At 36.1% G+C, this 72,089-nt stretch overlaps 1 protein-coding gene across 1 annotated transcript; it reads right to left on the bottom strand.

Annotated features, from left to right (window-relative positions):
* Positions 1-44,366: 44,366 nt before the first annotated feature.
* On the bottom strand, positions 44,367-44,970 carry LOC118570715 (FGFR1 oncogene partner 2 homolog). The gene has a single exon (XM_036169377.1). It carries the CDS (start codon positions 44,968-44,970, stop codon positions 44,419-44,421), a length of 552 nt encoding a protein of 183 aa, XP_036025270.1. The 3' UTR covers positions 44,367-44,418.
* Positions 44,971-72,089: the final 27,119 nt, after the last annotated feature.

The following is a 72,089-nucleotide window of genomic DNA, read 5'->3' as shown; positions in this document are numbered from 1 at the left end:
GGTGAGGCAGGACCCCACACTACTCCAGATAGATAGATAGATAGATAGATAGATAGATAGATAGATAGATAAATAGATAGATAGTCACTGTTTTATTCAAATTAAAATCGAGAAATACCAAGTTTTTCTCTACATGAACCATGATTGTGGCACTTGAAAAGACTTCCATTTTATTTCAGTCATTATATTTGTGGTGCAATATTTTGTTTTCTACTGGGTGTCTCAGGAATTCATGTTAATTGTAGCATCACACATGGACTTTAGCCTACTCAGAACCATCATATTGTGTCCTGTTCAAATAATATTTCTATATATCAATTTGACATAAAATGTTTTTTTGAACATTTAATAAAAAAATGACTTGAAATAATGCTTCAATAGCCATGGTTTCTAACAAAATTTTAAACAAATTAATGAAAATATAATAAACATTTCTAGCCCAATGTATACTTAATTTTTAAATTAAAAATAATGTATATTGTTAACTCAAAATTTATCAAAGATAAACATGATAAAACTACAACTAGATGAAAATATAAAATGGTAAAAGTTGTTTCACTGGGTTGGGGATTTAGATCAGTAGTAGAGCACTTGCCTAGCAAGCAAAAGGCCCTGGCTCAAAAAAAAAGTTGTTTCACTGTAACATTGTACTTTTGACAGTACTTCAATCATATTCATACTTTCAATAGCTGTATTGGTTACAAATGGAGGGTAGAGTTGAACCTCATTCCAATTGCATAGGGCATCCTAAATATATAAAGCATTCAATTTTTATCATGTTGTCCAATAATGTAAAAGACTAGTAGAAGCCCAGACATGATGATGCATCCTTATCACCAGGTACCAGAAAGGCTGTTAGTAGGATAATCTTGAATGCAAGAACAGCCTGGATAATAAAGTAAGCACTAAGCCACCTGGACATATTTAAGTAGATCCCATCTCAAATAATAAAAAAAGAAATTAATAGAAAATGATGTCTTGATACTATGTAGCAGTAGGTATGCTTAAGTTTGTTTAGATTATAAATCCTGGATATCTATTATTAACTAAGCTTGTAGTAAACATTAAATTATTTTGAATTATCTTGTAATACATTTTGATTTTTTGTTAATTATCTGCCACGTTCAAATATTTAAGTAATTTCTAATTACACATTTCTCTGTTACTATACCTCATTTTTCCCTCTCCCCCTGAAACCATTCTTAAAATATTTCCTTCTATTTTTGTGTGTTTATTGTTCTCTGAGTTCAGTTTTGGTTGTTTGTATGACCATGAGTGGGAGTTTACTTATTGGATGATGGACAAATTTATTGGCTACACTATGGGAAGAATGTTGTCTTCTCTCCCAGAACTTATTATGTCCCTAAAGTCCCTTAGTTAGGTGTGAAGACTGTGACTCTAGTCCCCATGCATGATGAAACTGAAAAAAAGGGTCTTCTTAATGTCATGTGCAGGTAATTGCAGATGCACTGGATTCACGTTATAGTGGCCATGTCATGTACAGGTGATGTGTAGGTAGGTGATCAGAGCTGCAATAAGGTTTTGGGTATAGTGACCATGTCATGTGCAGGTGACCACAGCTTCTGTGGTGAGTTAATGGGTATAGTGTTTATATCATACAAAAGTTGTTTGTGTGTGTGTGTGTGTGTGTGTGTGTGTGTGTGTGTGTGTGTGTGACAACTCCCTATCCTGTACTCTTATTTCTGCCTCATGTTCCTTGATGCTCCCTGAGCACTGGAAGACAAGATATAGTTGTTCTGTTTGAGATAAATATTTTACTCTCTTGCATTTTGACCTGCTGTCATCAATCCTTTGGTGCAGATTGATATTTCACTCTCCTGAAATTGAGTATGTGGAGGTTTTTAGTAATAGAGCCTTATTGATCTTGTTCTGGAGGTTGCCAGAGGCTATGGTGACTTCTGTGGCATATTTGACCAACAGGTAATAGGAGAGTGTCCTAGAGCAGCTACTGAAATCTTCTTTTAATAATCCTGGGTCTGTAGATGTAACCGTCTTGTTATATAAGAAACATAGAGCCAAATACAGAGTTAATAGCCTACTTCCTGTGTCCTGTCTTTTTTTTTATAGACTTTCTGTTCTGCCTTCTCATTGGTTGTAAACCCAACCACATGATCTCCTCGTCACTGCCTGTCTGTACAGACCTCCAGGTCTTCTATGGTTGGTATTGAGATTAAAGGCATGTGTCGCCATGCTGGCTGTATCCTTGAACTCACAGAGATCTGCCTAGCTCTGCCTCCCAAGTGTTGGGATGAAAGGCGTGCACCACCACCACCCAGCTTCTGCTATAGCTTGCTCTGACCCCAAGGCAACTTTATTAAAATACAAATAAAATCACATTTCAGTACAAATAAAATATCACCATATGGGTCTTTGGGAAGATCACTGTGAAATCCACACTCTAAACTATTTATGATCATGTTTGTTTGTGCATTCGACTTACATAGTGATGTGCATCCAGAGAACATGTTTGATACAGCCTCAGCTGCAGTTTACTCTTTCCTTCTCCCACATTTGCCACTATCCCCAGAGCCACGTGACCCTTTCTGTTCCCACATCCCCACCTCTACTTTATATTGTACTTTTTCTGCTCTCCCTTCAATTACCATTCCTCCCACCGCTTTTTTCCTTTTTCCTCTAATCAACACATTTTATTTTCCCAGTGTTAACAGACACTCAAATTTAAAAACAATAGCCTAAGAATTGGGAACTAGAAACTATATACAAGAAAAAAAATGGAATGGTTCTTGTCTATTTGGACCTGAGCTATTTTATTCAGTATAATATTTTCTGGTTCCATACACTCAGATGTGTGTACGTGTGTGTGTGTGTGTGTGTGTGTGTGTGTGTGTGCGTGTATGTGTGTGTGTGTGTGAAAATTTCACTCTCTATTTATCAGTTCATGAATATCCAGGCTATTTTCATTTCCTGAGTACTCTGAATAGAACATCAATGAACACATGGATATAAAATTGTCTCTGTAGTAGTACACAAAGAGTTTTAGGCATAGGCCTAGGAGTGGCATAGATGGTTTATAAGGAAGACCTATCTTTATATTTTCAAGAAAACTCTACAGTGATTTTTTATAGTGACTCTGCAAATTCAATATTAGATACAAATACAAAAGCAAGATAAAAACACAAACACACAAAAACAGTGTTATGTCTTATAATTTTTTTTTCTGGGAAACACAACACACACAGGTCTACTCACGCATACAGGAAGCCACAACAGACAAAAGTACAGACACCACAGAACTACAACTATCTGAACCAGCAAGTTTTATTATTGTTAGTAACAGTAATATAGTTAAAGGGTTGCTAACAGAGCAGAAATGACCCAATGACAGCTACATCACCAAATCCTGCTCTGGCATGGGTGAGAACGCATGAAAGCTGGAAACTCTTAGCTCAGCACAGCTGGTAGGCAGAACAACAGGCTGCGTATTCTCCTGCTGGCTCAGTTAAACTGAGCCTCTTCCTGGCAGCTGGACTGTCCCTCGCCTCTTTCAGGCATCTGGGCCTGTCTTTGCTTCTTCCAGGTAGCTGAGCTTCTCTGAGAATCTTTTTTGCAGCTTGGCTGGACTTAAACTCTCAGTAGTTTTTACTATTGATAAATAACATTGAGGAATGAGAAGCCTAATTAGTCTGCTTAATTTTGGAGACTTCCTGAATCTGTTTTCATTTGTTTACTTCATGCCTTAACGAGCTGTTCTGCATTATGGAATGTTTCAATCTCTAAGAAAACTGCTATACAATCCACAACTTCCTCTGGCTCTTACATTGTTTCTGCCCCTTTCTCAATAATCCTCAAGCCTTTGAAGGGGCTGGAAGAGGTGAATATGGATGTCCTCCTATGGTAAAGAATTAGGCTTTTCTGCCACAGCAACTGTCACTGCTCTGAGGAGCATAGCCAGAGGTTATGAGATGGATCTGACAACAACAGCAATCTATGAGTACAGGTACACATGTTTACAAGGAAGTTTGCTTCATTCGAGGATGACTCTGAGCACTCTTTGTTGTTTGCATACTCTTGCAGAAGGAGGGACCTAATAAATTTGGTCAATTTCAGGGATTTCCTGAAGCTATTTTGAGTTGTTTTTTTTTTTTCTGTCTTAAAGAAATTCCCTGCAGGATGGAACATGGAATGTTTCAATCTTAGGGAGAGCTGCTATCCAAAATACAGATTTCACATTTTTCAACAAAATACTTGCAAGCTGAACTCAAGAACACTTCAAAAAGTTCATTCATCATGATCAAGTTGGCTTCATTACATAGTCACAGCGATGGGTCATCAGACATAAATCAATAACTGTAACTTAGCACATGAATTGACTCAAGGACAGCAACTCCTCGATATCTCAATGTCAATAGAAACATTTAGGTCATTTGACAAAATTCAACATCTCTTAATTATCAAAGGCCTGGGAAGGCTAAGGATGGAGGGAACACAGGCCAGCCTACCTGGCAAAGGCTACATGTGATAAGCCTGTAACCAACAAAGTTCTAAATGGAAAATAACAACAAAAACAAATTAAAACATTCCCAGGAACAACAGGAACAAGACTAGGTCCTCCACTATCTCTTTAATCTGATGCTTGGTGTCTGAGATAGAGCAATAAGACAAGAGATGGGAACAAAAATCATACAAATAGGAATGAAAGGCATCAAAATATTCTCATTTAAAGATGACAGGTTATATCAAAAACCCTAAAGTTTCCAACAAAAAACTCCCTACATCCAAAAAACATTTTAATTTATTAAAAGCAGCTCTGACACGTCAAATTTATCTGGCCCTGTGAAGGATACTTAAACCTTGCTTTTATCCTGTTATCATGTTTTTCTTTCCTTATTTTAAAGCCAACAAATTAGTGATTCATTTGGGAAATTTAATATTAAATATGAGATCGAGTAATCCTGTAAAGCAAGATTATACTTTACATTACATAAAACAATGAAAAATTAAGTTCGTAATATTTAAGAGACTAGAATCTCAAGAGAGGTCATGATATATACATGGTAATAAGACTATGTTGCATTATTGGCATGTTAATAAATGCTTTATAATACATTCATATATACCTAAAATTAGTGTGTTATACACTTGAACAAAACTATTTATTGTTGAGACAATAGTTAATTTGGAATAAATATTTGACTATGAATTCACAGATTTTTAAATACAAATTTCTCACCATTGTATCTTAGCAATTATTTTCATAGTAAGAGGACATTTTTTAAATCATACTGAATAAATTCTGAAAATTCTTTCCTTAATGTTATCACATTTTTTTCTCTTTTGCCATATAAATGCTTATAAAATTATTTAGTATTATATGTTTTAGGATAGAATTAGAAATAATTTATTTTCAACTTAGGAAATTCTATAATTACATACAACATGATTTTAAATAATAATGGCTTTAATTTCTTGGAATAATTTTTAAAATTAACCATATGTACCGTAAGGAAAACACCTTACATATTTTGATATTTTCCGTAATTGCAAGGCTTTGAAAATAAATGGGGTTTACATTCACACAAAATAGAGGAGTAAGCAAAACTAATATACTATAAATACTTTACCAAATATAAATTTAAATATGAAAACTTTATTACCTCCAGTTTATTCATTAGGCCAAGTGTAATCCCTAAGGAATTTTGACAATATTGTTCTTCACGTTGTGCTTTGCACTGCCAGAGGAGAAGTGCCTGCTCACGTATTTACCATGAGGGAAAACTGCTCACTTTAAGCTTTCTAGAAATTCAGACTAAATTATTCTAAAGGAGATATAAAGCTGTGTCATATGTAAATTGTTTTAGAACCTGAGGGAGGGAAGGAGTTTGTATTTTTATATGGAAATTGTAACAAAGTATCTCATGGATTTATGCTTTATTAAGTACAATATTAACCAACATGATTTTTCTGCAGAAGCTAAATTGTACTAAACTAGATAACTAATTACTAAACTTTAATTCATTCACAATGTATTACAGTTATAAAAAAAGTAAAAGTGCAATACTTTATGGTCATTGTAGGATACATTCTTGTCTAATGTAGCTTTTAACCCTCCAGCTACTACATAAATGAAGGTGTTTTTTTTTTTTCTTTTTTCTTTTTTTTTTTTTTTTTTTTTTGGTTTTTCGAGACAGGGTTTCTCTGTGTAGCTTTGTGCCTTTCCTCGCTTGGTAGACCAGGCTGGCCTCGAACTCATAGAGATCCACCTGGCTCTGCCTCCCGAGTGCTGGGATTAAAGGGGTGTACCACCACCGCCCTGCTAAATGAAGGTTGTTAACATTTGATTATACCTTAAAACCTTTCATACTTGAAACAGCTAATTGGCCGAGGCTGTTCTTATTTTTCATTTGCCTATTAGGAAAGGGCACTTCTATTAATAGCTCCTTGATATGGACACAATAGTCAGTGTCTTTAACCTTGCTAATTTCTAAAGATTTGTAAGTAAGTCATCAATTTTCTAATGTACAAAATATATTTTAACAAAAGTTAGGTTTGTCTTATCCCATTGAACAGTCTACCAATACATTTTCAGAGGTTCTGGGACACAGGGACTATTATTTTAGAGAATCATTGACTTGGTGACATGTGAATATGGTTGAAACTTTTAAAAATTTAATTTATACAGATTTTATCCATTCTAATTAAATGTATATGTCTATAGTTACATGTAATTCTATACAACATGAGTATAGGTGACTAAGGACTAAAGCAAGGGCATAAGTTGTCCTGGAGCTGAGGTTAAAGGTGGGCATGAGCTGCTTGGTGTCGGTGCTGGGAACTAAAGTCAGGTTCTCTGCAAAAGCAAGCAGTATAGTGCTCTTGTATTTTATTTCATTTTATTTTTAAAATTTATTGATTTTCTTTTATGTGTTACATGTGTATATGAATGTATGTATGCATATCATGTATATGTAGCTGCCTACAGAGTTTAGAATGGTTGTGAGTTACCTGATGTGAGTGCTAGAAGCTGAAACTGGGCCCCATGCAAGTGCAACAAGAGCTTTTAACTGACGCACTGTATCTCCAGCTCCTGGACGCTTTAGTAATGAAAGAGACTATATATCACAGCTAAAACGTGAATATCCTAATAAAATGTGAGTTTTAATTTATTTGTTAATGGAGAGACATATTTGATCATAAACATTTATTTATATTTAACTGTGTAACTGTAAAAACCAGAAAACAATTTGGCTTCCAATTTTCTCATTTATAAATTACAAAAACAACAACAATGTAAAGCTAAAGTATAAGAATGTAGAATTATATTGTTACAGTACTGTAATAATTCTGAGCTTATAACTAGTCTGCTTTCAAAGTGGGTGACTATCCACCAGACCTGATGGTCACATTCTACACTATGAAGACGCTACCAAGAACTACGTCCAAAGGATCCCCAAACCAGAAAGACATATATGGCATATGGTTATTTATGTATGGACATTATCTGTTAAGTCAGTAATAACCAAACTACATTCTGTAGAGCAATAAATGGTAGATATAGAGTAGGGAACTAGTAGAGACAGACAGTTCTCATTAGAAAAAGGAAATAGTATAAATAATTATGGATGGATGGCGAGCTGGAATAGGAGGACCACACTGAAAAGGGAATAGGGAGAGGGAATATGTGAAGGCAGAGCGAAAATTAAAGGATATTTGAAGGGCAGTATGGAAATCAATACAGTAGAAACTTCCTAAAATATATAAATATATGAAGGTGATTTAAATGAAATAGCCAAGTAATGGGGATGGGTGGGGGGGGGGAGACAGAGACACAGCTGGCCATCCTCTGTCACCAAATGAAGCTTTCAGTAACATTATTGGGTTACATATAGTTGAGTTGTCATCCACAGACCTCACATAATCCCAAACAACCCAGGCTGTGGCCAAGACACTAGGTTGCTCTCCACAGACTGACAGCAAGGTGCAATGGATTAAGATAGCACCTATACAACCCATTAGTATGGAACAAGCTGGTGCCCACATAGAGCCTTCAGTTCTGTGTTACCACATCTTTGGCACAGGGATGTCTCTTCATGCTACAAGAAGAGAAATTTAGACACAAAGCCAGCCATGAGCTTTTTGATCTGCAATAATATCCCACTTTCAAGGACAATACTAGGGCAATGGTGGCCCAAACCTCACGGGAGTAATCAAGTAATAACTGATTTGATTTAAGGCCTATTCTTCAACATGGAACCAATACCTAACACTGCTTGGAAGATCAAGAGTCTGAGACTAAATAGACCAGGAAACTATGGGAAAACCCAAAACTATTAATCTTAAAAAACACAAAATAAGGGCTGGAGAGATGGCTCAGAGGTTAAGAGCACCAACTGCTCTTCCAGGGGTCCTGAGTTCAATTCCCAGCACCCACATGGTGGCTCACAGCCATCTGTAATGTGATCTGGTGCCCTCTTTTGTGTACATAATAAATAAATAACTATTTAAAAAAACAAAATAAAATAATGATATAGTGACTCCTAATGATATTTTGCTATGCTCACAGATCAGTGCCTTGTTCAGCCATCAGCAGAGAAGATTCTTCCTGCAGAAAATGATAATAAATACAAAGACTCACAGTCAGATATTATGTAGACAACAAGATACCTTGGAATACTCAGCCCTAAGTGGGATGTTTCCCTCAAATTCCTTTTCTCAGAGCACAGGGAACCCCAAGGAAAAGGAGGTAAAAAATTGCAAGAGCCAGAGGGGGTCAAGTATATCAAGGAAATTAACCTGGTCAGAGCACATATGAATTTATAGACATGAGCAGAATACACAGGCCTGTGTGGGTTTGGCTCTGTCTTGTGCACACACATTATACCTTTCATTTTGTGTTTTTATGGGATTCCTGAGTAGGTGTATGAGTGGGTCTCTGAATCTTTTACCTTCTTTTGGAATGCTTCCCGTCTATTGGTTTGTCTAGTCCAATTTTGATGTGACAGATTTTATTTTATCTTATTATATATTACTTAGTTATATTTTATTGTTATCTCATAGAGACCTGTCCTTTTCTAATAATAGACAAAAAGGGAGTTGATCCAGATGACATATCAGAGGAACCGGGAGGAGTAGAGTAAAGGGAAACCACAATCTGCATGCATTATCTGATATACAAATCTATTTTCAGCAAAAGGAAAAATATCAAATTAAAAAATAATAAGATAAAAGACAATAAATTTAATAAAAAAAAGCACCTGCAAGTATCTAGAATTTTATATCATCCACATATGTCCACACAGCTTATCCAAGCAATTTAATGCAAACAAAAATAACATGCCCTTTTAGTTAAGCCTTTTAATACCTGTGTTTTTTTTTTTTTTTTTAACCCTACTGACCAGCAACCCAGATAGCAACAATGCTGTCTGGATAGGAATGCCACCAAAGAGTGGGCCTGTGAAAATCTTCTTGGAGGAAAATCACCTTCTAACCCACAGCTCTAAAGTTGTTATTTTAAGTCAGAAACAGTTACTATTAAGCCTATGAACAATAAAGTTCTCCCTTGAAAATGAAGCAGAGTCAGAGGTAGGTAGATCTTTGTGAGTTCGAGGCCAGCCTGGTCTACAGAGCGAGATCCAGGAAAGATACAAAGCTACATAGAGAAACCCTGTCTCCAAAAATCAAAAGAAAAAACAAACAAACAAACAAAAAAACATCTGTCTATCTTTGAGTGGGAATGTTTAGGGAAACAGGTTGGCATTCATATACCTCAGTTATGTTTATCGAGTCCAATTCTTAAAAATACATTTAATTGATAATTATTTTGTATAAATCTTTAACAATTAACCTTCATTTATTTCCTTAGATTCCACTGTATTGTAGCTCACATCTAGCTAAAAAAATAGGAAAATTACTGTGCTTTTCATTTCTAATAAGTATTGAGATGAATTTAATGTTGTTTTGTTTCTTGTGGAATATTCCTTTATATTGTGTGAATAAATGTTTCTGTGATTGGTTAATAAAGAAGCTGACTGGCTAATGGCTGAACAGGATAAGGTTAGTGAAAGATCCAAACTGAGAATGCTGGGAAGAAGAAGGCAGAGTCAGAAGAGAAGTGAGAGATGCAGAGAGAAAGAAGATGGACATCCCATATTGAGAAAAGGTATCAAGCCACATGGCAAAGTATAGATAAAAATATGGGTTTGTTGAAAATGTAAAAGTTAGCTAACCACAAGCCTGAGATATTGGCTAATCATTTATAATTAATATCAAGCTTCTCTGTGGTTACTTGTGAGTGGCTTCTGGGACAGAAACATTCACCTACAAATAGTGCCTAATGTGTGGAACCTACATCCACATAAAACCAGAGTGAGCTTGGTAAATGATTCTAGACACACACAAACAGAGCCAGACATGGCTTTCTAGTCTCATGCTGGCTGAGTTGAGGAGATACACCATCCAGCCCCTGCCTGTGGACTTGATCTGTGAGGCTAAGATCTGCCAGCACACCATGAACTTAAGCCACTTGGGGGGTTCCTGCAGTCTCTCACATGGGCTGTCTCCTGGCAGCTGCCTGAGGAAATAACCAGCCATCATGCACTACTACCATACACTAAGCTAAGCCACACCAGTGGTGGCTGACATACTAGTTTAAGATTCATCTCATGCAACCAAGAAACAAAACAGTTGTTCAGTAAAAATATATATAGACAGAAAAAAAGCTCCTGAATGGGTTATGGCATGTTTAAAAATATACATAGGCTTGGGAGAGAAAAGAGGAAGAGTATATACAGTCATGGATATAAAAAAGTACAGTTTTTTTAAAAAGCGAAGTCCTTTAAAAAAGAAATAAAGTAATAAAAAAAGATAATAAGCCACCTAAAAAATGAGAAAAACACAAGAGTCTGGACTTTGTGTGTTATTGTGTTGTTTATAAATTTTTAACTACTTAACGAGTGAGTGATAACTACTAAGAGACAATTGATTATGAAAACTGCTAGCTTAAACCAACCTATATATTTTACAAATATCTTGATTTCAAGATTTAAGTCAAAAGGTATATTGCTTTGTAGGAGAGGTTATGCTTTTATTTCCATGGGAAATCAGAAGCTGTTGATTCATTCTAGATTGATATCGATTAGGTTTGATCAAAAAAGATACCCTGAAAACTCTGACTACATACATAGAAAAATAAACCTAGAAAAACTATAAATAAGTAATGTATAATTTACCTGCACAAAAATAATTTTTGTCTAACTTGTGTACATCATACAGTTTATACTTGTACTAATACAGATGTGTATGCAACCTTCAAAAAGTCTATGTATTTTCAGAAAAAAGGATCTCAAAAGGCCTCTGTTGCATTTTTTTTCCAAGTTCTACATCTAAAACAGCTTGAAGGCTGCTGGCTGATATGGTCCAGCCTTAACAACTACTACAGCCAAGACTTACCAATTATCCTAAATTTTCCCAAGGTCCAAAGATACCAGCATCCTCAAACAAGAGGAAGTAGTCTAGAGAACAATGCCCACACTATCAAAGATCAGTTACAGATGTTTATTATCATTTCAGGAGGGTTGGTTGCAAGTTGTTATTGGTCATAGTCAGGAAAAAAAAACCTAAACAAAGGAGTTAAATTCAAAGATCTCCTTCTAAAGGAAAAAGGAATAGCTTATAGGAATGATAGGGGGAAAGAGTAGATTATTGTATCTACTTTAATCCAAAAAACAACTATTGATCTTAAAATATTTTACAGTGGTATAGATTTTGGTTTATTAATATGTATTTAAAGTTAATTTTGTTATATTCTATGTATGTTTCCACTCTTGTTTGGGGTATTGTGCTTATGAAACTCATCTGTAATAGTCAATATTACAGCTATACTTGGCATATTTTCAAGGTCATAAAGAGATATATTTAGATAGATAGGTGGGCTTCAAAAACTTCAAAGACCGACAGAATATAGCATTTAATATGTTTAATAATTTAAGGATTTTCATGGCAGTGAGACATGTCTGTTCCTGATAATAACAATATACTTCAGAGAAGATAATGAGCATTGAAGAAACTCTGTAAGGAGTTTGTTATTGGTGAAATTATTAAGGCCACTCCACGTAGTTAAAAGGGAGGTTTATTTTGTGGGGTACTTACAAATGAAGGGGTAGGTTATAGGGTCTGGCAAGGGTATAGCGCAGTCTGGCAGTGTTCTCTGGAGAACTCTGCTCGTCTACCTCCAGCGTCCAGAGTCCGGGAACCAAGAGAGAGACCTCTTCCCGATCCTTGGTCTTCTGCTTCCTCCTCTGCCCCGCCTTGTGGGCGTGACCATTACCGAAGCCTCAGTGGGGGTTGGAACTTCCAGGCCAATGCTGGGATGGCTATCCACTACAGTTTGTTTTCTTTATGACAAATTTAGCTAGCCATTTGGACAAAGAAACTGCCCTTGCTTCAATTGCTGACAGTATACTGTCCAAACTGGAACAACAGGACACAAAAAAGGGACTTTCAAACTTTACCAAGACAAGGTAGGCCAGTCTTTCAAAATTCCCTGCTTCTCAAAGATGTCTGTCAGATATATTAGGCCTATAGGTCAAGGTTGGATCCCCTAATGTTACAGAATAACCTAGGGTGACTGTCCAGGCAGTCCTATGGCCCTGTCATTGGGTAATATTTCATCCTTCTAAAGTCTTTGACAGAGGTAAAGAAGAGATAGGCATAGTAAAAGTTTCCCTAAGTTGTGTTAAAAGGTAAATTATCTATAAAACTTTTGATTCACAAAGATAAGATAAATAATAGAATATTTTCTCTAAATTTGCAGATATACATGGACTGGATATTGTCACTGTATTTCTTACTTAATCACTGTTTTATTGTATATATTTTTATTATTTTATGATATTAAAGTTAAAACCATTCTCTTTAATTAGACAAAAAGGGGAAATGTGTAATATTCCTTTATGCTGTGTGAATATTTGTCTTTGTGGTTGGCTTAAAAAAGAAGCTGACTGGCCAATAGCAGGACTCATTAAGTTTAGTGGAAGAGCCAAACAGAGAATGCTGGGAAGAATGACAGAGTCAGAGGAGTAGCTGGAGAGGCAGAGAGAAGCAAGGTTGACATGCCACACTGAGAAAAGGAACCAAGCCACATGGAAAGACATAGATAAAAATATGGGTTCATTGAAATTGTATGAGTTAGCTAATAACAAGTCTGAGCTACTGGCTGATCATTAATAATTAATATTAAGCCTCTGTGTGGTTAGTTGAGACCAATTTGTGGAACAGAAATATCTATCTACAGTTTTTTAAATTTGTTTTGTACATTTTCCTCTTTAAAACTGATTCTTACATATAAATATATAATCATTTGGCTTAGAATTTTTTCAAACATCATTTTTGGAATAATTATTTCATATGAAATGTAATTACCATATTTAAATTAGTAATAAGTCACAGGTTTTAAATTGAACATGCATAGATTTTACTTAATGAAACACACACTAAGCATAAATTTTGATATTAAAATATTAAGCTAAGCAATAATTGTACTTTTTAGCCATTAGTTGCTTTTATATTGAAAAAAAACTATACGGTATATTATGATCATGTTTTTCCCCTTTCTAAACTCCTCCCAGAACTGTATAACTCCAGACCCACACAACTCAATGTCCTTTTCTTCACTCTCAAACAAAAACGTAACGCACACAAATATAAACCTTACTAAAAATAAAAAATGGAAACCAAATACTTAAGCAAAATAAAAGTAATACTAAAAATGCCCAAACAAAGCAATATGAGACAAAAAAAAAGTTTACAAAAATATCATTGAGTATGTTTTGTGTTTCCCAACTACTCCTGGGTATGGTGTTGACCCTGAAATATGGTTAATATGTCCAGTGAGATTCCATTGGAGAAATGGAAGTTTTTCGTTTGAAAGTTGGTAAAAAGTATAATTGGATTCTTGGTTAGGGGTGGGAGTCTACATGCAGCTTCTCATCTCAGTGCTGGGAACCCATCTGCTTTGAGTCTTTACAGGCCCTGTGCATACCGCCACAGTATCTATGCCTTCATATGTGGATCAGTCCATGTAGTCTAGAGGACATGATTTCCTTGGAGTCACTCATCACTTCTGACTCTGACAATCTTTCCACATTCTATTCTAAATATATCTGTTAACCCTGAGAGGAGGGGTTTGATAGAAAAATGTCACTCAGAACTGAGTGCTCCAAAACCTCTTACTTTTAGCATACTTTGCAGTTGGGTGCCTCTGTGTTACTCCCATCTGTTGTAAAGAAGAAGCTTCTCTGATGATGTCTGAGGAAGGCGCTAGTCTGTGGGGATAGCAAAATGCTATTAAGAGTAACTTTTTTGCTGTGTTCCTTTAAGAGAACACGTACTTGGTTTTCCCATAGTCTATCCACTCTCATGAACTTGACCAACTAAGCAGCATCAGTTATGGGTTCCATCTCTTGGAGTGGGCCTCAAAACCAATCAGATAGTGGTTGGTTACTCCCACAATGTTTATGTCATTATTCACCAGTGCATCTTACAGGAAGACCACCTTTGTAGGTCACAATCTTTGTAGCTATGTTGATTACATTTCTCCTCTGTGAGCATGGAGAGTTGCTTCAGTACTGTGAATATGACGGATAAAATCTCTAGCTAGGGACTAACACTGCTTCTGCTATGTTCAGTGAGCTATATCTTGGTGTTCTATTTATGTTGAGAGACATGATGATAAAGGAAAATCTCTTAACTAGAAATCATTTAATTGAGGATTGATTACACTTTCAGAGGATTAGTCTATTATTGTCATTGTGGTTAGGATGGCAGCATGCAGGCAGGCACTGGAATGGAGAGAGGAGAAAAAGAGAAAGAGAAAAGACAGACAGAAAGAGAGGGAGAGGCTAGGGCTGAAAAAGGACGTCAAATCCTCAAAGCTCACACACTTTCTTCAAAAAGTCCATACCTACTCAAACAAAGGCATTAATTGTAATCTTTCTAAGTAAGCCTTTCAAAGAATTCCACTCTATGGTGATGAAATATTCACATATATAATCCTATGCGGCATTAAGCCTTTTTTTAAAATTAAGATTTTTTTTTTTAATTTTACACACCAATCACAGATCATTCTTTTTTTTTTTTTTTTTTTTTTTTGAGACAAGGTTTCTCTGTGTAGCCTTGCGCCTTTCCTGGATCTCACTCTGTAGATCAGGCTGGCCTCAAAACTCACAAAGGTCCACCTGGCTCTGGCTCTGCCTCCCCAGTGCTGGGATTACAGGTGTGCGTCACCCCCACCTGGCCCACAGATCATTCTTATTCAAAGATAAGTACATGTTGTTTTCAGCAACAAGTAATTGCCATTAGTTTGTGGAGAGCAATATAAATTATGTCTGTTTGGGGCTCTGTCTCTCTCATTATTTCATGACGTTAGACTTTTTTCATATATACATATATAATATATCATATATATGTATATATCTTACTAGCCCAGTGTCAATATCAATTTAAATGGAATACAAAGTAATTTCACTTTGAAAACCTTCAAATGAAGATGGTGACCATCAGAATACATATTTTAAGTATTATGCATAATATAGCTTATTTGAAAAAGTACCATAATTTCCTTCTTTAATGTATTATATTTGATTTTATCTCATATTCGCTAATTTTTTGCCTAATATATTTTGTTGTTGACATGGAAGAGTTCTATGTAAAACTTTGAAGGTATTAAATCCATTCTTCTCACACTTTTCCAACACGTGAAGCTTGTCTGTTCATTCTGTACTCATTTTTTTTTAGTTTTGTTTCCAATAAACAAGAATTACTAGAATATTCTTTTATTAATCACATTTGATCCTGATTTTCAAATACAAGTCATTTATATTTTCTCATGTGTTCTTCTAGTTCTGTAATTTTGTGCTTAGATATACCTGCTTTGAGTCATTATATAAAGGTTTAAACTGTGGTATTTCTAGGTTCATTCATTTCACAAAGGTAGTAAAGTTGTCTTGGAAATGCTGGCAAAAGACTGTCTCTTCTTTTCCATCTAATCTCTACAAAGGTCAGCTGACTCTCTTTGTACAGGCTTCGTTCTGGTCTCTCTGATCTGCCCTACCTATCTCTGCATCAATTATTTCACAATGCCATTCCATCTTTATCATATAGCTTTGTCAATAGTGACATAAGATAGTATTTGTCTCTATGTATCAATATTTTATTATTATATGTGTGGTGATACTTTATTTTTAAAATGTGATTTTATTTGTATATTACTAAAGTTGCCTTGGGGTCAGAGCAAGCCATAGCAGAATCAGGGTGGTGGTGGTGCACACCTTTAATCCCAGCACTTAGGAGGCAGAGCAAGGCAGGATTTCTGTGTGTTGAAGGATACAGCCAGCATGGTGACACATGTCTTTAATCTCAATACTAACCATAGAAGACCTGGAGGTCTGTACAGACAGACAGGCAGTGATGAGGAGGTCATGTGGTTGGTTTTACAACCAATGAGAAGGCAGAACAGAAAGTCTATTTAAAAGACAGGACACTGTAAGTATCTCTCTTGCAGAGAGGAAAGACAGAGCAGCAGTGAAGGGTAAGGTTTTCAGCTCTCAGCTATTGCTCTGACCTCTTGGCTTTTAACTCTGCAATTGGCTCTGTGTTTCTTATTTAACAAGACGGTTATATCTACATATATGCATTTGCATTTTCGTGTAAACTCTATAGTGTTTTTAAATTTAAATTGTATTTGCCTTTTGAATAATGGGGCATTATGATTTCAGATTAACTGTTGGATGATGTGACATTATATGAAAGTTGATACTTATAACCTATAAGCATGGAATATTTGTCTATTTTCTGCAGTTATTGTTTATTTTTGTAAGTATTGTATAATTTCCTACCAGTAGATCTCATTCCTATTCTTGAAATTGTATAATTTTGAGAGCATTTTGTCTTTGTGACTGTCTTATGTCATGTTTAAAAAAGTTTAAAAAGAATAGTCATTCTGGTTCCATTAGAAACAGCATCAATAAATGTTCAAGTCTAATTAGCTGATAAATATTTATATAATTTTGTAAAGATTTTCCTCTATCCAAAATAATCTCATTCTTCTGAAGCTGTTATTGTCCTAATGTCTGAAACACATAAAATTAATATATTGGAATCTAATCCATAAGGTGATGTAGTGGTGGCTTTGTGGAGTTGATTAGATCAAGATTAGGATGGGGTTAAAAATGGGAGCCCTTTTCATTGTAGAAAAATACCAAGAAACTAATGTATGAGTGAGGAGTGGATTCTCAACTTTTGTGACTTTATCATGGATCTCCAAACCTTCCAAAATGTGAAAAAAGCATTTATTTTAAACATAAGCTATTTAACTAATGGCATTTTATTGCAGAAATGTGACATTCACCTCGTCTGAAACCAGTGTAACTGCCCCAGTTATTTTTGTTATTGCCATTCTGTATCAACATGGCACATCTTCCAGCATTTCCTTTAGCTTAACTCAGGTTTCCTATAGACAATGTATCTTGAGGTCTTTCCTTTTTATAAATCAGGAAGCTTTTGTGTTTTTAATGATATACTGAGACCACACTTAATAATTCTGTTAATGTGATTTTTAATAAGTCATTATTTTGTATTTCTCACATTTCATCCTTGTTTTGTTTTACATATCCAGCTTGTTTATACCATGTTTTGTTTTGCTTTTCCTGTTTTGTTGGTGTTAATTGACACAGTTTTATGATTGTTTGCTGTATTCTCAATTAAAATATTAAATATATCATATAAATCAGCAGCTTACCTAATGATGCAATATACATTTAACTAATATAGACTCCTCATCAAGTAGCACTTTGTTTTATGTCATGTTGCTCAGATTTCTTATTGCTATTCCAAGTTATTTTTCTCAGACATTTAATGAACTAAACTTGTAATTACCCACAATTCTGTCATTTTATTCCTTTAAGAAAACCATTTTGAATTTGTTAGAATAACATTAAGTATTTAGTGTGAATTTTCTTGTTTCTTCTCTGAAAGAAGATGAAATTGTCATATTTTATTTCTGCTGCCTAACGTGATTTTCACATTTCAGATGTGGAGTGTCCATTGGATAGGAGATGCTCACTCACATTCTACTTGTCTGAGGTTAATCTTTCCCTGACTTTAAATGACGAGTCTCTGAATATAGGAATCAACATTTTTTTTAAGATTTATTTATTTATTTATTACAGATAAAGCATTCTGCCTATATGCATGCTTGTAATCCAGAAGAGGGTACCAGATCTCATTACAGATCGCTGTGAACCACCATGTGGTTGCTGGGAATTGAACTCAGGACCCCTGGAAGAACTGCCAGTGCTCTTAACCTCTGAGCCATCTCTCCAGCCCCAACATTGTGTTTTTTAGAACTTTAAATACTTCTTAAATCTCCTCCTGTGCTTGCATGATGATTGATCAAAATATTTATGTGATTTTTCTTCTCACCTCTGTATAGTGAACTCCTTTCTTTGGTGCCTTCCATGACCTTCTCTTTGCATTGTCTTTCTTGCAATTCAGATTTAAACCAGTTCAATATTATTTATATTTGTCTGACTTGTCCATAGGTCTATTTCATCTGTGGTATAAAATATACCATTACTTTAAAAACAACATTATCTCCTCAAATGCTTTCAAGTATTCCATCATTATTTCTTTTGGTGCTTTTGTTACCCCAGGTACACATTATGCTGCTTGAGGTTTCTCAGCAGCTCTTCAATATTTGTTTTAGCCCTTGTCTTTGCATGTCAATTTGGACAGCCTCTGTTGGCTTAAATACATTTAACTCAAAAAGTAACTTAAAAGTTCTCAGATTCATTTCTGTCTGTGTCTGCTCTATTGATAAATTTCTATGTGATATTCTTCATTTCATGATTAGTTGTAGTCTATAACTTCCTTTTGTTGTTTTCTTAAGTTACATATCTTTGCTTAACATATTAATCAAAGTTGGATTTCAATGTTTGTTTCTTCTTTCAGATGTTATTTTTCCTTTCATTGATTAATATATTTTGTTTAGTCAATTCAACCTTAAGTCCATACTCCAACCTCTCAGGCGTACCCCCCAAATCATCATCCTAACTTCATGTCCTTTGTGTGTGTGTGTGTGTGTGTGTGTGTGTGTGTGTGTGTGTGTGTGTGTAAAGCATGCTGTTTATTCAAATTTTTTAGATAATATCAATTGAGATATGTAGGGCTGAGTATAAAGTTTCATGGTAATCTTACCTAGATCCAGAAAGGGGTTAAATGCCTGTTGCAGATCTGGATTTCAGAGGACTCATATTTTATCTCTATCTTAATATCATTATGTCTCCAATTTTAGAATTCTATTGGAATTTGTTCTTATATAAAGTGGATTCAAGCTATATTCTGTATTTTTATCCTTTTTGTTTGTTTGTTTTTATTGTTTATCAATAGTCTATGATAAAAAATAAAAGAAAAACAGATGAGCAAAAAGGTTCACCAGGTAAAAGTGCTTATAACCAACCTGGTGACCTGAGTTCAATAACTTGACCTACATGGTAAGAGGAGAACACTGACTCATCTCATTCTTTGATATATATGACTTAGTGCACACATGCACACAAACATGCACACAAACACACTCAAACACTCACACATGAACACACTCACATAACTATGCAAACACTTATGTACTCACATACATGTACACATGTGCAGACATATACTCCAACTCATTCTCTCTCTCTCTCTCTCTCTCTCTCACACACACACACACACACACACACACACACACACACACACACACTCACACATAGAAACCTGCACACAAACACATAGGTGCAAACAATGAAATAAAATGAAAGATAGGGACATGTAGTCCTCTTTTGAGATTCAAGCCAATACTCACCCAAGTTGGCCTCCAGACAAAAGTAATCTTGCAAGATGCTAACTATGTACTTAATGAAAGGAAATTTATCTGAGAGTGGGACACCATGTTGCAATTTCCATGAGGTTATCATTCATGATGTAATGAGACTTTGCAGTGATGTATCTGTTTATGGGTTGTCTATACTTTTAAGTGCAACCCACACCATCTGCTCAGTGAATAAGCCCAAATACTCATTTGATTACATAGGTGGACATTAGTGAAAATGTTACTGTGCTTGAACATTGGGATCTCCAGTGAATAGATGTTAATTTATTTATCTTCAGGAAAGCCTAACACATCAGCCTTAAGGTTCTTTATACATAGATGTAAGCAGAAACTGAAAGCTTTCGTACTAACTTTGATATAATTAACCAATTCATGATTTTTCAACTATGTTAAGAAAATACTGCTAAAATAACTCTCCTTCATTCACACATTCAATCAAATAAATTATTGTATATTAACAGTCAGGGTGCCTGGATCATTTTGTACTGTTTCAGAACTTTCTTTACCTTGGTATCAGTAAAATGTGGAACTTGGAAACATGTGTGTGAAGGTGAACCTAATTGATAGAACATTTTGAATCACCATCTTAATTATAATCTCTGAAGTTTTGGTTTTTATAAGAGAGGAAATCCTATAGTAGATTAGATTAAATTAAAATTTTAACTGAATACCTTATAGACGCTTCATAGATTTCCTATGTCCACTTGCTAGCAATAGGGTAGACTTTACATTTAAAAGTTTTAGCCACAGCCATTTTCAAAAAATCTGTTTCTTTTGACATAGGATCCAGTTTCTTTTTATATTATCAATTTCATCAAGTGAGAGGGAAATATGTAATCTCCTGGCCCATTGAGAATGGGATAATCACCCATATAGCTGCTCATTTCTTGGTAGCTAATTCTAGGCATTTGATTTAGGACTCCTATTTCCTTCAGAATTTACAAATGTATTTGTTTTGGAGGTTTAGCCTAGTGAATTCAAGCATTCTGACTTGAATTCCCAGGGAATATAAAGCCTCTCCAAATAAGTTTCTAGAAATAGTAAGTGTATATAACTAAAGACGAAAAAGAAAGGAGCAGAAAACTAATTAAGAAGAAAATAAACACAAAAACAAAACTCTATAATCTTATTGGCAAGTTTGTTTTGTTTTAATTTATTTTAGAAAGACAGATTATTAATGTTGAAACTATTTTGCATATAAAAATTGATTGAACAAATAACGAAATAAACTAAGAATAGCCAATTCTGATTCTTACTGGAGAAGAGTATTAAGCATTTCAAATATGTGAGCTACTCCTTTTCCTTATGGCAAATTACTCTGACAACGCAACTCAGGGACGGAAGGTAGGCTTTATTTTGACAAACAGTCCTAGAATGCAATCCATATTGTTGAGAAACTCACAGTGTCAGGTCCTTCAGGCAGCTGTCACATTACATCTACAGTCAGAAAGCAAAATGTTTTGCTATACCCAGCATACTTTCCCAATCTAATGAGTCTAGAACCCCATCTTATTGAATGGTGCTGCCCACAGTCTTCCTATTTCAGTTAACATAATATTGGTAACTCTTCACAAGCATTTCTAGAGTTTAACCCAATGTAGATAACCTCCACATCCTTGCTCAGAAGCTTGTATCCTAGATGATTCTCAGTTCTGTCTGGTAGATAATATTAATTATCAGTGTTAAAAAAAAAGTCCAATATTCACCGTGTTGTACACAGAGGGAGAAGTATCAGCCCAAATTCACATTTATTTTAGTACAAATTGAGATTGATTAGTAAAGAGTAAATCTTTATGTAAAACCTTTAGTATAATCTCATTACCTCCTGTTTGAGCTACTGACTAGACTTAGATGTAGTGGTAGTCTAGTGTCTATAAGCCCCAAGCACATTTTTATATAAAAAGTAATCAAAGATCTTTTAAGAAATGGATAATTTTAGTATTAAGGGGGAGTTATAGGGTAACTTATACTTCTGTAAGATTAAGGGAGCTTATTTCAACTTTTTTAAATGCTTATGAAAGGACAGTGATACTTAGGCAAACCTGAAACAGCTCCTGATGTTGGCAGGTGACACCACTGTAGCACAGCAAAGAGGATGAACAGTGTTGAAGTTTAACTTGAGGAATAAATTGAATGTCCATGATTCTGTATTTACTGAGAGAAATTAAAAGATCAAAGAAAGCACAAGAGATAAAACTGACCTTATCAAAATTCTGAATAACATAGCCAGAAGCTACACTGTGCTTCTCCTTGTGAAATCAGGCTGGATTTCATGAATTGCTTTCCAAAATAGCCACTGACACCTGCTCATTAAAAGACAGGACGTGGGGCTGGAGAGATGGCCTAGTGGTCAAGGAATTGGGTTTTGTTTTTTTTCAGATGACATGGATGTGATGCACAGCCCTCACAGGATAACTAAAAACTGTTTGTAACTCCAGGCCCAGGGGATCAAATGTTCTCTTCTGGCCTCCGTGGGAACAAACATAGATACATGCAGGCAAAACATCCATACATACAAAAATAAATAAGTAAAATATAAAAAATAAATATAGACACGGCTTTGTGTTTTGTGTGTTGAGACCTAAGTACTGCAAAAATGTGCATAAGTAGCCACATATAATTTATAAATGAATGTGAAGATGTTATACCCCATTTGGTCCAAGGGTAATGCATTGCCTGCTTTTAGACTGGGGAATAAGGAAAAGAGAAGGAGAAATGAAAAAGTAGTAATTTTCTTGTGAAGAAGCATGGAAAACATTTCCTTCATCACAGATAAAGGTTAACATAAGTAATGATTAAGACACACAGACACCCCCATCCATGTTCTCTTCTGCCAAAACCGCAACCCTATTTGATTGAAAAATGGACAAATAAATCCAATTTGAGGCACCTGGAAAAATACCTGTTCTTAGTTCATGAAACTATTAACGTTTTGAAAAATGAAAGTATCCAAATAACACTTTATTTTCTGTCAAAATAGTTCCTTATATCACAGTCTGGTTATATCTCATATAATTATAAAGATAATTTCTCATAATGGAAAACATTTAACAGGGATGTAGATTTTCTAAGTCTTAGGGTCAAAAAAGACTAAAATTCAGAAAAGAAAAACTGGTATTTATTATCCCAAAATATAATCTAAAGATGATTCCAAAATACACTCATATTAGTGATTTTGGATAATGCTTTTATAAACTGATTTAATAAAACACTGATTGGCCAGTAGCCAGGCAGAAAGTATATGCAGGGTAAGTGGAAGAGAAGAATTATGGAAAAGAGGAAGGCTGAGTCAGGAAATGCCAGCCCAATGTCCAGGGAGCAGCATGTAATGGTACACAGGTAAGGCCACAGAAAATGTGGCAACATATAGATTAACAGAAATAGGCTAAGTTTAAGTATAAGAGCTAGTCAGTAGTTAGCCTGAACAGTTTTAATTAATATAAGCCTCTGTGTGTTTACTTGGGTATGAGCATCTACAGACTGGGTGAGACACAGGAAAATTTCAACTATAAATGGCACCAAGATATGGGGCGAGAGTTTCTACCTAAAATCTGAGAAAGCGTTAAAAAATAAGATTCTGAAATGGAGCTAAAAAAGCTTCCTAATTGTGTCTCTCAGGCAAGCTGTGAGCCACAGTACAGCTGGTTCCCAGTGGCATGTGGGCTTGACCTGCAGCATGGCAGATTCCCACCACAGTACACAGAGGTACACACATTATGCTGCATGATGGATTTAGACTTTGCTAATACAGATTAAAAAAAAATTTCTGGGCTACACGCTGCTTTGGTAGAAGCATAGACCCACTGCTTCCCAGAGTTGATGGTGAGCATGGTTCCCAGAAGTGGGTGCAAATGTAGTTCCACCATGTTGAACAACCGAGATGGGCAAAGCCAGCAGCCAAAGCTGCCACTTCAGTCCTAGTCATGCTGCAGTTTAAAGCAACAGATTCACAAAAAGTCAAATTCAGAGTCAATAAACCTCCAAATGGTTTATGGCATGTGTAAAAATGTGTGTAGGCTTGAAAGAGAGAGGAAAAGGAATATAGGCAGTTCTATAAAGAAGTAGTTTTAAAAATAAAGTCTTTAAAGAGACAGTAAAGGTAATATAAAAAATAAGCCATGTAAAGATGGATATCACACAGAGAGTCTGAATTGTGTTGTCTTTGGGATTTAACCACAGAAAGACATTTGATTGTAAAAGCTGCTGAGTTAAATCAATATGTATACTTTAAAGATATTTTCATTTCAAAATTTATGTCTAAGGGTATGTTGCTTTGGAAAAGAGGCTCTGCTTTTGTTTCCACAGAAGATGAGAACCTGTGGATTGCTTCCAGGCTACTATGGTTTGACCAAGGAAGACCCCCTGAGAGGGTCAGATGATCCAACATCTAAAAACAGCTTCAAGGCAATTGGCTCATAGAATGCAACATTACAGACTATTTCAGTCAGGACTTGACCTTAATTCTTAATTTTCTCAGGATCCATATAGGAATTCAGTACCCTCTGTCAGTAGGAAGTAGCATAAAAAACTATGTCCACATTCCCCAAAAATAGATTATGGATGTTTATCTTTGTTTAGGTTGTTGCTTACAAATTTTTATTGGTCATAGTCAATCTCTTTTTAAAAGAATAAGGAGGGATATGATATGAAAATATAGAATATAGATATGATTGGATAAAAGGATGGATTGTTGAACCTACTTTTAAAGAGCAACTTATTTAAAATGTTTTACATTGCTATAGATTTTAATTTATAACAAATTTAAAGTTAATTTTGTTGTACTGTATGTATATTTCTACTCTTGTTTAAAGTATTATGTTTGTGCAACTCATTTAAAATTGCAATGGATAATTAAGAAATACAGATTAACAATTAGTCTTCTATGATAATCACACTTATAGTCATGTTAGTTAAGCTTTCAAGGATTACATAGATATAATTCAGTTAGGTAGATAATCTTCAAACACTTCCAAGACCTACAGAATATGGCATTTAAAATGTTTTAAAAACTTAGACTTTTCTGGACATTGAGATATGACTACTCCTGGCAGCACCCATTTACTTCAAGGAGAAAGATGGGTGTTGAAGACGTTCTATATGAAGTTTATCTCCTTCTTGGCAAAAATAACCATTTGGGCAAGAAACTATTCTTGCTTGAACTGCTTGATAAAATGTTGTATTGACTGGACATGCAGGATCCACAGGAAGGTAACCATTGAACTTTGCAAGGCAAGATGGTCCTTCAGGTTCCTGCTTTACAGAAGAAACTGCCAAACATTCTACAGGACACAGAGAAAAAAAATGACTGAGAGAATAGGCCTATGGACTGAAGTTGGATGCCTCAACTGTATAGAGGAATTTTTGATGACTGTTCAGGCAGCCAACTGTCTCTGTCATTCTAGATTTTTGGAAGTTGCTTTCAATGCTCGTCCTGTTTACTTAGATAATATTGTATCCTTCTGGGATCTTTGATGTAGTTGAAGACCAGATAGTTATAATTTTCCTTAGTTATGATAAAAGATAAGTTAGATATGAAACCTTAGACTCACAAATACAGAATAAATAGAATATTTTCTTTAAATTTGCCAAATATAAATGACTAGATATTGTAACTATAATTCTTGCTTGATAACTGTTTTGTTATATATAACTTCACTATGTTAAAGTTAAAACTTTCCTTCTTAATTAAACAGAAAAGGGGAGTGCTGTAGGATAATGATCTTGTGAACTAGTTTAGTAAAACGCTGATTGGCCAGTAGGCAGGCAGGAAGTATAGGCAGGGTAAGCAGAAGAGGAGAATTGTGGGAAGAGGAAGGCTGAGTCAGGATATGCCAGCCCACAGTCCAGGAAGCAGCACATAATGGTACACAGGTAAAGACACAGAAAACATGGTGACATATAGATTAACAGAAATGGGCTAAATTTAAGTGTAAGAGCTAGTCAGTAGTTACTGTCAGCTAGTCAGTACTGCAGGGCCCAGGCAGGACAAGAGAAACTTCTAGCTATGTATTAATACCCAAAATATGTTCTCATTTTCAGTTTTTGCATTATATTTTCCAAAACTGATCTTTGAAGGTATCATCGTGGTTTGTAAAGCCATAGGAAATATGTGATTTGGAAACTGACTGCAGATATGCATGATTGTAATGTCATAATTTGAATATATAATTGGAGCAATATTTTATACAAATGAAGCATTCTATGTTTTCTTCCTCATATGGAATATCAGAAACATTATTTGTAGCTACTTATATGTGGGTGTTTTAAAGGATATCTCTAGAATAATCTCTACAGATTGTAAACACAGAGCTGTGTAAAATTTTACATTGATTAGAACACTATTGTGGCAGGGTCCTGTGCTATTGTTCTCTTTGAGGGAGAGAGCCAAGTAGGCACGGAGTCAATGTCACAGACTCCCAGAATACCACCATGCTGATATAGATACCCAGCAAGAGACCAAGAGACATTGGTCAAAGAAGAAGATTCAGAGAGGTGATGCATGATTTGCCCTGCTACTGTGGCATTAGTAAAGGTCATGTTATCACTGGCATGTGACCCTAGATATAAAGCAATCGTCTCACCCTCTACAAGGTCGCTAATGCATCATCAGAAAGACTTCAACTGGCACAATAAATATGACTAGGTTCCCATCCATGTTCTTGAGACTGAATTTTTGACTAATTCTTCTGTTCAAATGTCTTTTACAACAGGTTCACTGACAGATGGTGGCCACACATGTCACCCTACAGGTTTTATTTGCTCTCAGATACCTAGAACAAAGTCCTCCTAGAGAGGTAATCCATGCATGGCTCACTGAGATTCAGAAGACTACTGCCTAAAGCCTACCACCAGGACAACTCTCCAGGATTGATGCTGTTTGAGGGCTAGTAGTCAAAGATGAGTACATGCTTGTTTGGCAAGCCAACCTAAAGTAGGCACAGTCCATTTTGCTGAGTTCTCCTGAGGTGGGGTCAACAAGGCTAGGGCAATGCACCCTAGCTCCCATTGAGCTTATCCCGTACAATAACAAAAAGGGTTGGATATGTGAGATGACTCATCCCTAACAGGCTTGAGGGCCAGCCAGCCCAAAGCAGTAATCAGATACTTTCTGAGAGCCAATCTGGCTCTGCCTAAAGGCCTTAGAAACAGCAGTTGAGACATGATCTGGAGATGACCTCAACCAATGAGAGGCAGCCATGTCACATGCCAGCAGATACATATTCATCAGCCCTTCCCCCAGGGTGGGGTGGAGGGTGTATAAGGCTTGCCTCTTCCTGAATAAACTGAGCTTGTTGTTTCCACATTCTCCCAGAGTCTGTGTTGTTGACTGTGTGCCTAATTGGCCCCCTGCCCCAAAGGGAACAGCAGCACAAGACCCTACCACAAGCTATCAATGTCCATTGAGAATTTTTTTTTTTTTGATGCAAGATAAATGATTTGCATTGTTTCCTTTTCAAGATAAATGATTTGCATTGTTTCCTTTTCAATGTAGCTGTCAGGGTACATTTTTTTTTCTAAATGAGCAATAGAAAGTAAAAACACTAATAATTATTCACATATGCAGTAAACCATCAGAGACCAAACTGATAAAGTCTTTACAATCCAAAATTGCTCTTCTTATAGTCTGAGAAAGTAGAATTTGCATTTTGAAGAAAAGCATGGATATTTCAACTGTCTATTCGCAGAGTAAATATTCCAGTGCACTGTCTAAACCCTCTGCTATCATAGTTGTGTGTGCTGAAATTCAAAACAAGTTTATACACTGTGGTGACAACACACACTTCCTTCAACAGCAAAGTCTAAAGTGCAAGAAAAATGTTCCCACAAACAATGACCAGAACTTAAAATCAATCAAATCCAAGGCCGAACCAAACTTCTGAAAAGAAGCCAGAACCATGTTACCCACTCTATGCCACAAAGTGTGAAAGATTAAGTTATTATTATTTCCTGTTTGTTAATTTAGTTCAATGATAATTTTATATTTGAATATAATCTATTCTGGTTACTGTCTCTCTGTGTCCTCTCTTATCTCCTTCCCACTCATTTTAGTTCTCCTTTTTCCTCTTCCTTTCCCAGACTAAGGACCTTTAGCTTGGTTTTGTGGCCCATTTAATGTAATCAGGGCTATTGTGTGACCACTGGGTTTGGACTTCTTGGGATCACTAGTAGGTATAGAAGTGAATGAAGGCAATGACTTACACTTTCTCTGAACCTATAGAAAATAGTTCAGCAGTGTGTGTTAGGAGGATGAACTCCTCAGTCATCTATGGCTGATTTGATAGACTCATTCTTTTGCATACCTGGTTCACTCATGATTGCAATGGCTGATGTTTTGCCCAGAATATGACATTGCAGCCCTCCACCTTGTATTTTGGCCCTAACATCCCTTCTGATGCCTCCTCCATAGTTATATTTAGCCTTGGAGCCTCTATCTTTGTTAGGGCTGAGTATTCACGTTTCCCAATCACTTATTTTCAGCACCTTGTGCAGTCATAAGTCTCTGCACTCACCTCAGCTCACTGGAAAGGGAGACTTCTCTGATTAAGGCTGAAAGTGGTAATTGCCTGTGAGCAAATACGTAACAACTATTGTGAAGAAAAATTGATGCCATATAAATTTAGCTAAGCAATGTAATTAAATTTTCCCCTAAAACCAATGACCTTCCTTCCATGGCATTTGCTGTGGTTTATAATATCAGATATGAACTCCTTCATTGAGGAGTGGTAATGGTAGTCGAATCTAAGCAGAGGAGTTGGTTATCCTCATATAACAGTGATACACAGAAGTATTGCACAAATGAGTACTTTGACTAGCAGGCTGGTATAATAGTCGATAAGGTTCACAGTGGGGTGAGATTAGTGCTTTCTCTTCCCCTGCAGTCTACATAACACCTTCTAGTACTGTTTATAACAGTTGGTAATGTTCACAGCTGGGTGAGATTTGATGTTTCCTCTTCCCCAGCAGTCTATATAGCACCTTCCAGTACTGTGTCAGTCTGAGGTAGTGAGGAAGGTTATGACTCAGATCCTGGTTGCTTTCTCTGTAACCACCAAGAAATATGATGTCTTCAGCAATAGTTTCATATTATCTAGTTGTGGTGAAAATCCAAGAGGAATATCAAGGGATTGTATTATATGTATTATATGGGTGAACTGTATGTAGTGCCTCCCTGACCAGTAAGCTGTTAAGTATGTACCTCACTCTTGGCACTGGATTTTTTGGTTAGAACCTATAGCTTCTAGGCTGAGTTTTGTTCAGCCATGAAGGTTATCTTCTACCCAACTCTTTTATAATATTCAAATAAATTATGTTTTGTTTTGATTTACAGGAGAAAAAGTTTAACTATGGCTGCTAATTCCTCTTTTGTGTGATTAACCATCCCACTGCCCCCTCTACTCCCTGACCTCCATACCCTCTCTGTTTAAACAAATCCACTTCCAGTATTTCTCCTCTCTACTTTCACATTACCTACTAGTATCATGTTCTCTTTATGGATTTCCCTCTCAATACACTTTTTCTAGAAGCCTAAACTCTACAAGAACCCTTGGTTAAATGTTAAACTATAGCTTTGAAATGAGGCTATACATATGGAAGAAAATATGGAGCATTTTCTTTCTATCCCTGTGTTACTTCATGCAGTTTATAGTTCTAGTTATATCTATTTACCTATAATTTTCATAGCTTCATTTTTTTAAATGTCTTACTGGGCTGTCTACCAATCTGAAAGTATGGGGCCTGCAGGACTATTCAAGTTTGGACAACATCCCATTGACCTTGAAGGAATAAGTATTGATCTGTATTTCAAAATATAGCAGAAGGAAATGAGAATTTGAATATAACTTTAAGCAGAAGCAGGCATTAAATGTTTCACAAAGGTTTATGGTCCAGGTTTTCCCACTGGAGCTTTATGGTCTGACTAATCAGATGATTTAAAAGTGACTTCAACTGGAAAGCACAACAGGAGCTTTTGGCAGCAACCAAATAAGGCTACTCAGCAGACACCACTGGGGTTTTAGACTTGCAAACTGCCTAATGATGTCAATCATTTCAGCCATTTGAAGGATAATTACCAGCTTTTCACTGTGAATGTTAGAAATGCCCCACCCTGAATGTCATAATACCAACACTAGTTACTCTGTGATTGTCACAGTGTTGTGAGAGAACCATCCAAAAACAAAAGGAGATCAGTTATAAATTATTATAGTTATGATGGGATTTACTCAGGTAAATTATAGTTATGATGGGATTTATTCAGGTAAATTTATCATTGCATAAAGAGAACTGAAGGTCTATGCTTCTAAGGATCTGCACACTCATTGTTCTATTTATGAACCCTGTAATCTTCTGCCAGTCAAGACAAATCAAGATACTTGATTGTGTGATGTGAATTTCCAACATGGCAGTTTGGCTTCTTTAAAATTGGCTTTGATTGTGCTACAGATCATGACATACAGACAGAGGAGAGAAAATCAATTTTGCATATTGAACAGAACTGTAGGCATCTTACCACTGAGATAGAAAATATCCACATGAAAGTGTGGTAATAAGTTAACAAATCACATTCTTTATCAATCAAAAAAGTGGCAGTTTAAATTAGAATTTCAAATACAAATACCAAAATTAATGAAAAAGACTCAGAAAACAATGAGAAATGTGAAGGAAGCAAACATTTGTGTTTCTAAAAGATAACCAATATTGGTGGACCCTTCTTCACCACTCAATAAGAGAAAAATACCCAAATAAATAAAATTAGTTATAATAAAAAATAAAGATTTTTACAAAAACTACTGAAATTAATGGAGCCATTAGTAAATATTTTCAAAGAAGTTATAAAACAATAAATTGGAATATTTGTTATAAATGGATACATTTCCAGAAATTTTTCTCTCAAAATTTAATCAGGAAGAAAAACATTAATAGAGTAATGAGAGTCTATGTAACTAAAATACCAACAAAATAACTCTTAACAAAGGCAATTACAGGACTAGGACTAAATTTATTAGGCCTTTATCTGATTTCTATAGTGACTATTTTATAACATAAAGAGGAAAGGAGTCATGTCAAACTCAATCTGTAAAGTCCATATATTGTATCTTCTGAGATCATCATACTAGAGTCAATGAGTGAAAGATCACAAGGCCTCTACCCTACAACAAAACTACAGGCAAAATGCTCAAAGGGAGAGAAATAGTCTTTCTTAGGGAAGAGCACACAAAAGTATTACACAATATCCAAATAGTCCGCTCTGACAATTCACATATGATTAACATTATACAGACAGAGTAGTTTATACTGAAGAATATATGTAGAGTATAAATATAGATATTGATGATATAGGCATAGATAGATGTACAGATATGGATTTAATAACAATTAATGAAAAAAGAGGCCATTAATTTAAAAGAAATCAAGGAGGGGTGTATGAGAAGGTTTGGAGGAAGGGAAGAGAAGGAAGAAATGTAATTATATTAATATCTAGAAAACAATGTTTAAAAATAAATATTACTCTGCTACCAAATTAGACATGGATACACCAAAAACATAAGCTGCCAACCAATTTTCTTGACAATAGTTCATAATTTTAAATGGTTGTTTTTTTAAATAAAATACAAATTGAATTAAACAATATGATAAAAACTTCATATCACAAGATCAAACTTGTTTCATTGTAAAGAACCAAAATGCAGTAAAGCATCAGAGTTAATTCAAGAACAAAAATTTGTACATCATCTCATAGATGGATAAAAGATCTTTGACAAAATTAACATCTTTCATGGAGAAGGTTCTGAAAAAAATTTTGTAAAGATGGTATTTCAACAACATAAATTTTGAACAAAAGAAATGCATAGCTATCATTCGACTAAATGGACAAGACTGAGTTTGCTCTAGCTTGAGACAGGAGCATTTGTCTATGCTCATCACTGTACTTAATATGCACACGCAGTTCTTTTCAAGTATAATTGGGACATAACAAGAAACAAAGGACATGCCAAAAACAAGATTAGAAGTTCAATTATATTCTTTTACAGATTACATGATTATTTACTTATAGATTCCTAAAGGAATTATCATAAGATTCAGAATGTCTTGGTCACACAACTTCAGCAAATTACAGAGTAGAAAAATAAAGTACTAAAACAAGTAACTTTTTAATAAACTAATAATGAACTAATTCAGAATGAATTCATGAAAATATTCATATTAACACATGACTTAATATGTCTAAAAATGAAACACAGCAACTAGCAAAAGTTCTCTAAAATGAAAAGAGATACAAAAGACTTAAGTAAAGAATGAAGATGACACAGAAAGGTCTCTCATATTCATTGATTGGAAAAATTAATCGTACTGAAATAACATGAAATCAAAGTCACTGAAGAAATTCAACAAAGCCTTTATAAAAATCTCAGTGATATTCTTAACTATACTAGATTAAGGAGTCTTCATACAGAAACAAAGAACCCAGGTAGCCAATAGAATCCTAGGCTAAAGACCAGCACTGAATTTCCTAACACTATTGAGCACGTTAACAAAGAAATGAACCCTTACATGTAACATCTTCTGATTGTGGAAAAGACAGCCTCTTTCAGAATGGCACTTAGGTGTGCTGTGGGACAATCCCTCTGTATAGTGTGATTATGTTTTATTACCATTGGTTAACAAAGAAGCTGCTTTGGCCTATAGCAAGACGAGATAGAGCCAGGCAGGAAATCCAAGCAGAGATACAGGGAGAAGGGCAGAGTCATGTGCCAGTAAACTATAGAAGCAATATAATGTACTAGAGTACAGTTAACACCATGAAGCCATATAGTAAAATATAGATTAATAGAAATGGGTTAATTTAAGTTGTAAGAGCTAGTTAATAGTAAGCCTGAGCAATAGGCCAAATGGTTTTTAATTAATATTAAGCCTCTGGGTGATTATTTTAAAAGCAGTTGAGGGACATGGTGTGACAGAAAAGTCTCTGTTTACATAGGTATGTGAACAATCATTTGCAAATAACTGAAACAAGAGTGTCTTCAGCCTGTACAGAGTTAACTAAAGGAAATCAAGGTCCCCAATGCAAGACCTGACATCTCAAACTATAATAGAAAATCTTATAGGGTACAGGTACAGATCTTAAATAGGACTCCCGCAGATGAGGTTACAAAATAAGAATTTACAAGTCAAAAAAGACTCAGCACTAAAAATTAAACAACCATGTGGAAAATGACCAACATAATAGGATGCAATGTGAGCCATCTAATATATCATTAATTTGTAGACTATAGATAGAACTCACAAGCTCAATAACAAAAGAACAACCATTCTAATAAATGCATGGAGTGATACTCAGAACTGATCATTCTCACAAGAATAAATGGCTAGTAAATTTATGAAAAAATATGTTAAAAATCTTTACCCACAGAGGAAATGCAAATCAAAACTTAATTGGAGTTCCATCTCAGTCCAGTTAGAATAGCTGTTATTAAAAAACAGACAGATAACAAATGCTAGGGAGAGTGTGATGAAAATGAAACTCTCATACATTGTCGGTGTGAATGTAAATTAGTAAAGCCACTCTGGGTGTCTGGAGATTCTTCAAAATCGTAAACTACACCTAACACAAGATCCACATGTATTATTCCCATGTTTAAACACAAAAAAATGAGGCTATCTCCTACACAATCAAGAAATGAATATCAACTTATACTTCACTAGTACTCATAGTAATAAGATATGGAATTTGTCTAGCATAGTTTTAGGAGATTTCTGGATTGGAATATACAGTATACTCATTTGACAATGCATTATTAAATGGTAACAGGATTGAAACTGGAAATCATTATGTCATATAAATTTAGTCAGACAAGAAAAGCTAAGTATTATCATTTTTTCTCTCTTATATAGGAACTAAAAATATGAAATGAATATAGAAAATATATTATTAGGGAATGGTCTTGTTAATGGATAGGGGAGGAAAAGAGATGGTAGGAAAAGTGTTTACATGAAAGAGGACAAGATAGAAAATTAGAGACAGCCAGAATATTCCTTTAGCTTCTTAAGATTATATATAAAAAAAGACAAACTACAGTTTCATTGCTGTGGTAATTGATTGATGTGAAAAAGTGACTGATAGGGAAACACACAAAACTCTAATAGTGGACACCAGAAATTTTGGAATTTAGATTAATGTAATGAACAACTCTAATATGTACCTGACAACGTAGTGCAGAAAGATGAGGTCTCCTTCAGTGATAAAAGGGATAACCAGCCACTTTATTAAGAACATTGATATTCTGGCAATTTAAAACAAAAGCCTATGGCTTGAGCAGCAAACGGGCACTTTATATAAAGGAATCCCTGCCATTTCTAGCATGCTCCCTGGCACTGCTGGAGTGAGTCATCCTAGGAGGCATCTTCCTTCAAATATTTCAAATGGGTAGAACAGGAACTTCTGAAAAGTAGTCCTCTTCATATCTGTGATAGGAGTTAAGCTTGCTATGCATAAAAAGTGTGGAATATATTACCGTGACAGGAATCATCAGGGGAGGCAAGGTGAATTAATGAATTAGTACTCATGTCTCACCTCCACAGCACACGTTTTTTTTTTTTTTTTATTGCATTCCCCATTCTAGTAGCAATAGGTTCTTTGCATGATAATAAAGCTACTTCTACTGAAGCCAAATTATATAGAAATTCTACGGAATAATATCTTCTACTAATAGTCACATTCCTATGTCTTTTTCCCCATTGTCAGGTCATTATCTGCGAAGTTGATAGCTTTGGAAAATAATAAAACAGTGGAAAATACTGGACAGCAAAACTAATCTTCCCATTTCATTTCTTTCTTGTCAACACATGTACGAAACTTCCAATCGTTGTTGATTATGAGTAAAATACAATCAGCAAGATGAGATAAAAATATCCATTAAAAGGAATATGGTTGAATTAACACCTCTGGAAGAAATCTTCTATGATTCAATTTCTATCCATAGAAAATCTAGGAAACACATACCAAGGAGATAGTAATATGAGATAAATGGTAAAGGCCTGGGCTTCTTTTCTTCAATGAGAGTTATACATGAGGAAGTTAATAATGCCTATGACATGTTTGATAACATGATACTCATCAAAACTGATTCTGTGGTAGTATTAATCTCATAGGAGCAGATATTTGAGCACTTGGCCCCTAGTTAGCGGCACTGTTCGGGAAAGTTGTGTGGCCTTGCGCAAGTAGTACATTACTGTAGATAGAATTTGATAGTTTATAGCCTTGCTCAACTTCCAGTTTACGCTAATGGAATTTCCTGAACCTTCTAGTTCATAATTGTGGTTGAAGAAACGATCTCTCTGTTTCCTGCCCTAGTCAGTTTCCTGTTTGGTCAAATGCTGTCATGAATCTCCAGCTGGTGTAGAATAAAGATCTGGAACTGTAAGCTATGTTCATATTGTTTTATCACAGCAACAGACAAGTTATGCATACAAATTAATTTATCAACATATTGATGAAAATTAAAGAAATTCCTTAACCATAAAAATATAGATATCAAACAATATCTGACCCATTCAGTTGTCTATTAAAGTTGAAAACAGCGTAATACTTAGGATTTCTTATTTGTCTTGAAAATTATCTACTGTATAGTGTAAAACTCAGAAAGCTAAGAAAACTTACAAATATAAGGAAGTTCATGAAGTTTATAAGACACAGGAACTCATAAAGATAGTAGACTCATGGAGTCCCCATAAAAGATATGAAAACAGGAAACACTTTGTGAAGGAGACTCTTTAGAGGATCTGAAATGTGGGCTAGCTCTAAGGACACAGCTTTTGGGAAGTTTTACCCTGGCTGCAGTAGAGTTTTAACTGAGACAGCTGATTTTTCAAGTTTGCTCTTTTTAATAATTTCTCACCCATACATTTTTAAAGAACTCCCAGTATATTTATTGTTTCAACAAGCAAGAAATTGCTTTGGTCTTTTATCTGCATGAATATATGCTTGTTCATGTCTCACTAGGAAAAGTCATTCAATGTGGGGATGAACAGAAGCAACGATGAGTTAGGAAGAACATTTGGACAGTGCCTGTAATGAATAATACCATGCAACTGAGGATGGAACATTGCAGGGGGGATGGGCAATACTTATACGACCCACTCTATGTCATATGGAATGGTGTGACTCCTTGATGTAGTGGCAGTTCCAGGTACTGTACTATGTACGGGTGATTAGACATATAAAAAGTTGTCTGAGGATCAGATGTCATGGTAGAGATATGAGGTGATCTGCTATGTGAGTCAAAGAATGCAAAGAGTTCATAGGCCACAGAGTACGTGACAATCCCAAAGAACAGCACATATAAACTGGGTTTACAAGCAAGCCATGACAGCAGTTGTACTGTGTTTGTGGGGAGCAATAAGATAGGCAGCTAAGACTCCACTATTTTCCCAGAAAGAATTTCTGCACATATTTAGGGCATTGCAATGGGGAAAAAGACATAGAAGCATTATCCTCTACAGTTGTCTATGATTTTGGCAGGAAATGTAGGAAAAATAAGCATGGAATGAGAGTGAGATTTCTACGCGGAGTGAAATACCAGTGAAAGAGACCACAAATGACAGCTCTGCTAAAAGCTTCTCCCTGGGATCCAAAACCTTAGAGCTTATGGGAGAAAACATACAGCATGAAGGGAGAGGCAATGTAAACACGATCAAAACTATCATTCAAGACTCATATTTAATAGAGGGGAAGGGAAAATTCCATGACTGCAATCATGAATACAGGACCAAATAATGGTCTAATAAAGGAAGCTATGATAATCAGAGAAGTCTATCTCTAAACGACCTGAACTTGAAAAGACTTTTAAATTATAATAAAATGAAAAGAACCCTTCATATTATGACTCATGGGTCTCTGAGATATGATGCTGATGATATTAAAGTGTAATGTTTGTATAAAATTAATAATATGACTATTTATAAATATCCCCTCTTGAGACAAAGGTTGGATAATCTGGAGCAATAGATGGATGGAGGTTATCCCTTACATAGCTTACATGATTCACTAGAGACCATTGGTTATAACCAGATTAAGTTCCTGTGAACTGTAGGTTCTGGAAGACATAGAAGGATAGCTAACACTGAGAAACCTGAAATTTTGAGGTGCAATATGTGATGTCCAGTTCATCAGATTTTTTAGTAACATTTTTAACAAGAGAGTTAAGAGAGAAATAATTCAGTAGGGATCTTGGGGTTGGTTGGGGAATTTTGTGGTTTTTCTTAGGCCTATTATAGGACATGTTTTTTACAATGTAGGGAAGGTTCTGATAAATCTGAATAATTTAAAGTTGCATATAGTGGTTTTGGTTTGTAAAGTGTTACATTGGTAAAGAGCAAATAAAAAATAAGAAATCAGATAATGGAGTCTCTCTAGATGGCTGAAAATCAAGCAGGCAAGATTTGTGTTAAACAAGGATATCTATGGGGAAAATGTTGATATAAAGCCAAGTGCTGTGGTTGTTTTTCAAAACCTCAAGTATAATCAACAGTTGACAAAATCATGTGAAAAGAGTAAGTGGAAGAGAAATATGGGCAATAAATAGATAGATAGATAGGTAGATAGATAGACAGATAGATAAATGAAATTTTTAGGTATAGATAATCATGCTTAAGGATTAGGCCACATGCATTGTCCTCCAAAAATAATTATAGTTGGAGTAGAGATTGTTTATCTAAGCTTGGATGCTTTCAAAAGCCAGGTATACCTAATAAAGAGCTGATTTCTATTTTATAGGCTTGGAGTTTGTAAGATCCAGGAAGCCAGCTCAAACAAGTGAATTAGTAAACAATTTAATATCTTTGTCATGTCTTAGCTATGAGCCTTGCTGAGTTGTGAAAGCCAGCCTCTTGACACCCTTTAGACATGCAGTCAGTGTTGTTATCTGTTTTTATTATCTACAGTGGCTGACTGCAACTCTACTGCTACCAGCAGCAACTGGCTGCAAGGACTGCAGCCTGAGGCAATTCTGTTCCCTCAGGCACCAACTCTTTCAAATCTTATCTAAATCTAAAGAACTCAGGATTCAGTGGTTTAGGTGGAATTTTGCTCACTCAGAGTAGCTGAGTAGCAAGTAGCTAACCTCTTCCCTATGCTGGTGTCTTCCAAAAACCCCAGTGTCCTTCTCTCAGGCCCCACTTTAAAAATTTTGCTATACGTGGTTCCTCCGTACCACTTTCTGTCAGCTACTTGCTGACTCAGCCTCCTCACAGGTTAATTTTATTTAATCAAATACATCTTTGAACTGTTAACAAAAGCAGTAGAGACAAAATGCAACACAATTTAAAATAATATTCCCCAACATTTCCCCCCTTATTTTTTAAACAAAAATGAAAAGTTTTAACTTTGACATCTTACTGACTGTACACAATAAGAACAATTACTAAGTAAAGATTACATTCACAGTGTACTGAATTCCAATTTATTTGTGTCTGGTAAATTTAAAGAAAACACCCCATAATCTAACCTATCTTATTAAATTCAAAATTTTATACCTAATTTATTTTCTGTCATATCTAATGAAAACCACAATTATAACTATCTAGTCTTCAATTTCATCAAAGGCCTTAGAAGGATATAATGCTATTTAAATAAACAAAAAGTGCATTGTAAACAACTTCCAAAATCTCTAAAAGTTACAAAGACATATGACTGCCTGGACAGTCACCCAAAATTCCTCTGTAATATTTGGGCATCCATTTATCAGCCTACAGGCCCATAGTGTCTGGCAGACCTTTCAGTGAAGCAGGAAATTTGAAGTATTGTCGTGCCTTCTATTGGCAAAGTTCAACAGTCACTTTCTTCTGTGTCCTGCAGAATTTATGGCAGACTCTTCTATGGAGCAGGAATTTTGAAGGACTGTCCCACCTTGTTTTGGCAAAGTTCAACAGTCTTTTTCCTGTGCGTTCTGCAAGTCCAGTCTTCACAGTACATTGTCAACAGACAAAGGCAAGAGCAGTTTCTTTGCCCAGTAGCTAACCTTGCCACAAGGAAAGAAAACTCCACAAAAAAGAGTTTGATCAAGGCCCATGATCTCTGAAGTAAATTGGTGCTGTAAGGAGCAGATGTGTCTCATTGTCACAAAAATTCTCAGGTTAAATAAACATTTTAAATGCCTTATTCTATAGATCTTTGAAGTGTTTGAAAGTCCTTTACCTATCTAAAATATATCTCTGTATGATCTTGAAAACATATCTAACATATCAATAAACTTGATTGTTATAAATGATGAAATAATAACCTATGTTTCTTGATTATTCTAAATGGTTTATAATAATAGCTTTCAAAAACCAGAATTTCCCATACATTCTTAAGTGAACTGCATAGGTATAATACATACATACATATATACATAAAATGTAACAAAAATAAGTTTAAATTTATATCAATATACTATATTCCCCTAGTTGATAACAAACATCCACAACCCACAAATTAACCCAAAGCCTCCCACATCCCTCTTCTGAATGTGGGAATCATGTTCTTCAAACTGGTTCCTGCTGTCTGTGAACAAAGTATCTTTAGCGTCCATGAGAAAATTTGAGATAATGGCCAAGTCCTGGGAAGACCTTTGTTGATAGATATCATCACCTGTAAGATTCAGGAGGTCTCTTTTGATTAAACTTGATCCATATTACTCCTGAAAAAAAAAATCCACAACCTCTCCTGTCCTGTGGGGACAAAAGCAAAAACTTTTCTCCAAAGCATTTCTTTTCCAATTGACAAATATATTTAATTACACTTTAATGTTAAAGCATTTCTGAAGTATCTAGATTGGTTCAGTTTAGCAGTCCTGTTCACAATCCCATGCCTCTTAGCAGCTGTTGTTTGCTTATCAAAAATCAAAAACTTAAAAATCAAGTCAATAACATACAGGATCCAGACTCCCTGTGTATTTCCCATCTTACTTGGTTTTTTCTTTTATCTTAATTTTACTTTCTCTTTAATGACTTTATTATTTTTTAACTATTCATTTTTTTTCTATGACTATACCCTTTTTCTTTTCTTAAGCTTATGGACATTGTTAAACACGCTGTAACCTATTTAGAGGTTTTTCCATCTGGACCTCTTTTTGCTATATATCTTTTAGCCTTTTTTGTCTCCAAGAACAAAAAAACTTGTGAAGTACAGAGGGACCTCCAACCATGGCTTTGGTGGTAGCCTCCACTCATTTCTCAGGTTGTCAATCATAAACTAAAACCTAGGCCTGGTCCAAGGTAGGTGAACAAGAACTACATTCAATCTTCCCAGAGCCCTAGAATGCTGATGCTTGTGTTGTGGCAGGCATTTTTACTTAGGTTATTTTGTTGTTGTTGTTCCTGCTTCACATAGTAGCTTCTCATGGGCTCCCAGCAGGCAGAAACACTTAAAGGAACCATATCCTCCTTTGCTTATTCTCAAGCTTTCTCAGGCCCTATGGAAATTTGAGAGCCTCCTGTTGGTATGCCAAAGTCAGTTCTATAGGATGAGGAAGAAGGGTATCTATGGAAGTAGTAAATTACAGGCATCTAATGTCCTGTCCTCTATCCATTTTGTTATATTCAATATTGCTTCTTTGATAAAACAATGGATAAAAATATTATGGTATGTTAATGCTGCTACTGGAACTTGGTGATTTGATGATGTTTATTTGAATATCCTTTTATATGCTAAATCCTAAGACCAATGTGAACTTTCTTGGAATTTATGGCAGTGGGTCTTAAGAGTTATGAAAATATCAGCTAAAAAGCTTAAAAGAATGCATTCTTAATAGATGAAAAACGTTATTTCCCCAAACTATAAGCTGTTTAGATTAAGTCCCTGTGCAGAGGTAAGATGGTTCTTTGTATTATGATTTGTTGTCCCCAAAGCCATAAAGTCTGTTGTTCTTGGTTTCATGCCAAAGCTTGCTTCCAGCATATGGAAGACACAAGGCTAAAACTAAGATGAAGTGATAACATTTATAGTCTTGGGAGATGTAATTCACGTTGTTAACTGTCATTCTTACTTGTGGACTCTGTATGGTACACAACATGTCAAGTAAGATGTGACTACTGGTGTAATAGAGGTATGGCAGTTATGGGTACAACCAACTGCTTTCTAATTGGATTTGGGACCTACTTCAAAAGCTTTTTGAAGACATAGCTTTTTTTGATTTTCCCAAGTTTTTATAAATGATCCTTCATCCATGGTCCTTAAGTCACTCCAGAAAACTCATCAATTAATGAGCTATATTTGGATAGACTCATGGTTTGGGTCTACATCATTGTTTTATCTGGGGTGAATAGATATTTGATCCTGTTTCAATAGGAATTATAATATACTAAGGACTAATTGGATAATGAAAGATGGGTATACCACTTAAGCTATTTAATTCATGAATTCTGAGCTACATTTGCATTAACTTTTGGGGGAAGAGGGTCATTTCTAAAATCTTCCTTATTGTGTTGAAACTGAAAATAAAAAAATTCATTCTTTTGAAACTTAATCTGATAGTTTACCTTATATCTGACTGGTTCCAGATTGAAATTCCATAAAGGATGGAATTTCCCCAAACCATAAGGTAATTGGATAAATATAAAAGTATTTTACATATTTCAAAGGTTTGCCTTATACTTTGAGTTATTGAGATTGTTGATGCCAGATAAGAGCAGTGGTTTTTATTGAGTCTGTTTTGGCTATGTAACTGGCTGAATTACTGTAAACTAATATCACAAAATGTGTATTAGAAATATGTCTCAAAATAAAAGGTATAAATATGCAAAACTCAATTAGGAACAAAGACACATGTTTAATGTAAATGATCTATTGAGTAATTTAGTTCTGAAATTTCTTTGCTAATTTTTAATTTGAAGAATATCTAAATAAAATATTATAGTCAAAATCTGCTATTGTCATTGTGACTAGAACTCTGTGAGCTTTATTATACCTTGTCATGTTTATTTATAAAATTAGAACACCTTCAAGATTTTGTACACAATATTTGCAATTGTTATAACTCCTTATTTAATTTTTCAAATGATCAGGGAAACTTTTTGCTGAATTTTACAAAATTCTCAAGTCAAATGTAACACCTAAACTTTTTTTTCCCAGTTTTACACACACATCTTTATTGATAAAATAGGCTCCTCTTCAGCACACACACTCAGATGTAAGCTTAAAGTTAGGTTTCTTTGGTGGGGGAGGGGGCAGTGGAAAACTGTTGCCAGAAACAAAGCAAATGTCTTTCAGTACTCACAACCTTAAAATTATATCCAAGAAGACAAAGGCTAAATAAATTTTTTAATAAAAATAATTACTTCTCAAGTAACATTTTACAATAGAGCTGCTCAATTCATTGTTTCCAACTCATGTCAACTGTGAAGGCTTTCTTCTTTTTAAAATTCTGGCTTGGGATAAAACTACATGGACGAATGTACCATTAAATTAAAAGGTACTCTCAAAAAACCAATAGAAAAATCTTAAAAATAAATTCATTTATGTATAAATTATTAAGGCCTCTGCATGAGAACTGTTTAACTGTTTGGAGCACTGGCCCTTCCCCAACAGCCCAGGGAGCCCACAAAAAGTCATTTGAATTTTGTCAATATATGAAATTACATGTAAAATTTTAATGCAAATTAATATTTACTTAAGTGATATACTTAAAAGTAGAACTTTCTATTTGTGCTAATTTTACTATGTACTTGACACACAATTATAAAATGTATTTTTAACCATACTTCACAATCCTTTATTCTTTTCTTCTGATCCCTATACAATAAGAACAATTTAGGTTTCAACTGGTGTTAAAGCACACTTCTGTATCTTTTTTTTTTTTTTTTTTTTGAGACAGGGTTTCTCTGTGTAGCTTTGTGCCTTTCCTGGGACTCACTTGGTAGGCCAGGCTGGCCTCAAACTCACAGAGATCCACCTGGCTCTTCCTCCCGAGTGCTGGGATTAAAGGCATGTGCCACCACCGCCTGGCTCACTTCTGTATCTTGTAGTCTTCAAAAGCTTTACATGCTGTAGGTATATCTTTTAAGTGCAAAGGAAAATGTCCATGGGTCTGCACTCTGTTCCCATCTTCTGAGTCACAGGTTGTAGGGAAAACCTCATAGGTTCTAAAAACAAAATGGAGCTTAGACTCAGACTCAGAACTTTGTTTTTGGAACTTGCATCTACTTTTTAGTATTTGAAGAGTAATTCGTTAAATAAAAACAAAGGAATTCCAAATTTACTTGAAGATGACCATACCTATCTTCTTACATTAAATATGTTAACTGTCCACTAGTGAGCTGTCTCATATCCTTAAACATAAGTACAGAGGAGGGAAACCAGTTTCATTGTTAACCAAGAATCAAAACATTCTTTCCGAGTATTTTAACCCACTAAATGTGTCTATATACAGCTGGCTGTCTTTCTTAGAAAGTAATATTCCTTCTCTTTTCTTCCTGAGATGGTGCTGCATACACTCAAGCAAGTTATGGATAACTGCGAGCTAAAAGTTATGGGAACTAGGTATAGTGTAAGTGTATGCCTTCAGTGTGTGGGGTGAGCAACAAATTCCTAGAGCCTTTGACAGAGATTGAACATTGAGAAGGTTGACAGATAAACACGAAAGCAGAAGCCTGGTGGTCCATAAGCTGTTCTGACTCAACAGGAAGGATAGACTGAGAACAAAGCCTCCCATTCAGAAAACCACAGTGAAACTTACAATGTAAAGCTGGGATAATTTAGGATTTCCAAACATTTATTGCAAGTATTCAGGGTGGCCCATGTATCATCCAGGAAGCCAACAGCACTTCTGAAACTGCAGTGCTCAGCAGCACCGTGAAGACTCACTGTTCACTCCGTGGCTCAGCTTCTACTTTCTTTTATATTTTGCAATCTAGTTTATGACCACTGATTATACATTCTTCTGTTCTGTCTCTTTGCCAGTGTACTTGGACATACTATAGAGGAAAAAAGGCTGATTGAAGTTGGGGTTATGTGCTGTGGATATAGCTCTGTATAAATAAAATGTTGTTTGGCCAGTAGCCAGGCAGGAAGTATAGGTGGGACAAGAGAGAAGAGAATTCTGGGAAGTGGAAGTCTGGGGGAGGAGAGACACCGCCAGCGGCCGCCATGACAAGCAACATGTAAAGACACTGGTGAGCCATAAGCCACGTGGCAAAGTATAGATAGATTAATAGAAATGGGTTAATTTAAGATAGAAGAAGTAGATAACAAGAAGCCTGCCAGTGCCATACAGTTTGTAAACAATGTAAGTTGCTGTTTGTTTACTTGGTTGGTTCTGAGGTCTATGGGCCTGGCGGGTGAGAGAGATTTGTCCTGACTGTGGGCCAGGCAGGAAAACTCTAACTATAATTATGTTCATTTATCCACTGACTTCTGGGCCCATCCTAGTGACCATGCTGAAAGCCACGCAGCTCTTCCTCGGACTCAGGTCACTGTTAGTTACTAATGCAGATAAAGATGTACTCTCTGATGCATCATCCTTTCGCAGGTTTAGAAAGGACTCTCAAGTTATTTGAAGGATCTCTAGCAAGCCTTTGTTTTCTTGTTCAAGTTGAAATATTCGCTCCTGTTCCTTGCAACCCTGCTGTTCGTCTATTTCAATGGCCTTTCTCATCACTGCTGCCATCTCTGGGATCGGGTCCACATGTGCTTGCAGCTCCTTTGAGTGTTGTTCCTTGAACTTTATTATTATACCCTGGTCATCTCTCTTGCTAGCCATTAGCAACTGGAACATTTGCTCTCTACACTTGCTCATTATCAGTTCCAAGACAGACTGGTGTTCTTCCAAAGATGTTTGCAGTTCTTTGTTCTCTTGCTGCAATTTTCTGATCTGTCTGTTTTCTTGCTGGATTCCCATAACTAGTGTGGACCTTGGCCAATGTCTTGCAACTTCATTAAGTTCTTGGATTTCTTCCTGATACTGCTTCACTGCTTCCACTCGCTTGCTGAGGGCCATGGTCTGCTCGATGAGAGACTCTGCCGCATCATCATGGTCTCGCAATCTTTCGACAAGGACTTTGGCATCAGCAAGGGCCTTCTCAGTTGTGCAGCTCATTTCTCGGTCCCGACAGGAGCTCAGCATGGGCTGCCCCATTCTGGGCCGGTCCAGAGCACAACTGAACTTTTTAAGTGTTCCACACATAGAAAAGGAAGGAACATTAAGAATTTAATTATGTGAACACAGTATTATCCTGGTACCTGTTGTGTTGACATTTTGTGAGGAGATATAAATGATTCTCTAATTACCTGGTATACCAAATAGAGACAATTTTTTCAAAGCCCAACTTGAGAATGATGTGTTTATTGGACATTCCTATAGAATACTGATTACAGGAATGTGAGTGACCCTTAAGCAGTTTCATCACCACAATGTTCCACCCTCTCATGAATGGTAACCTAATGTAATCTACATCAAATTCTACTTTTAATCCCTTCATTTTCTGCATATAGTCTAGAATATCCCTAGATCTCTTGAAGCTGGTTGAATTGAAGCTTGAGTATCAGGAACTTGAGGCAAGGGACTCCTGGCCCTTCCTAGGTAGCATAGTGTTCTATTACCATTACTACAGACCTGGGTATCACTATATTGTTTTGCTATAGTTGCCATGGCTATGGGGAACAAAAGTACAAGATGGCATCTTGTTATGATATGAGGAAAAGGTGTCATATCTAAACGAAAATCAGAAAAGACATAATAAAAAGTAAAAAAACCCCTCAATATATTTCATGGGTATAAATGAAAATGTAATAGACAAAATATATGTCAACATTTAAAGACATTATCAAATATAAGATGGATAGCTATTGTTGAAGTGTATGAATAAAGAAATGCAGAAATTAAAGACCAAGAAAAAAACCTGCCATGCAAAAAAAAATTGAATAGTCAACTGAAAAAATGTATGATAGTTGGGATAGAAGGTGGCTGCTTTCTACCCTAGTCCAAAAAATCTGTCTGAGGCTTTATTGAAAAGTATTAGATTAATTTCCTTGGTGGAAGAGATTTCAAGACAAGCTTTATTGTCTGTATTTTGTGATTATTAGAAATCACACTTATGCAGGTTTACAATGAAAAAGAACAAGCAGGTCAAAAAGAAATTCAAAATGTTCAGTATGAAAAGAAGAAGCACCAGGAAATTTAATAGTGGAGCCTAGGTGTGCACTGAGAGAGATGAAAAGATTAAAGAAAAGCCAGATCCAAAGTGGAATAAAGGAAGGTGTACCCTCAAAGCAAACCCCACCCAGATAAACTTCTAACGCAAAACCAAAGCAGAGAAATTTCTGCTCCTGAAAACATCAACAAAGGAAAGCTTCTGCAAATGTAGGGAGCCTGTCTCTACCTCAAGAGGGCAGGCAAACTTGACAATTATATCCATGTGTTCCTGGTTTTAGACTCATAAAAGATACATGAATAAAGGGTTGTTGAATCTTCTTCTACAGTTAAGGACAATCATTGAGGCCAGGCCTGTAGCAGGGAAAACCCTGCATGAAGATTCTGAAAGGCCATTAGGTGAGTCTGTGAAAGTGAATCAGGCAGGGATGTGTTGCAGACCTCTCAGGAAGTTGAAAATGCCAGAACCATGAGACATCTGCCAAGGAAGCTATAGAGAGAGAGAGTGGAAATAACTCAAAAGAGAAGTGTGATGCAGCCATCAAAGCTGTAAAGAAAAAGCCATCTTAGCCCACTGACTATAGGATTTAGTGTTTCCCCTGCTAAATTTTAGTCTTGTTTTTTCCAATATTTCTACACTATGCCCCTCTTTATTACTGTGGGGATGGTAATGTATATTCTGTGCCATTTTATGTGAGAAGTATGTCATTTTTTTTTAATTTAGAGAGGATACAATTAAGTTTTGTCTTGAGTCTCAGAGGAGATTTGAATATTGAACATTTAAAATGTCTTGTGACTGGGAAGGATTACAGAGACTTGTGAAGTTGGAATAAAAAAAGTTTGTAGCCCTTTTCCAAGATGGCAGGCAGACCCTGCAGTCTCCATACCCTGCCCCCACACCCATTTGCCCTAGACCCCAGGCACCTCCTGAGACTCAGAGACCAGGCCCCAGCTCCCATTCACCCTGGAACTCCCATCTGGACCAGAGGTGAGTGCCTGGGGTTATAGTCAGAGAGGCAGCCGCCCATGAGTCCCACTGCTGGACACAGGCCACTCCCAGAGGACCTGACCCACTTGGCCCCAGTTTCCAGCCAATTGGCAGGCCCTGTGGGAAGGCTCCCCTTTTCCAAGACTGCAGGCAGACCCTGCAGTCTCCACACCCTGCCCCCACACCCATTTGCCCAACATCCCAGCACTTCCTAGGACTCACAGACCAGCCCCCAGCTCCCATCTGCCCCGGAACTCCCATCTGGACCAGAGAAAACCTCTGGTGAACACTACAACCTCAATGCCTTGCCCCCACACCCATCTGCTGGAGACCCCAGCCAGTTCCAGAGACTTAGAGGCCAGTGTCCAGCATTCCATCCTGCCCCGGAACTCCCATCTGGACCAGAGAGCCTCCAGCTCCCATCCACCCCACACCTGGACAAGAGGAGCTCCCATCGGGACAAGATAAGGAGACCCCAGGGACTTCCTGAGACTCAGTGTCCAGGCCCCAGCTCCTATCCAGCCAGCACTCTCATCTGGACCAGAGCTCCCATCTGGACCAGAGAGAGGCTTCCTAAATCTGTTAGCTCTGTCTGGACCAAGTACACTGATAAGACCAAGAATGAACCCACTAGGAGATGGGCAGACATCAAGGCAAAAGTACATACAACAAAATGAAGAGCAATACAACAGCATCACCAAAACCTAGCCCTACTCCAACAGCTAGACCTGAACATTATGGAATGAAAGAAGAAGAAGAAAACAACCTTATAAGTAACAACATGAAGAGGCTAGAGCCTTATATAGAAGAAATCAAAAATAAAGTGGAGGAACAGACAAACAAAAAATGGGAAGAATGCTATAAAAAGGTACAGGAAAGGACAATTAAAGCAGAAGAAAACAATAAGTCCCTGAAAGAAAATCATGAAAAAGCAAGAGAAAAAGTCCAAGACCTGAAGAGTGAAATAGAAAAAATGAAGAAGACGCTAGCAGAAGGAACACTGGAAATAGAAAATCTGAGTAAACAAACAGGAACTTCAGAGGCAAGAATAACCAACAGAATGCAAGAGATGGAAGAGAGGATCTCTGATGTTGAAGATACATTAGAAGAAATAGATTCATCAGTCAAAGAAAACACTAAAACCAACAAAGTCATGACCCAAAACGTCCAAGAAATTTGGGACACCATGAAAAGACCAAACCTAGGAAAAATAGGGATAGAGGAAGGAGAAGAATACCAACTCAAAGGCACAGAAAATATATTTAACAAGATCATAGATGGAGTGAACAAGACCTTCCAAGACAAAAACCAGACTTAAATAATACTTATCCACAAACCCAGCCCTACAGAAAGCACTAGAAGGAAAATTCCAACCTAAGTAAGGCAGATACACCCATGAAAACACAGGCAATAGATAACACCACAGAAGTAAACCCCAAAGAAGAGAAGTACACACACACTACCACCAAAAATAAAAATAATAACAAGAATGAACAATCACTGGTCATTAATATCCCTTGATATCAATGGACTTAATTCACCCATAAAAAGAAACAGACTAACAGAATGGATACAAAAACAGGACCCATCTTTCTGCTGCATACAAGAAACACACCTCAAATTCAAAGACAGACACCTCCTAAGAATAAAAGGCTGGGAAAAGACTTTCCAATCAAATGGTCTTAAGAAGCAAGCTGGTGTAGCCATCCTAATATCCAGCAAAATAGACTTCAAACTAAAATCAATCAAAAGAGATGATGAAGGACATTACATATATATTGCAGGAAAGATCCACCAAGATGAAGTCTCAATTATGAACATTTATGCCCCAAACACAAGGGCACCGACATATGTAAAAGAAACATTACTAAAGCTTAAATCACATATAAAACCCCACAAATTAATAATGGGAGACTTCAACACCCCACTTTCACCTCTGGACATATTGGCCAAATTGAAACTTAATAGAGACATAATGGTCTTAACTGATGTTATGACTCAAATGGACTTAATATCTACAGAACATTCCACCCGAACAAAAAAGAATATACCTTCTTCTCAGCACTCCATGGAACTTTCTCGAAAATCAACCACATACTTGGCCACAAAGCAAATTTCAACAGATACAAAACAATTGGAATAACCTCCTGTGTTCTATCAGACCACCATGGTTTAAAGTTAGATTTCAACAACAGAAAAAACTACAGAAATCCTACAATCTCGTGAGAACTGAATAATGCTCAACTGAATCACCAATGGGTTAAGGAAGAAATAAATAAAGAAATTAAAGACTTCCTAGAAATCAATGAAAATAAAATGAATACACAACATACCCAGACTTATGGGACATTATGAAAGCAATGCTAAGAGGGAAATTCATGGCACTAAATGCACACATAAAGAAGCTGGAGAAATCTCACACTAGTGACTTGACAGCACACCTGAAAGCCCTTGAACAGGAAGAAGCAAAGTCTCCCAGGAGGAACAGATGCCAGGAAATTATCAAATTGAGAGCTGAAATCAATAAAATAGAAATAAAGAGAACAATACAAAGGATTAATGAAACAAAGAATTGGTTCTTTGATAAAATAAAAAATATACAAGCCCTTATCGAAACTAACCGACAGAGAGAGAGAGAGAGAGAGAGAGAGAGAGAGAGAGAGAGAATCCAAATTAACAAAATCAGAAATGAAAAGGGGGACATAACAACAGACAATGAGGAAATCCAGAGAATCATCAGGTCATACTTCAAAAACCTCTACTCCACAAAACTGGAAAATCTAAAAGAAATGGATAATTTCCTGGATAGGTACCACATACCTAAATTAAATCAAGACCAGATGAACCATTTAAATAGTTTAATAACCCCTAAGGAAATAGAATCAATCAATAAAAGTCTCCCAACCAAAAAAAGCCCAGGACCAGATGGTTTCACTGAAGAATTTTACCAGATCTTCAAAGAAGACTTAACAACAATACTCTTTAAATTGTTCCACACAATAGAAGCAGAAGGAATATTAGCAAAATCCTTCTATGGGGCTACAATTACCCTGATTCCTAAACCAAACAAAGATGAAACAAGCAAAGAGAACTATAGACCGATTTCCCTCATGAACATTGATGAAAAATACTCAATAAAATACTGGCAAACAGACTCCAAGAACACATCAAAACAATTATCCACCATGATCAAGTAGGCTTCATCCCAGGCATGCAAGGGTGGTCCAACATACAAAAGTCCGTCAATGTAATACACCATATAAACAAGCTCAAAGAAAAAAAACCACATGATCATCTCACCAGATGCAGAAAAGGCATTTGACAAAATCCAACACCCCTTCATGATAAAGGCCTTGGAATGATCAGGAATACAGGGAACATGCCTAAACATAATAAAGGCAATCTACAGCAAGCCAACAGCCAACATCAAATTAAATGGAGAGAAACTCAAAGCAATACCACTAAAATCAGGAACAAGGCAAGGCTGTTCCCTCTTCCCATACTTATTCAATATAGTACTTGAAGTTCTAGCCAGAACAATAAGACAGCACAAGGAGATTAAGGGGGTACAAATTGGAAAGGAAGAAGTCAAGATTTCCCTATTTAAAGATGACATGATAGTATACATGAGTAACCCCAAAAATTCAACCAAGGAACTGATACAGCTTATAAACACCTTCAGCAACATAGCAGGATACAAGATCAACTAAAAAAAAATCAGTAGTCCTCCTATATACAATAGATAAATAGGCTAAGAAGGAAATCAGAGATACATGACCCTTCATAATAGCCATAAATGATATAAAATACATTGGGGTTACTCTAACTAAGCATGTGAAGGACCTATATGACAAGAACTTTAAGTCCCTGAGAAAAGAAATTGAAGAAGATGTCAGAAAATGGAAAGACTTCCCATGTTAATGGATAGGCAGGATTAACATAGCAGAAATGGCAATCTTACCAAAAGCAATCTACAGATTCAATGCAATCCCCATCAAATTACCAACACAATTCTTTACAGATCTGGAAAGAATAATACTCAACTTCATATGGAAAAACAAAAAACCCAGGATAGCCCAAAGAATCCTGTACAATTAAACAACCTCTGGAGGCATCACAATCCCAGACCTCAAGCTCTACTATAGAGCTATCATAATAAAAACAGCTTGGTATTGGCATAAAAACTGACATGTGGACCAATGTAATCAAATTGAAGACACTGAGATTAACCTGCACAACGAGGAACATATAATTTTTGACAAAGAAGCCAAAATTGTACATTGGAAAAAAGAAAGCATCTTCAACAAATGGTGCTGGCATAACTGGATGTCAATGTGTAGAAGGCTGCAAATAGATCCATCATTCACCAAGCACAAAACTTAAGTCCAAGTGGATCAAAGACCTCAACATAAATCCATTTACTCTGATCCTGATAGAAGAGAAAGTAGGAAGTACTCTTGAATGCATTGACACCAGAGATCACTTTCTAAATATAAGTAGCACAGACACTGAGAGAAACAATCAATCAATGGGACCTGGTGAAACTGAGAAACTTTTGTAGAGCAAAGGACACGGTCAACAAGACAAAGTGACAGCCTACCGAATGAGAAAAGGTCTTCACCAATCCCACATCTGACAGAGGGCTGATATCCAGAATATATAAAGAACTCAAGAAATTAGATCTTAAAATGCCCAACAGTCCAATTAAGAAATGGGCTATAGAACTAAACAGAGAATTCTCAACAGAGGAAGCTCAAATGGTTGAAAGACACTTAAGGAATTGCTCAACATCCCTAATTATCTGGGAAATGGAAATCAAAACGACTCTGAGATACCACCTTACACATGTCAGAATGGCTAAGATCAAAAACACAGAAGACAGCTTATGCTGGAGAGGATGTGGCGCAAGGGGAACTCTCCCCATTGCTGTTGGGAATGCAAGTTTGTATAGCCACTTTGGAAATCAACCTGGACAACAGTGGGAGTAATGAAGGGCAAGGTTTGAGGGAAAGAGAGCCTAGGGGCTCAGGAGATCCCAGCTGGATCAAGAACATAAAAGGAGAACAAGGAATAACAGACCATGATAAATGAAGACCACATGAGAACAGGAAGAAGCAAAGTGCTAGAGAAATCCCCAGAAATCCACACTGATACATCCACTGTAGACTACTGGCAATGGTTGAAAGCAAGCCTGATCAGACCTAGTCTGGTGATCAGATGGCCAAATGGCCAAACACCCTAATAGTCGTGCTGGAACTCTCATCCAATAACTGATGGAAGTGGATGCAAACATCCTCAGCCAGGCCCCAGGTGGAGCTCCAGGTGTCCAATTGTTGAGAAAGAGGAGAACTGTAAGAGTGTGAATTGTTGACACCAAGATTAGAAAAGCACAGGAACAAATAGCCAAAAGAATGGAAACACACGAATTATGAACTAAAAGCTGTGGAGCCCCCAACTGGATCAGGCCCTCTGGATAAGTGAGACAATTGAATAGCTTGAACTGTTTGTGAGGTACCCAGGCTGTGGGACTGGGATCTGTCCTTGGTGCATGAGCTGGCTGTTTGGAACCTTGGGCTTACACAGGGACACTTTGCTCAGCCTGGAAGGAGGGTACTGGACCTTCCTGTACTGAATCCACCAGGTTGAATTGAATCCCCAGGGGATTCTTGGCCCTGGAGGAGATGGGAATGGAGGGGAGGGGCTGAGGCGACTGTGGGGGTGGGAGTGGGAGGGGGGAGGACAGGGGAACCCATGGCTGATGTGTACAATTAAAACACAAATATAATACATAAAAAGGGAGAAATAAAAGGAAAGCATGGCTATTGCATATATTAAAACATTGCTCTCTGTGTGGCAAGGACATGTAGATCTCTGGTTCTTCCTGGATAGCCAACCTAGGATATTTGGTGGTTTCCTAGCCAATGAGAGACCTTATTTCAAAACAGGCTGCATAGAATACTTGTGGAAGGACATCAGGGATGGCATCTCACCTTTGCATCCCTCTTCCACACATACCTGAATATATATACATGACACACAAATACAAAATAGGATAATTGATTAATAAATATACTGGGATGAATCAACAACAGAAAAGTATGTGTTTTAAGCAAAACCAGAAAAACCATAATAAGGGATACTATAGGCAAAAAGGGTCTTTATGAAATTCATATAAATCTTGGTATCTTGAATTGTATTTTTGAGAACATAATATATTTTGTCACATTTTTCCCCAGATACAAGGATGTGTTTCTTGATTTCCAATGTTTCTTCATAGCATTTTCCCATTACACCCTCTTCTTTACTCAGATGTCCTGACACATGTAAAATTAAAGAATCAAAGCTTTTTATGCATGTCTGTCTATTGAAATCATTTACTTGTAAATTAAATAAAAACCTCAAAGCAACAATAAACATGTGCAATGTTAATTAAGTGCAATCTCACATTAGAATATATGTCCAAATGAAATAAAAATGTCATAGGTGTACAAACACTGTAATTTTCATTGTAGTCTTATTCAAAATAGCAAATAGTAAATAATCAAAGAGGTCACCAGTCTGTGGCTGGATCAAGGAAATTAACATATATTGTAATGGAATATCTTTTGTCTTTCAAATAAGGAAAATGCTGTCATTTGTGTTAATGTGGGTGAACTTAGAGATCATTAAATGAATATGCCAAACACATACACACATGCCACTGGGTCTCAGTTGTAAGTGCAATTTGCAGATTGATTTTACAGAAATAGAAAGCAGGAGAATGATCAGCAGAGTCTGAAGGAAGAGGAAATGAGGAAATGGACAGCTTGGTTAAAAAGGAACAAAATTTCAGATAAATTAAGGAATAAGTTCTATCATTTATTGCAGATCAAAGTGACTATAATTAATAATGATATACATTTCAGTATAACTTAGAGCCATTTTAAGTGTCTCAGAATAAAAATTATAAGTAAAAAAGTGGTAGTGAAAATATTTTGCAAAATTAATTCCTTTCATGTTCACATATAAATATTACAATATATTCCATGAATATAAATATCTTTGTTGTAATGTAATGCTGTACTTGACTTTGTTAATATCTAAAAACATTGCTTAATGAAAAGTGATGCTACTTTTTATCACTGTGAACAGAAAAAAGTAATTCAAAGTACAGAATCCATTTGCTTCACAGTTTCAAATATTTCAGACAAGTATAAAAGGCTCCTTCTTTTTGAACCATGAAGAATCCAAATCTTTCTCTTTTTTCATCTTTTCATTGATTTTTTTTGTGGGTTCCATATCATGCATCCTGATCCCACTCATTTCTAAGTCCCCTCACTGTGGTCCTCTGCACTTGTAACCTCCCCCAAAACAAAATTTAAAAGTAAATATATATATAAAAAAGGAAACACCCACACACAGAGACAAAAAAGTAAATAAAAATAAACAAACAAAACAAATGCAAAAGCATCTCAGTGTGGAAACTGTAGTATGGTCCAATGAGTATACACTTTAGTTCACACATCTTGACTTTTAAGTATTCATTGCAATGAGTGGTTGGTCTGGTTCAAGGCATCTGGCTTCAGTTCGTCCTTCAGCTATGTCCCTGACTGGGACTCCTCAGATATCTTATTTTGTATTGTGTCATGGAGATACTACAGCTTTGGATCTGCAGGTCCAGCCCCTTCACATGCTCCAGCAGTTCACAGATGAGGTAGATGTCGGGGTGGGCCACCTTGTAGTCCCGGTTCGGGCCCTGGATGGTAGCTGGGTTGGTTGGTCAGTCTGCCATCTTTCTTTCATCCTTACCACCTGGGCAAGCTCTCCAGCACTGCCCTGGCTAGTTTGACAGATGCAGCATACAGAAAAGAACGTGGCCAGTTTTGCTTTTTACAACCTTGGGTCCAGGTGACCCTCACTCCCACCACCAGAGCCAGCTATTCTTTTTTGCCCAGGGGAGGTGCAGGGCCAGCTCTTCCATTCTCATGCCCCCAAGACTGGCTTTCCCACCTGTCACAGGTAGCAAGGGGCAGGTACAGAATATTTTACTTACTTTTACCACCTTATGGAATATAAGCAAGGGGCCAGGGGCAACTCTCTTACTCTCATGTCCACAGGCCTAGATCACCTGTCCCCTACGCCATGCTCTAACAGGGTCAGTTCTAGTGTCCTGCTGGCTGAGATGCTGTACCCACTATGCCGCATGTGGCAGCTGGTGAGTCCCAAGGCCAGTTATCCCACTCTCATGGCCCCAGAACCAGCTTTTCCCAACTGCATTAGGTGGCAAGGGGCAAGGGGGAGGGAATGAGGAGCTAGCTCCCACTCTCAGGTATTCAGGGTTGGCTGACCCACATCCCCATCAGCAGGAACTTCTCTATTGATCATCATTGTGGCCTTTGGTAGCAACATGGGCCACAGACAGCACAGATTCAGGTTATGGTAGGATGACAAACCCAGACATGGTCCTTGGCAACAGCCCAGGTACAGATGTCATCATGGCCCTAGTTGCAGATCACCCAGATCAGCATGGCCCCAGTGGAGGCATGGTCCCCAAATGCTAACATGTCCCCAGGTGGTAGCCCAGATTCCTGGTATCTGATTGGCCATCAATGGTGATAGGAGCCACAGACATTGACACAGCACTGGGTTAGGGCCATGGAATACAAATCTCTTGGCATAAGGGCATGGCAGAGAAAAACGTAATGTCACTCAGGATGAAGCTGAGTAGGTTAATAACAAAATACAACCTTTGGGCCTGGTGTAGGTGTTATAGTGGTGAGCAAGCTACCTTCCAAAATAGTCACTTCAAATACATACTTCCAGTGACTCATATTCCACTACCTTTGTAGTTAGACAGGTCCATAGGGTTAAGGAAATTGGCTCAGACTAGTTGCCAAGGCATGTACATAATATACTCTTTAAAAGCCAACCTGGAGTCTGCCTGAGGGCCTACCAACAGGAGCTGTCAAAGTTCCTGGACATTGTCAGAGGTTTCTGATCATGCCCAGCCAATGAGGGATGGCCACATAGACTGGTGGGTATATAAGGCCTTCCCTGTTATTGAATAAAAGAGTTCATTATTTGCCTTCAATGGATTCCCAGTGTCTGTGTCATTGACTTTGTGCGTTTTATCCAAGCCATGTACCTTCTAATAATGTCTTCAAAATATTAGTCTATTAGTGGATTAACTCACTGATTGAGTGATTTCTTATGGTGTCACTAGCTGGGAACCAAGTCTACAGCAAATGAACTCATATTATTTTTGTATCCAAACCATAAAAAGTAATGATATTTTTAAATTACAAAACTTATTATGTTTTAAATTTTTATATTTTTCTTGAATTGTCTTCTGGAATCTTGTTTTTAGCTAAAAAAAAAAAAAAAAAAGGTTGTTGTGAATTTATATGTCATGTTGCCTCAAGGAGACTGTTTACTCTTGACATAGTGAGAGCACAAAAGCTAAACCATGCCAGTATTATTGTAAACAGTTTCAACCTTGATGACCTTCTGCGAAATGCCAGGCAACAACAGAGGTCTCCAAACTATATCATAGATCTGCTACCCCAGCAACAAGATTACATCAACATGCAACATTGACTTCTTTTTGTTTACTGTTTCATTGAAGCTCTTGTTTTCTTCAACAGACAGCATTACAAAAGATGCACACACAAGTAGATCTAATCTATAATGATTTGAGCATTAGAAGAAATGAAACAACAGTGATCATGAAATGGAAGAAGGGATTATATTTAGAACATAGTCTAACCCACTAGTCCATTGAGCTCTAACTTCTGAAAAATTACTCTCTTGCTCAAAAAAGTTTGTTTCTGAAAACTAAGATACAATGTCCCAGTACTAAGCCAACTAAAGAAAGGATAATGTGCATTAGCATATAGATGAAAGCACATAGGAAAAGCAATAGTCCTTCAAACCAAGAACAATTAACTGGCAGTATAGACAGTTCAGAAAGAATGCTGCCAGAAGAAGGTAATTTCCATTTTCTCTATGTGTACTAATAGAAACAATACAGCTTTTCACATGGTACCTTATGATCAGACACTTCTGAGATTTAAGTTGCACTGAGACAGACTCACAAACGCTGAGGTTTATTGAGAAATTTTAACATCACAGATGAAGAGACCATAGTCATTAATTAGAAGACTGCACTGATTCAGGTGATATGTCATGTATGGGGTAGAAATATCAAAGAGATTCCCCTTTTCATCAATTTATATATACAATTAAGTTTACAAGTCTAAGTGTAGGTTTTAAACTGTAAATCTAAGAATAGATGCTCAGAAAAATGTCTGAGATGGGGAAGGACTTAATCAATGTACTCACTAGTACTTCCTTATTTCCTTTGTTTTTAACTTTAAAAAAAGGATTATCAAATATCCTATGATTATAATTCATACATGTGTGAAAATGTTAGCTGAAAAGTGTAGATGAATTTCTAAATGGTCTTATTAAATAAAAACACAGAACCAAATATAGGGGTGAAAGCCTTAGAGAGATCAGGGAAATAGGGAGAGCCACCAGCCAACCTAAACTCACCAACTCTGCAGCTTCCAAATGTGAGCTACTTCCTATCTACCCACAATTTTATATGCCTTGTTTTTCTGCCCTCTCATTGGCTCTTAGCCCAGCTACCTCACTTCCTTGTCACTGTCTCTATGTACAGACATCCAGGTTTCTATGGTTATTACTGGGATTAAAGGCATGTGTCATCATGCTTGGCTCTGTTCTGCTAGTATGGCCTTGAACACACAGAGACCCTGCCTGCTATGTGATCAGATTAAGGGCATGTGTTGCCTGACTTTGTTTACTTAAAATGGCCTGGATCTCCAGGCAAGTTTTATTAAAGCACAAATAAAATATCACATTTCAGCACAAATAAGATCACCACAGGAGAGATAATTCATTTGATTTTGAGAGGGTTTTTAAGACCAATCTCATATTAATTTGTGGAATTTAAATTTCTAATTTCATCAAAAATATGAAGAGCTTTCTCTCCCTAAAATATAAACATTGCATTTACAATTTTACTTTAATATACTAGTGAAAATGGTATTTTAATAAAGAAAATAGAGCAGTCTTATAAAGCAAAGACTTCATTTTATTAACTAATGTACAGAGCATAATATAGTGCATTGAAATGAGCTTAAAATATTACATGATTTGAGGGAAAAGTACAAAAATATTTTATTAGAAATGTATCAAAAAATAAAATGGAAGATAAAATGGGGTATTCAATTACTCAACAAAATTACTCAAAGACATAAATAAGCAACATAAATGCAGAAGTAATTGCTTCAAAAAATGAAGAAGTGTAGAAGGAATATGTGATTACAATATGAATAATTTATATGATTGATTAACCACAAACGTTCAGATTGTACTTCATCAATAGCATTGACACAACTCCAAACAATGAATAATTAATTAGGGCATGATAATGCTTTATATATGCATGTATGTTTATTGTGCTTCTATTTATAAAGGCAAAACTTAAATAATATATTTAAAAAACAAAATTGAATGGAAAAATAAATTTTATGCTATAATGTTGAGTACATAAATTTCCTACACAATACTTTTAAAAGATCTTGAAACATGAATCTGCTCCTTAATAGTTGAGTATGAAGCCATACTATGGATTCCCACACTGCCAAATAAAAAGGTATTCTAAGACAAGATTCAATTCATTCCAGTCTCATTGAATTCTCTAATTTTAGAAAAATTTTCATATTCAAGTCTGTTTGTTTTAGATGTTATGGCAGCTTGTTTACCTCTTAACTAAATGTTTGGTGTTTGAGGATTCAGATCAGAGTATCTTCCGAGGAAGGTTTCTTATCCTGGTTTGTTAATGGATCATTTCCCATATTCTACCTGCAGGATTACCAGTAGCACTAATCACAATTCAGTCTGATTGTTGAAACAAATACAATTTTTACTCATTTATTTTTACTAATGAAAAAATTGACTTACATTTAATTATAATTGTTCTTCTCAGTATTTGTCAGTCTAACATACATTGACAAAACAAGCTACAAACTCATGAAATGAGAAAATGTATATCCACCAATTCTGCTTCAAGGAACAGGGAAGCTTAACATGTCTGACTTCAGCAATAGGAACATGTTGGTTAGCTGGGAATGTAACCCCAGAGTGCTTTCCTGGTTCACATGATGCTCTAGCTTTGATCCTCAGCACTCCATATGCCAGAAGTGAGAATACAAGCCTCACAAGGAAGGAGAAGCAGAAGGAGCAACGGTTCAAGGCCACCCTCTACTATGTACTAAGATCAAAGCCAGGTAGGAAATGAAATGCTTTCTCTTCTAAGGCACAGACACAGAGTGATTTGACCACTGGTTTCTTTACTTTGTTTTACCTAAAATATTCATATTCAGGAAAATACTAGAGAAAAGCTTAATTTCTCTAATGAAGAGTGAACTTTTTTGAGAAGACATTGAGGATAGATGTGTCTCTGTTATTTCACAAATGTACGCTGAACATTATCTGAAGTCTACGGTATATGACATAGTTTGCAGAGTACTGTGATAGGTCTTCTGAGAATCTAGCCCACAGCTTGTTTCATCATTTTTCTCTAACTAATAGAACTCTGACAGTACTGAATATAACACAACTCTCAGGATACAATTAAAACAAATGGCCCAGCGGTGGTGGCGCACGCCTTTAATCCCAGCATTCGGGAGGCAGAGCCAGGTGGATCTCTGTGAGTTTGAGGCCAACCTGGGCTACCAAGTGAGCTCCAGAAAAGGCGTAAAGCTACACAGAGAAACCCTGTCTTGAAAAACCAAAACAACAACAACAACAACAACAACAACAACAACAACAACAAACAAATGAATAGTATCTCCATATGTGATTAAAAAAAAAGAAAAAGAACTTGGAGGCTAGGTCTGATCACATTGATCATTGTGGTTATTTACTGATACAGAAACCATGGTCTCCTGTTTTCATGCCAGTAATTAAACCAAATAACTAATTTAACTAGTATTATAAGCAGTACCATTTCACAGTCACATTGTACAAAAGTTCTCTTTTATTACATTTTTTATTAAGTGAGTCACTGACAATAGAAACAGAGGTAAGGAAATGAGTAAAAAGTAATGATAATGATTCTGATAAACAGTTTAAAAATTGGGTGAAGGCCTAAAGAGACAATTTTCAATGGAAGAATTATAAATACCTAATGTACATGTTAAAATTCTCTATAAATCAGACTTCAGGGTAATGTAAATCAATATAAAAAATAAACATGACTGTTCCTTTTAGGTGGTTACAGTACACATTTTGATAAAAGCTAGTGAGGGCTAGACAAAATAAGGCTCTGTCCTTCCTTACCTGCCTAAGGCACCTTCTGATTTGTTTGGTACAAAGCTGAATGGTCAATAGCTAGAAAGCAGAAGATAGCTGGGACTTCCACATAGAGATAGGAATCAGGGAAAAAAATCAGAGAGGCAGAATTTGCCAGTGAGATGTGGAAGAAGTTGGTATATAATATGGGGTAGAGGGTTTACAAACCACCATGGCAGAACAGAGATTAGTATAAATTGGTTAATTTAAGTTTTAAGAGCTATTTGGGAACAAGCCTAAGCTAAGGCCAAGCTTCCATAATTAATAAGAAGTCTCTATGTTGTTATTTGGGAGCCGGTGGTCCAAAGAAAGTCCAACTGTACCTTGTCTTGTATCTTGTTTTCTTGTCTATGGCTGTTGCGTGTTGCAGGCTTGTTCCACTCTAAATGGAAACAGAAGGGCAATGGATCTAGTGTGAGAGGAGGTAGGGAGTGGTGCTTCAAGGAAAGGAGGAAGGAGGAATTTAAAAAAAGAAAGAAAGAAAGGAAACTGGACCTTGCTTGAATATGCAAAGCATCATACTCAAATCGGGCTAATCCTGCTTTGTACCACTGACTAGCAAAACACTGGTACAGGCAAGTGTTCCTCATTGACTTCTCATGTTGGCTATTTTCATAATTGTTTATATAACTGAACACAATACCTTAAAAAATCTGAAAAACTTACATAAGCACACAGACAATTTGAAATCATTTGAGAAAGAGTTGGTTGCAAATGAAAACCTAATAGGGTTTTGTGTCAGTGAGGATAAACCATTGTATCCTGTATGTCTAATGTGTTTCTATAATTTTGGCTTAGGGTAAAGATTTCTCATTTTAATACCCTGCCTCCCTAACTATAATGGTTTCTCTGATTTATGAATCTGTTACCTCACATTCCTTGTCAAAATGCTAGATTTCCTCAAGATTTCCACGACCCAAGAAGCACCTCTGCCTAGAATTTTACTTGGGTGAAAAGACATGAAAACTACCAGGGAAGCCAAACATGGAAATAAGAATAAGAAGATTCCCATCTGTTTTTATACATGTTATATGATAGATGTCTTAAAATGCCACTAATTTCTCCTTTTTTTAAAAAAAAAAATTATGTACTCAAAGAAGGAATATGTAAGGATCAAATTAACAATATAAAAATTGATAATCTAACACAAATACATGAAAAATAATGATCAGATAAATTGGAAATTAGATCTATGAACTGAATTTTCTGTGTCATGATCAGCTCTAAACATATTTTTTGTCCAATATAATTGTAAATATTAACTTAATCATCCCTCAGACCATCTGCTCTAAATAAGATACCAGCAAATGTTGATAATCTAGCAAAATGAACACACATGATAGTGATGCCAGGTCACACAAAGAGAAATATCATTCAACTCACATATCCATTCATTATTTTTTAACAGATTTTAGTATCAGTGGTCAAATAATGAATGGACACACCTAGAAAATGAATGTTTGAAACTTAACAAAATTCAGCATGGTGATATTCTGATTACAAAGAACTTTGGCTATAAAGGATTTCTAGGCCATTTGGCTTTTAGAAATTTAGTCTTTGGGTTTTGACCTTGGAGACTATTTTGCCCAATCTTGTCCTACTAGGACATCTTCATCTTCCAGTATTGATTCTTAACAATCCCTATAGCAGACTATTGAGGCTGTCCATATTCCATAGACCTGACATCAATCTCTTTCTCTCCAACACTTCATCTGATAACTAGGTTGACTGCTTATGGTATGGACATCTTCCTTTATAGCTGCTCAGTGCAAATGTAGGATAGATTTTAGTATTATATCAAACTCTCTTCTAATATTTATAATATATATCAAATTTATGGTATTTGGAACACACATACACAGAAAGGAAGAGATAGAAAGAGGGAGAGAGAGGGAGAGAGGGAGGGAGAGAGAGAGAGAATGCTTAAATACAAGAAATGGCCATGAGGAAATAATGTACTTGAATGAGATGAAAAATATCTGTGTGCTTCCTAAGGGAGATCCATTATCACCAATAATAAAGTGTTAGTAGGTGTACTAACTTTCCAGTGGAGTTCATAAATCCCAGACATTTCCACTCCTGAACCCTCCTTTATTATAACAAACTTATTTTATTGAATGGGTCTCCTGCCATCATTTTGGCATGGAGCATAACAAGAAAACATGTACTATCAACTACTAGATTGAGGATCTTCTTCTTTTACCAGCATGACTCACATCTTATTTTATGTCCATGAAAAAGGCAAAATTTGAAAAGGTCTAAGAAATATTTGTAAATCCATGCACACTACTTCCCTTAATGAAAATTACTTGAATATGATTTGTTTGTTTGTTTGTTTGTTTGTTTGTTTTGAGACAGGTTTTCTCTGTGTATCTTTGTGTGTTTCTTGGAACTCACTCTGTAGCCCAGGCTAACCTTGAACTCACAGAGATCCACCTGCCTTTGTCTTCCAAGTGCTGGGATTAAAGGTATACACCACCACTGCTTGGCTTGTGATTTTATTTTTAACAAACATGTTTAATATTTATGTTTAATATTAATAAGTGCATTTATTTGCTGATTTTATTAATTTATACACATGATCTTATCACTTCTAAAGTATTAGTATAAATTAAGTTTATCATGTTAATTAGTAAACTTACTTTTTCCTGTTTCTACTTTATTTAAAATACTTCATAGTGGGCATCTTCTCTACATTTTCCTGGATATTTAGTTCTGCTTTTGATTTACCATTTGGCAAATAAGGGAGAAAAGATTAGATGACTTTCAGTTGGGTTTTTCTACATTGATTGTTCTTTGTTCTTGGGTTTGAGAGGCATTATGGGAACTGTTCTGATTGTTGAGGATTGGAATTCTAATCTTAGACTTGGGAACTAAGGAAATAATTGCATAATGAGTTCTAAACCTGGTGGACCTACTGTGAAGTCAATTCAGATAAAAATAGATTTATCATCTCCATTCACAACCATCACCGTGAATCTTGTACTTCTAGGCCTGTGGAGACTGACTATCACACAAACAAGGATTTTGTAGTTTTAAAAAGTTAAAGATTTCCCTTCCCACAGTAAGTCAACCTGCATGTCACCATGAAATGCTAAGCAGGTATACCTTATGTCTGGAGGATTGTAAAAGAGAAACTTCCTGTCTCTCATTCAGAATGCCATCTGTTATAAGTGGATGTGTTCTAGAAATATTATATGGTGAAGGTCACTTAGCAAGAGCAGATAGGACAATGTCAAATAATCACATAACTATGTTTCCATTTGATTCCACTGATAGTTCTTAAATGCTTATGTAAAACAACAAATATTTTATCATGTCCTTTGTTGGAAAACATACTCACTTTGAATGAGAACATGATAGTGAAGTTCAGTCCCATAGTTAAAAAGATAGGAATTCTTTGAGCAATACAGAATTACAGATCTCATCAAGAACTATCTCATCTGCTCCAGAGCTGAATGCCATACCTGCTCATACTGGCACAGACATGCATTTGATATACTATGTCTTTGACAATTCTGTATTTTGATTTGTTCTGGAAACACACTGAGCTTCCCTCATTGTTAAGACATCAGAAACATTACATTTCCCTTTAAGTTCTTTTAAAAAGTATACCAAATCTAGAGAAAGTAAGTAGGCATGGTGATTGTTAGAAGATTCTAGTGTTTTGTGGCAGAAGGAAATCAGATCATTAAGCCTTCACGAAAAGAGACATGTTGATGAGGATTAGTAGAAGCATTAACCAAAACCTGTTTTTCATCTGCAATGATGCACAATGGACTTCCAGGTCTTTCACTGTTGTTTTAAAGAAATAGCATATGAAATATTTACATGTATACATATCCATGGATATTAAACTCATATATATCAATCTTAGAATAAAAGTATTATAAATATTTCATGAAGTAGATAAAAAAATATTCTATCATTATTTTCTAATTTCCATTGATTTTATGAATTCAGCTTAGTGAATCTGGGGTGAGGACATAACTCAGTGGTAGAATGCTTACTGAGAATGCATAAGACTCTAGGATGGTCTAAGAACATGCACACCTTAAATACCCCTAAACACACACACCCATATACTTTCTCTGTCTCTCTGTCTCTGAATCTGTCTGTCTGTCTGTCTGTCTGTCTCTTTCTCTCTCTCTCTTTCTCTTTCCCTTCCTCTCACACACACACACACAAAAAAATGAGAATTCAGTAAATCTTTGTGAATCTATTTGAGAGTAATCATTGCCTTCTTATATTGATTTTATATTATATTGCCAGGTTTCATTGAATGTGTGTTCTGAGTTTTAATCAAAATTCTAAAAGCAATAAGGGATAGGACAAATGAATATATGAAGGATATGGAGACTCATATACACATATGGAGAGATACAGATATAGAGATATGGATATAGGTAGATGATATAGATATAGAGATGATATAGAGTTAGATATATTCCTATGGAAAGATACCTCCTTTTGAGTTGCTGGTCAGTGTCCAAGAGACTTCACAAAATAAAGTCTATTGCACATGCCCTTGGTTGCCTCAAATGTTTAAAGTAAGTCCCATTACCTAACACCACATATTTCTGACACAGGACACAAAAGATTAAGGATACATCTTACCCAAAAGGCTTCAGCCTGAGTATTACTTTTCATTACACCAGAAGGTTATATGAAGTCTCCCAAGGGTAGAAAGCATTAACAGTCTTAAATAGCTGTGATGCCCATGAACTACAAATTTTCATCATGGCAAGATATTCCTAATGATACAATAGTGGCACTCATCTTTTTGGTAAAAACAGATCTCTAATTAGACTTAAGGCTCACTCAGCAGGTAATAAATCATTTCTGATACTGTAAACCTAGCCAACTGCCCATGGCCAGTGATGTTCTAGATTTTAGAGACAAACATACCAGTATAATTCCCAACAATGTTCCAAATACATATGTATATTCATAATTAAGTGTATCTCTGACACTTCATCAAAGACATTTCTTTCAGCAGCAGGTAGATATAATTTCAGAAAGTGACAATTGGCCAAAATCAGAGAGCAATTGACACTTGAATGGCCAGTCTTGACTAATAGATCTACAGCACAATGGCTGTGATTAAGGTTCAGTGTTATCAGAAAATTTTCCTGTGTCCCACATGGTCCTGCAGCCACTCAGACCCAAGTAAACACATGGGGGCTTATATTAATTTGTAACTGCTCAGCCATTAGCTCAGGCTTATTGCTGATTAGCTCTTACATAATTCTTATCTATGTTTCGCCATGTGGCTTGGTACCGTTTCTCAGTTCTGCCTTGTCATCTTGCTTCCTCTGTGTCTGGCTAGTGACTCCTGACACAGCCTTCCTCTTCCCAGAATTCTCCTCAGTTGCTTGCCCACCTATACTTGCTGCCTAGCTACTGGCCAATCAGCATTTTATTTATCAACCAATCAGAGCAATACACATTCACAGCATAAAGAACAACATCCCACAGTACTTCTACTTTTCTGTCTAATCAAAAAGGAAGGGTTTAACTTTAACAGTAAAATTACATATAATAGAACAGTTATCAAACAGGAATTACAATTACAGTATCTAGTCCATTCATATTTGGCAAAATTAAAGAAAATATTCTGTCTATCCTATATATGAGCTTAAAGTTTCATATCTAAGTTATCTTTTATCATAACCAAGGAAAATTATGATTATAACCATCTAGTCTTCAACTACATCAAAGACCGCAGGATGTAATATTACCTAAGTAAACAGGAAGTACATTGTAAGAAACTTCCAAAAATCTAGAATGACAGACATAGCTGGCTACTTGGACAATCACCCAAAGTTCCTCTGCAATGTTGGGGCATCCATCTTCAGCCTATAGGCCTAGTATCTCAGTCATTTTTCCCTGTGTCCTGTAGAATATCTGGCAATTTCCTCTGCAAAGCAGTAACTTGAAGAACCATTTCATTTTTCAAAACTCAGTGGTAACCTTCCTATGGGTCCTGCATGTCCAGTTTATATAACATACTGTCAGCAGGCCAGGAAAGAGCAGTTTCTTGCCCAAATGGCTATTTTTGCCAAGAAGAAGATAAACTCCATATGGCATATCTGCAATGCCCATCTTTCTCTTTGAAGTAATTCAGTGCTGCCAAGAGCAGACATGTCTCATTGTCCTGAAAAGTCTAAGTTTTTTAAACATTTTAAATGCCATGTTCTGTAGGTCTTTGAAAAGTTTGAAGATTGCCTACCTAATTGAAATATATCTATGTATACGTAGAAAACTTAACTAATATGACTATAAGTTTGATTATCATGGATGACTAATATTAATCTGTATTTTTAATTAAACATTAGAATTTTATGAGCTGCACAAACATAATACCTTAAATAACAGTAGAAATATACATACAGTATACTAAAATTAACTTTAAATTTGTATCAACAAACTAAAATCCATAATAATGTAAAATATTTTAAGCAAGTTGTTGCTTTTTAAAAGTAGATTCAATAATCTACCCTTTTATCTTATCATATCTATATCCTATATTTCTATATAATGTCCCCCCAAAAATGTGTAACTAACAATCTAAACAAAGACAAACATCTATAATTTATTTTTTGGAAATGTGGGCATAGTTTTCTAGGCTACTTCCTGCTGATAGGGGGCACTGGTAATCTTAGAGGGATCCTAAGAAAATTTGAGATAATGGTCAAGTCCTAGGAAGACTGGCTATACTCTTTGTTGGTAAGTACCATCTGCTATGTTTCAGGATGTCTGGTTTGATCAAATCTGAGCCATCTTAACCTAGAACAAATCCATAGGTTCTCATCTGTGGGAAAAAAGCAGAATCTCTTTTCCAAAGCAACATATTCTTAGACATAAATTTTGAGGTCAAGATAACTTTAAAATATACATATTGGTTTAATTCAGTAGCTTTTTACAATCAAATGTCTCTCTGCAATTAAAAATCCCAAAGACAACACAATCCAGATTCTCTGTGTAATATTCATCTTTATGTGGCTTATTATTTTCTTTTTATTGTCTTCTTGGGTTTGTTTGTTTGTTTTGCTTTGTTTTTTGACACATGGTTTCTCTATGTAGTTTTGGTGCCTGTCCTGGATCTCTATCTGTAGACAAGTCTGGCCTCAAACTCATAGAGCTTCACCTGGCTCAGCCTCCTGAGTGCTGGGATTAAACATGTGCACCACCACCTGGCTCCTTTATTGTCTTTTAAAAAACTTTCTATTTCTTTATATATCTCTCTATATCATTTTCCTCTCTTCCATGCCTGGGCATATTTTTATACACACTATAATCCGTTTAGAAGTTCATTTCATGTGAATCTGTTTTATTGTGACTCTATTGCTTTAAACTGCAGAGTGGTTAGGACAAAAGTGGCAGCCTTGGCTATTGACTCTGCCCACCTCAATATTTCACCATGGTGGTGGTACATTTACTGTCAGCTCTGGGGGCTATGTGTATCACCAACTCTTAGAAGCAGTGGGTCTATGCCTCTATTAAAGCAGACTGTAGCCAAGAAATCTGTTTTATTTTATTTTATTTTATTTTTTCTGTACTAGCAAAGGCTAAATCCACAATGCACCACACTGCATGGCTTGGAGACACCTCTATGTACTGTAGCAGGAATCTGTGGCCTTGCCACTTAGCTCATGGCTGCGGCCTGCTCCATCTTGCAGGCAGCTGTCGGGAGATGAGTCTGCACTGCTGCTGGGCTGCTGCTGGTGTGAGACTGAGACTAGGAAGCCTAATGTGGCTTTGTTTCTGTGCATTCATAATTGTTAAGTTTTCTTGGGTCTATATGGATCAACACCCAATGGTGAGACACCATTTATAGTTGGAAGCTTTCTGTATCCTGGCTGGCCAGCACTTGGGACATATCTCTCTCACCACCATGTCTCCCAAGTAAACACACAGAGGTTTATATTAATTGTAACTGCTAGGCCATTAGCTCAGGCTTATTACTGATTAGCTCTTATACTTAAATTAACCCATAATTCTTATCTATGTTTAGCCACTTGGCTTGGTACCTTTTCACAGTTCTGCCTTGTCATCTTGCTTCCTCTGTGTCTGACTGGCAACTCCTGACTCAACCTTCCTTTTCCCAGAATTCTGCTCATCTGATTGCCCCACCTGTATTTCTTGCCTGGCTACAGGACAATTAGCATTTTATTTATCAACCAATCAGAGCAACACATATTCACAGTATAAAGAACAACATCCCACAGCAGTTTAGGGAATGAGATTGTTTGAATGAGAACGTCCCCCACAGTCTCAAGCTTCTGAACACTTGGCTCTCAGTTGGTAGTGCTCTTTACAGCTTTTACGAGGTGGTTTTTCAGAGGGAAGTAAGCTATTGCAGGTGGGCTTTGCAAGTTCAAGAATCCACATTATTTTAATTTATTCACTTTGCTTCCTGTTTGTTGTTCAGGATGTGCATTTCATTTCTGCTCCCATGCCTGCCACTTCTTGTCATGATGGGCTTGTATCAATGGAACTGTAAACCAAACTAAACTATTTTTTCTATATATTGCCTTGGATTTTTTATTTGAACTAACAGAAAAGTAGTTAATATGGGTAATATTAAAGAAGGGTGGTAGAAAGTCTGTAAGAGCTGAAGGAAGCTACACCCACAAATTCTCAACAATAAGGCTGCCTAAACAAGACCTTAATGATTTCAGCACCAATTGAAATCTAAATTGTGCAAATGTAGATTGTGTCATCTAAATTGAGGAAATTTTACAGGGCTTCACCCATAGATGAAGAAATACAAACAATTAAAAACTACTGAGAGAGAAAAGAATTAACCTTCCCAAGAGTATAGCCCCCTAATAGGCTAGGCAATACCAAATGGCCATTCCTAAAAACATGCATGTACAAGCAACACTAAATAAACTCAGCAGGTTGGACTCAAGTATTTATTCCTTGGAAAAGCATGGTAGAAATAAGAGGGAAGAGATGGAGGCAGGATATACTGTTTTATTTAGCTATAAATAAAAATTTTAGAATATTGAGACATCTAGAACATTATTCACAAGTTAAAATGTAATAGATATCTACATAATTTTTATACCTCCAATGTTATCCAGATTACTATTTTAATGAAAATAACATGGGAATTTTGCAGATGAATACTGTATTTATATGATTTAGACTCCTTCCTCCCCCCCGATCCAACTCTTACTGTTTCATCTCCAATCTTTCTCAAATTCATGACCTCTTCTTCTTTATTAATGTTTTAGACACACATACATACACACAAGAACACACTCACACCACTTTTAATACAGTCAGTGTTGTTTTTTTGTACACATGTTTAGAAGTGATCACTTGGAGTTTAATAACCTATCAGGGAGTTCATAACTGGGAAAAAACTCATTAACTCTCTCTTAACAGCCATTTACTGACTTTAGCTCTTGTCCAAGGGTGGTGACTTTGTGACACACACTCCAAACAAGATGCTATGTCCATGGTGTTCTCATTATGCAGATCTTGATAAGCAACCAATTGTTGAGATTTAGTTGGTTGGACTTTCCTTTCATATCTAGAAGACACTGCCTCACAACAGTTGCTATGGTTTCTGACTGCTGAAAATTCCCTTTCCCATCTTCTACAGTGTTCCCTGAACCATCTATGTAGGGGATGTATTGTAAATGGACCAAATGGGGATGGACATCCTACAGTCACTTATTTTTGCATTTTGACCACGTATGGATATCTGTAAGTTTCCATCTACTGCATATAGAAGCTTCTTTGATGAAGGGTGAGAGCCATGCTTATCTATAGGTATAAGGATATATATTAATGTATGTGTATTATATATAATTATTTGTAGTAATGAATGTATTGCTTATATAGGTATAAGGATATGTATTACTATATTTGTATTTGTATTGATGTATATGTATATGTATACTGTATTTAGAAACTACATTTGGTTTTGGACCATTGAAATATTAGTTTTTTTTCTCTAAGGTCCATATCCTTTCCAGTCACCAGTTGTTGACTGAGTTTACAGTACAAGGCATGAATTCCTTCCTATTGAATGGACCTTAAGTCCAGTTAACAGCTGTTCGCTAACCCCCAAGATAAAAGTGCCACTACTATTCCCATCAGGAATACCTTACTAAGATTTTGATAGTTGTGGGTCATATGCTTTACAGCCAGACAGGATACTGTTTGCTTTTTCTCCTTTGGAAGCTTACATAGAACCTTTGGTTGAGAGCTAGTCTTTGGAGAGGAAGCACCCAAGTCAATTCCAGCTCAGTTCCTCCATATTTTACACCCATAGTATGTAGTATCTTAAGCAATATATATTTATATTCAAGTTTGGGGAGGCAACCAAGTGAAAGGCATTAGCCATGTTGTTTTGGGGGATCTCTTGGAAATCTCTAACAACTGGAAGAGAAGTTTCCCATGTCTGGTGCTATGATTCTTGCTAGGTTGTCTATAGCTTTTGGAAAGAACCATTATCACTCTGTGTAACATAACACTATTTAAAATACACACATACATATGCATGCTATATATTCCTTTTGAAGAATGCTTTTAAACAATAATATTCCATATAGCTTTTAAAACAGCCTTCCTTTCTCTCTCCCTCTGAATTACTATCCTTTCCTTCTCCTCAATTAAAATCTTATCCCCATTTCTTCCTTTGTCCATCACAGTACCTGTGTCTTATTATGTCTTCTAGAGATTGTTTAATTGGTCTATAATCATTCTTTTTCTTCATCATAGGTTCTATTGATTAAAATTAGTAGCAAAACAACCCATGGTATAACATAGGGCCATAAACTGTATTTCTAAAGTTTCTTCTCACCATACAGCTACACACACTGAAGAATTACCACTTGGAAGTGACATGTAGATGAATGGGGACCTGGGTGCTATGAACCAATGTTGGTTCATCTAAAAAGCTAGTTGTGTTCCTAAAAGTTGACTCATCTCTACAGTTCTTTATGGATAGTTCTGTTATTCAACAAACATGTTGTGGGACCAACTAAACATTAGTACTATTTTATTCACACTAAATTTTTCACTAGCTGAATAGGCTCCTTTGGCTTGGGAAACATAGAGAATAGGAACAAGTACAGAAACTCTGATAGAATAAATAGACCAGAAGACAGCATTGAAGGTACACAGGAAACCGTAGCATCAAGTATGTGACAAGGCCATATGAAGTCCAGGAAACTGGTGAGGTAGAAGAGATCTCAGCTGTAAAAAGAACCAAATGCTTGAGTGCGTGGGTGTTGTTTGCTAACAGATCTTGTGCATCACAAGAGTGATGCTCACTTAATATGTGGAAATGATGTTTCTTATGTATGGATATGTAAGTTAGCATTAACAACTGTGATTAGACTGCTTACTCCTTTTTATCAAAAATAAAATTCTGAGCCATCTTTATGGCTCACAGACAAGATGTATCTAGGACAAACTATACAATTATATTTTAAAGCATATTAATAAGATAGAAAAATATTTGTTTTAATTTCTCAGTACCTTCCTACTTTCATAGTCAGAATAAGAACAATGAAATGTAGCATGAATCTTAAAAGGTCTTATTAATAAGAACAAACCTGAAGCCAGGTATTGGGGTGAACACTGGAAGATCAGAGGAGCAAAGCAAGCCACAGCCACCTCGCCTCGCCAGTTCGTCAGCTGATCCTGTTTCCTCAGACTGGAAGCCTCGGAGTCTTATCCAAATGAATCTCAG

This window comes from Onychomys torridus, chromosome 19 (genome assembly GCF_903995425.1).
Source record: "Onychomys torridus chromosome 19, mOncTor1.1, whole genome shotgun sequence".
In the NCBI taxonomy this organism is placed as follows: domain Eukaryota; kingdom Metazoa; phylum Chordata; class Mammalia; order Rodentia; family Cricetidae; genus Onychomys; species Onychomys torridus.
This window is presented reverse-complemented; position numbering and strand designations above follow the sequence as displayed.

What these genes read in the sequence shown, in the direction of transcription:
- LOC118570715 (XM_036169377.1), bottom strand. Translation starts at nt 44,970, where the DNA reads ATGAGCTGCACAACTGAGAAGGCCCTTGCTGATGCCAAAGTCCTTGTC.